At 37.2% G+C, this 72089-nt stretch overlaps 3 protein-coding genes and 1 pseudogene across 5 annotated transcripts; 1 reads left to right on the top strand and 3 right to left on the bottom strand.

The window, feature by feature from the left end:
* The first annotated feature begins 5865 nt into the window (after positions 1-5865).
* Positions 5866-8400, top strand: LOC143635926 (short-chain dehydrogenase/reductase 1-like; annotated as a pseudogene). Its single transcript, XR_013154152.1, has 3 exons — positions 5866-6179; positions 7030-7212; positions 7753-8400. The product of XR_013154152.1 is annotated as a short-chain dehydrogenase/reductase 1-like (transcript).
* Positions 8401-15846: 7446 nt separating this feature from the next.
* LOC143635927 (uncharacterized) lies at positions 15847-17495 on the bottom strand. The gene is made up of 2 exons (XM_077103637.1): positions 17038-17495; positions 15847-16089 (listed from the first exon to the last, which is right to left on the bottom strand). Exons 1-2 carry the CDS (start codon positions 17440-17442, stop codon positions 15895-15897), a joined length of 600 nt encoding a protein of 199 aa, XP_076959752.1. The 5' UTR covers positions 17443-17495; the 3' UTR covers positions 15847-15894.
* Positions 17496-39878: 22383 nt separating this feature from the next.
* On the bottom strand, positions 39879-43136 carry LOC143635956 (stearoyl-[acyl-carrier-protein] 9-desaturase, chloroplastic). Its single transcript, XM_077103662.1, has 3 exons — positions 42938-43136; positions 41544-42045; positions 39879-40524 (listed from the first exon to the last, which is right to left on the bottom strand). The coding sequence occupies exons 1-3, from the start codon at positions 43063-43065 to the stop codon at positions 39964-39966; spliced, it is 1191 nt and encodes a 396-aa protein (XP_076959777.1). The 5' UTR covers positions 43066-43136; the 3' UTR covers positions 39879-39963.
* Positions 43137-65313: 22177 nt separating this feature from the next.
* On the bottom strand, positions 65314-68990 carry LOC143635958 (protein IQ-DOMAIN 13-like). Of its 2 annotated transcripts, XM_077103664.1 has the most exons (7): positions 68875-68989; positions 67772-67885; positions 67390-67686; positions 67240-67320; positions 66361-66588; positions 66140-66268; positions 65314-66070 (listed from the first exon to the last, which is right to left on the bottom strand). In XM_077103664.1, exons 2-7 carry the CDS (start codon positions 67844-67846, stop codon positions 65378-65380), a joined length of 1503 nt encoding a protein of 500 aa, XP_076959779.1. In that variant the 5' UTR covers positions 67847-67885; positions 68875-68989; the 3' UTR covers positions 65314-65377. The 2 variants fall into 2 exon arrangements, with proteins under 2 accessions (XP_076959779.1, XP_076959778.1); XM_077103663.1 differs by having other exon boundaries at positions 67240-67686; positions 68875-68990.
* Between the last annotated feature and the right edge of the window lie 3099 nt (positions 68991-72089).

The following is a 72089-nucleotide window of genomic DNA, read 5'->3' on the forward strand; positions in this document are numbered from 1 at the left end:
CCTCTCACAAGTCACAACCTTTGCCTCAGCCAAACATTCTGATCGGCCGCCTCCTTCTGCCTCCCAGGTCCCTTCGTCTTTTCTCAGCTCACCGGAATTGGAAATCAGAATCGGAAATTCCGGCCACCAGGACTCACGGCGATAACTTACAAACAGTTCCATAATTCCGACATCCATCCTTGTGATAAGGTATAACATAAATACATCTAATTTATGTCTAATTTAGTTAGGCTTTAAGATTTTTAGGTTAATGATGTTTAGATTATGTTAAAAAAATGGGGGAATTTTGTGATTTTGTGGACAAACTAGTGAATTTGTGATTCTGTAACACAATTCATAAAGTGGAATTTTGAATTTTTAATACTTTGATACTTGACTAGTTTGATTACTTGCTAAGTTTGTTGTATTTGTGTTCTTTTAGGAAGAAAGAATAATGAATCCGATAATGGAGAGATTGCTAAAACTTGAATGGTTTAGCAAGTCTTGTTCAATTGATGGTTCAAACAAATAAACGTCATTCCTTTGCATTGGTGCATCATTTATTAAATTTAGCTCTCATATTACCCGTCGCAACCGCAACCGTTGAAAGATCTTTTTATGCGATTAAGTATGTGAAGTCCGATTTGCGTAATCGAATGGGGGATGAAAATTTAAGCGACAGTTGTATTTGTTACATTGAGAAAGACTTGATTATCAATGTTAAAGTAGATGATGTAATGGTTAGATTTCAAAAAATGAAAACTCGTAGAGAACAACTTTAATGTATTTGTTATCTAATATTTTGTTTGGTAATCCTATTTTCTTATATATATGACCCGAATCGACCCGATTCGACCCGACAGCTGTATTAGTACCGACCATAAAAGTTCCCGACCCCTGTGAGAAAATTTCCTGGATCCGTCACTGGTATTAACCATTACTTATGGCATAAGGAATATGAAATTACCTATGTTTCTTCTCTCCTCGTTAATATATTAATAGGGTGCATTCATTTTACTCCCTCCGTCTCATTATAAGTGTCATAGTTTGACTTTTCAAGTCTTTTTTTTACAACTTTGACCGTAAAGATTTTTGTTCGTGTCATATAATACTTGATGAAAATTATATCAATGTAAAATACATTTAAAACCCAATCTATTCATATATTTTACATCAAATATTATATAACATAAACAAAAATATTGTCGGTCAAAGTTAAACAAGAAAGACTTAAAATATCAAACTAGGACACTTATAATAGGACGGAGGGAGTAAAACTTATATATATTAAGAACTGCGAGAAGCAAATAAACAGGTGTGCCTTTTTTCTTATGAAAAGTATAATATTAGAATAAAATGTTTTACTCTCTTATCAGTACTCTTTTTTTTTATTTCATCTAATATAATAATATATAATGATTTTTTTAAAGCTATAGCAACATGTAGATGCGTTGTTTATTGGGTTAAGTTACTCTATAAATAGGAATAAAAATAAGAAAAATGCAAAGGATTTGTAGTCACATAGAAAACTCTAAAAGAAATTTAAAATAAATAAATAAATAAATCATAACTCAAAATTTAATAAAAAAACGAAAAAATAAAAACACAAAAATGTTTCCAACGTTTTCTCGTTCTCATAAAAAAAACACACACAATGGTAAGTGAAAAAGTCGTGTCTTTTTGTTTATCATTGTGTTTTGTGTTTATTTCGTCATTGATTGTGTCGATCTTTTTTCTTTAACATTGTGTCTTTTTTTCTATTATATTGTGTTATATTACTCAACATTGTGCTATATTTTGTTTGACATTATGTTAAATTTTGTGATATATTGTGTCTTTTGTAGTTATATTTGTATCTTTTGTTCATTTTCGTCAAAACTTTTTTATTTTTTTTTGTATTTTTTTAAAAAGGAATGATGACGGAAACATTTTAGTTTTTAAATTTTTTTCGATTTTTATTTATATTTTGAGTTATGATTTTTTTTATTATTTTATTTGAATTTATTTTTAAGTGATTTTTTGTGTGGTCATAAATTCTTCCCACACTTCTCATCTTTGTCTACCTTTGTATTTTAACTTTATCCGTAGATTGTATACGGTGCATGTGCGTACTATAAAACTGCTATCAATGCCATATTTTCTTAAAATATGCATATTATGATAATCAATTTGTATAATAATTAGTATAAGTGTTAAATTAAGCAGACTAAGCAGTGACATGTCTAGTTTTTGCGTTGAGAGAAGCGTTAACGTTTTAAGTAAAACACAATAAACATCGTCTCCACTACTAGGAATGACATAATTGCTTTAAAAATTGCAACATAAAAAACCATAGATACTTACATCGGAAACGAGGACATTTTTTTAAGTGATCGCAAATCAGTTGCAACATAACAATCATACTCGGTCACAATCCAACGGCCACAGCCGAGTCGCAAAGTTTTTGGTTGGGTACGGTTGCAAAATGACCCACGCGGATATTCGATAGCAAAAAAGGATTATTAGTGAGGGTATTTGCAAATGGCCATTTTTTAACAGTGTACCTATTAAAATTCTCTACACATTAGTTGTTTATTATTATCACATGTAACACAAATGTTTAATAATGTTGTCATTTATATAATAAGAATTGAAGCAAAACGCATTTCACCTATATTATATTTAATAATCCGATTTTAATAGAAAAAAATGAACATGTGTGCATGCATTGGGAGTGTTGTACGACAAAACATATATTTTTAATATAAATAGTGGAAATAATAGCGGGTTGCTCGATCTAACCGTGAGCTTATTAAGGTAATTAGCTCCGGCCAAACCATCTTAATTCTTTTTCTTTGTTTACATGCCTATGTCAGGGAACCACCATCTCATGCTCATATAATATATACAAATGAACACATGATGTTTGTAATTCGTGCCGTCCACGAGCATATAATAATAGATAATAAATAATCTAATTTTGATAGTTATTTGTTTATAACATTTTAATATTTGGTTTATAACTTTACAGTTTATACAACTGATATACCACATATATGAATTCTATGCATATTACTTTCCAACACATATACTTAAAACGTATAATTAATTTTTCTTTTGAATGGTCATTTGAATCACTAACAAACCATTGACGAGCCTGGTCATTTACATTATTCCTCCATGAGGAAACTCGCAATAGGTGAGAGACTTGAGTCTAAAACCTTCCTAATTATAAATGAAGTCTTTGATATCTCAGCTCAACCAATTAGGCAACGGATCATTGGCACTTAAACATGTATATGTTGCATGTCTATATCCGTAGGTTAATTAAAAACTTAAAATAAAAAAACAAAAATAACATTTATGAGTTTAAAATTTGATAGATGGGCCTATCTTTCTATAAGAGAAAAGTTTTCATCTCTTTTCCTTTTTTACTTCAATATCTTATTGTATTAATATTATATGAACAATTCTATGAAGTGATCGATTATGTAATTTTTGTGGATGGTTGATTACTTTGAGGAGAAGAAGAATACGCCAAAAATGCTACCTAAAATATTAAACAGACGAGAAACAGTAGGGTTAGATAATACAAGTATATTGGGAATACATAACACTTTTTACATGAACTTAACAATTTGTAGATTGTTGAAAGAAAGATTTAACAGAACTAATGATGAAATTAAAAACATACACGGACAAATTTTTAGACGCGCTTCTATAAATTTCAATTGATATCCTCATGGGTTTCAAATCTTCTGAAAATTTTATTCAAAAGGCCAAACTTATGGGCAACATATGAATTCGAAGTAGATATAGCTAACAAGTTTTGTTTTTTTTTAGCTAAGATCCATGTGTAGTTGTCCTCCCTTTCATGACTTGTAAAAGCAAAAGCTACATCAAAGGTCTTTTTTTTTGTTGTAAAAGTTGCCCCAAAAGGCAAAAGTATAAAAAAGTGGCATATATATTGTACTTGTTCGCCTTGTATGCCACGTTTATTAGCAAAACATGCCAGAATGCACGTCAAAACTCGAACAACTTTGAATGAACGATGAATAAATTCTCCAAAGAAAAACTTGATTCATTTTGTTGGTTCTCTTGAAGAAACCAACATTATGCTAGTGTGAGAAAAAAAAGTTGCACTTGAGGCTTACCACTGTGGGCGGATGCACGCAAATTTTAATGTTTGTTATATATGTTTCCGATCGTAGACGCATTTTGTGCGTTATGGTCACTTATTATTGATAAACTGTTTTTAGGATGCGTATACATCCACTTTTGTGATCTGATATCCGACCAAACGTTTTTCTTGCTTGGATAGCCTCACTTCATATGCATGTCTCCCCGTATATTGAGCAACCAAATAATTATGTACGCCACATGACACCGATACATTCCAACCAATTCTCTCTTATGTTTTTCTACTACTGAAACGAACAATTGTTTTTTTTTTCTTTTTGTACTAGTTCTTTTAATTAAATAGAGTTGCTCCCTTGTTTTCACCTCCACAATCGTAGTTAAGAAAAACCTTGTACACACAACGTACCATCGATGGTTTTCTCATATATTTGGGTGACTATGGCGTAACCATTGTTTTGTCAAGTGTTCCGCGGCAAGTTCTTCAACTTTTCAAGACACATAAATATCTAACATTAATTAAGTTTGGTAATTCAACAATATTAGGGTTAGATAATACAAAATAAAGCGAAAATGTATGACTGTTCGCTACTGTTTGGTAGCAAATTCACCCAATTGTACAACATTTTTTTGAGGACTAGACATAGCTAACAACTTTTGTATTATAAACTTAAGAATTTGTTTATAGAAAGAAAGATTTAAGAGAACTGATGATGAAATGAGACATGAACACACACGATATATATCTTCATGCATTTCGAATTATTCTTTATAAAATTTTGTTCAAAAGACAAATTGATACGCAACATACGAATCGTATGCAGTATATACAAATCGCTATGATTTGACGGCTTATTGGCGTCTACATTTGAAAATGACTGACTTGAATGTTATAGAGTATGTCAACATTGTTAAAGACATACAAATTAATCGTTATGACTTAACGGCCAAGTGGTGTTCAAGTTAAGCTAGGGTACGTTGGTGTTTTGTTCACATCCTTTAACATTTTCTTTAACTAACCAATTTTCGCATAGAGATAACATAACACTAACTGGTGTCACCACGATAATTTATAAGTAAATATGTTGTAATAAATTAATTAATTATGTGTTGGTTTATACTTCAGTTCTAATTTTCTTTACAGTTTAACAAACGTTTTCCGAAACTACTTACAACAACTTAACTCGTTTATCACAATCGTTATTTTATTATTATTAGAAAATACAATCTATGTCAAACTCATGAAAAATGTGAAGACGGACAAACAAAATTACTAATGGATTATAATATAAGTTTAAGTGTTAAATATATGGTTTTACGTACACTAAAATAATAGAGCTTTGTTAACTATAAAAACAACCCTTTATAATAGTAATATGGTAGTTTTGAAATCAGAATATACTTAATTATTTAACTTTTTAATTAACTATATCTCAGTGCATGAATTATATAATAAACTCATTTTTTATTTTACCTTTTCTGAATAGTTAAATATGGGCTCCCCACCTACATAAACCTATAGGAGTTTTATAACCAGTAATTCCCACGCGAGAATTATATATATATATATATTGTCATCAAGTAACTTTATTATTTTTTAATTAAGCTTTAAATAATTTACCTCTTTTAATTCTAGAACTTCACAGGCTGATTCCATTTCCATTCTTATACGCGACTTTAGTCAATTATGTACATATTATATGTTCATACCTATATATACACGCATTGGTGGCTCTTGGTATGTAATACATAATTTTTTAATACACCATCATGATAACATCAACTACACGGCAGCAGTCACCCGTCTCCCACTCCACAACCGCCAAGTGGTGGTCGAAGGACACGGTGGCCATTGTCACCGGGGCCAACAAGGGTATCGGGTACGCGTTGGTTAAATGGTTTGCTAGGTTAGGGTTAACCCTTTGGAGGTTAGGGCCTCCAAAGGGTTAGAGGCCATGGATTCGCTAAAGGCTCTTGGGCTCGACCATAATGTTTGTTTTTGTCAGCTTGACATATCTGACCCGGTCTCTATTAGCTCATTCGTTTCTTGGTTTAGATCCGGATTCGATTCCTTTGATATTCTTGTGAGTTACTCTTAATTCATCCAAGTACACAATGTGCATGCATACATTTTACATTATTCACAGTTGAGTAATCTTGTCGCGAAATATAATGACAAGTCGTTAGTTAAAATCCCATCCGTGACACATATACTGTGAGTTAAAGCGTCAAAACGAAAATTCCAGCTTCTAGGGTTTTATTATACATAGAGAGAAGAGTGGTTAAAAATAATAATTAAAAGACTCGATAATTTAGTAATATTTTTGGGCGTTTTCGAATTTCCTTTTTGGTTGAGTATTTTGCGTTTAAAAATGAGTGTTTTCATTATATGACAGTGATTAGCTAGCCACGTTTTTAGGTGTTTTGGGTATTCGTGTTGTGGATTGTCTTACAAATTTCGAAAATCATGAACTTTAAAAAACATGGTTTGTTGATAATATAATGTAACATCTCGATCGGTATCATCAACACATTTTGAGCGCGCTGACCATGCTTACTCAGGTGGACATTCCAAGAACGGATGATCTCCTGAGCACGTAACCAAAAAACAAAGTCCCGAGCTCCTATGTTCACGATAAACTTTTACTAGATCATTACACCAAATGGATCCAAAATGATACGGAGTAATACTGTACAGCATTTATGAGATCTCATATACTACCTCCCAAAATATTTATTCTTCTCATAATTTGGTCATGTTGGCATGAGTCATATTTGGCAACAATAAGAATATATAAATAAAACTATAGATGTAAAGAATCTTGATGCGTTGTAATCAGATAATTTGCAGGAGAAAGTCTCTTAACACTAATAGTATGAGATAATATTGTTTTTGATTGATATAATTAAGCCGGTACCATCATATTGATACAGGTGAACAATGCAGCTGTAAGTTTCAACCCCATGGGCAAGAACTCGATAGATTACGCGGATGCAGTGATCAACACCAATTACTATGGAACCAAAAGGTTTACCGATGCTATGTTGCCCCTTTTTCGTCGTTCTTCGTCCATAGCTCGCATCCTCAACATCAGTTCTCGTCTTGGAACATTAGATGTACGTATAACCTGCCTAATAATTCATGCATAACCTAGTTGTCATACAAGTATTTTGGGTAACATTGAAATGAGCTGACTTCTAGTATATAACATTTTTTTAAAAGTTTTATATATGAGTAACTAGTGTATTTAACTATTTATCATGATTACAAAATCACTATCACATATAATTTATTAGAGAATGTGGTTCTTAAATATACATTTTTGGCCATTAACTAGTTTTCTTAATGCACATACTTGAACAACTTTTATATACAAATCATGAGTTAATTCGATCGATCAAGAGTATAATCTTTTATTTTTCTAAAGATATATACATTTGGGACCTGTCTTTTATTTTATTTTTATTAGAACTGACCAATTTTGTTTCTATTTAAGGAAAAAAATATTTGTTAAGGATGTTTGATTTCAATCTTTTATTTCTTTCAAGTAAACGTTATTACTGCTTTGGCAACTAAGGTTAAATATATATTTTTTATTTTATTAAATATAATTCTGACTTATTTATTATTTATACTTCTATGTGTCAACTATGCAGAAACTGAAAAACCAACAAATGAAGTCAATACTCGGAGACAAAGAAAACCTGAACGAAGTCCGAATAGAAACGGTGGTGAGTGAGTTTCTACAAAATGTGGCCGAAGGAAGGTGGACTACGGCGGGTTGGCCAGATATATGGACTGATTATTCGCTTTCCAAGCTCGCCTTGAATGCGTACTCTCAGGTTTTGGCTCGTAGATATAAAGGTGTGATGAGTGTGAACTGTTTCTGACCCGGGTTCACTCAGACATCCATGACAGCCGGCAAGGGCAATCATTCGGCTGATTATGCGGCCGAAATGGCCGCAGCAATCGCGCTGCTTCCCCCTTGGTGTCTGACCACCGGGAAATTTTATGCAGCGTCCACAACTCGTGGCATGATATCAAAACTGTAAAGTTGTTTAATATTATTTGTTTAGTGGTACTAGTTAATAGTTAATTAAGTGATGTACGTATGGGTTTGGTACCAAGTGGTTAAATATTATGAAAGTTAATTTGTATGACTAGTTAACATGTGAAAAAAAGATACATTGTTATTGAAACATGTTAGGATGTCATGAATATATTTTTGCTTATTTTCAATTTTCTTAATTAATATTTGACTAGAAACTTATTAAGAACTAATTAAGGACTTTTTTTGGGGGAGTTTTTAAAGAAGCTAGGTTGAAGTTTGAATCGATCAAGTGGGTTGAAATTCTGTAGAACATTGCATATCAGCTTACCACTCCACTACTTAATTGAAACTCTCTTTATTTTCCATATATTATGTTAGAAAATCCCAATTCACTCAACATTGTTCGACTTTTTAGTATGTGCATATCAGGTAAAGCGTACGTAATGTTAGAGGACAATTTGACTTGGCTAGCTGCCTATTTAAGATTGACACCCGTTATGTTTATGTTTCATGCTTGACTGCTTGGTACTTCAATTAACAATCTTTGGTCTGTTGGTAGGCAAGTTTTTGTAATAATGTTATTCCGTTGCTATTTATTTAAGTTTTAGAATTATCTTGCATATGCTATATGTAAACACAACCGGTGTGACTCACCTGGTTCGGGATGTTACACTTAATCCTTCTTAGGCTACTCAAGTAAAACACACTTTTTAGTCTAGATACACTACTAGAAAAAGAGATGTTTTTCTACAATTGAATTGTAGGAAATTTGTTGGAAAACTTCAGTTTCAAACAGTTTTCCAACAAAAAAGTTGTTGGAAAAACACATGCTTGAAAATCGTTTTCAACCATTTTTCAACAACTTTTCTTACAAAATTGCTACAAAAACAAATGGTTGTAAAGTTCCTACAACTTTCCTACAAAAACTATTTTGACTTAACATAATGTTTATTAGATAATATTGTAGTAAAGTTGGAGCTTATTTTTTTGTTGGAAATATATTGGAACTACTTGTCGTAGGAAATTTGTAGGAAATGTTTGTGAGAAAATAACTTATTTTCTAGTAGTGATACTTTAAGCGATGGTCAAAAATAAAATGACATATTTGTAATTAAATAGAATATTTGAGGTATGAATTATTATTTCAATTTATATACGAGGGTAATTAACATAATTTCATATAAACTAATTAATACTTCTCTTATAAACTGTTAGTGAAAATGATCAAATATTTATTAGCTGAGTGAAGATCGATGTAACTTTTAAAGGTCTATAATATTATAAGAGCAGAGAAAATATCAAATAAGAAGTTTGATTTTCTTAAGAAGGCTAGGAATGAGATTATTTTTGTCTAATATTTTAATATTGAAAACCCACTTAATTTAATTTTAAAAACCCACTTAAATTTTCACTTATCTCCTACAACCACCACCGCCCACCGCCACCACCTTGCCGGAAAAGTCTTCGGAAATTTCGCCGAAAAATAAAACACTATGAAAAACACAATGTAAAAAACAATATGGAAAAAACACTATGAAAATAAAAACACAATGAAAACACAATTAAATAACACAATGTAAAAAACACAATACAAAAGACACTATGAAAAAATAAAACACAATTGTATAACACAATTTTGTAAAACACATTCATGGTAAAACACACTTTGTAAAAACCCACGATTTTATTTTTTATAAAGCAATATGGTACTCATATGAAAGATAAAAAACACTCGTTTTTATGGTGAAATTGTTTTGAAAAAAAATTGTCGTATAAAAAAGTTATGCACGTTTAAAAATTATGGGGGAATTTGACATGTGCCTTGCATGTGAAGAGAAAGTTAACAAATGTGTTATCCATATTATGCATCTACCCTTGTTTTACACTTGATGATCTCTCTAATCTAATCTCAACCATTCAATTCTTAAATGAATGGACAAGATTATTTCCTATCATTCCTAGAAAAACTAATCTTCTTATTATAACTCAACCCTATAAGAGCATTCTTATCCTATCCTTTATCTATAAACAAAAAATTACACTAAAACTCATTATATCTTTTCTCTCTAATTCTATTTAATAATATTTTTTATACCTTTCATCATTATCTTTTTTCTTTCTCTCACTTATAACCACTTTTAAAAAATATTAAAAATTATAAAGGGTGAAAAGTAGATTTTCAAATATATATAAAAATTACTGTATTTTCTAAAATATAAAAACTATTCACTCATAACTTCCTAATTAAATCACTTTCTAAATTATGAAAACACCACTCACAAAAGTAAAGGGTTAGATGAGAATGCTCTAACTCTAAAAGATATAATGTTATTTAATTTAACAATGCGTTTAAATTAGGCAATAATTATTTAGGCAATAATTATTCACATACCCTTTTTGTATATTCACACACCCTCTTAACACACATATTATCTTTACATACACTCTATAAAGGGTGTATAATAACACATCCCTTACATTAAAGTTGTAAACACTTAAAAATAAGTATTAAATTGGCGTTTATCAATCAGTGTTACAAGCTATTTGGTCTACCTGTTTTTTCATCAACTTTTCCGTATTAATGTGACCCTAGGGTTTAGTCTATGACCCACTTTGCAGGTTTAATACTAACTTAAATATTTTTCATTTAACTTATTGTTTGAATGTTGATCTATTCAAAGGTTCACTGTGATAGGTTGCTATATTTTAATGCTTTGCATTTCAAGTTTGTTGGAGAGGCTATCAAGTTTTTCAGGTTCTTTACAAAATAAAAGAATAAATTAGTTGGTTACCTAACTTTTAGTGGCTACTTTTCTAATTAATAAACAAAACTTTTAACTACACTGTTTTAAATAAGGCCATATGTATATATTCCTTAATCCCTAAGAAGACGATACATCACTGATTTACCTCATTTTACTTTATCTCAGCTAAACAATGGTTTAACCTTAAAAAACACCCTTCAATTTAATTTAAAAACAATACTTAACTTAAATTATATGTTTGAGTGTAAAGAATTTTAAATTTCATTAACACTTTAACTCATTTTGCTTTTAACGCTCGTTAACTTATAAAAAAAGTCATGTCTCACACGCTAACCTTTGTTAAATCAACTTTAATGTCCGGACATTGAGATATACCCACGGTCTAAGAACTCGATGGCCTTGAATTCGTTTAAATGAGTCAAAGTTCATGAGTTGGATTCTACATTCATTAAACAACTATATTGAAAATTGATGTCCAAATAACCTGATAAGTCAACTCTGATTGACATTTTTTTAATAAACTCAACTTAATTTTTTCCCATAAGTTTAAAAAGTTGGCTATCAATGGTTCCCCGTTAAAAAAAAACTAACGGCGTTTTCTGAATTTCAAACTGATTGGAAGAAGGATAAGAGTCGATTGATATAAAACTTAGCTCGAAACGATACTCCAAACAACTTAATTATTGTTAATTTGAAGTTCAAACACCCGATTTGATGCACTAATCAAATCGTATGGAACATCGTTTCGAGCTAAGTTTTACATCAATCGACCCGTATCCTCTTTCTGATCAAAAACCATAAAAAATCAGTTTGAGATTCAGAAAAACTTAACTCCGTTAGATTTTTTTAATGGGGATTATTAAGAGCCAATTTTTTTTTTTAATTTGGGATCACTCGTGGGAATAAACTAAGTTGAGATTATTATCGGCCAATAACAAATAGTTGGGATTTTTTAAATCCAATTTGTCTTTTTTTGGAAGGAGTAAACTGTGGTTTTCTTCCCTGTGGTTTGTCTAAATATGCGGTTTTAGTCAGATAGTTTCAAATTTATGATTTTCGTCCTCGTGGTTTCATTTCACCTGCAAGTAAACACTACCTCACTAAGCTCGTTAAGTCTAGTCTTGAAACTCATCAGTGTGCCCCTCACGTTAGGGGCAATATTGTACCCTCTTTTTCTCAATTACACCCCAACTCCTCATGTGTGGGCTTGCGAATTATGACTGGGGATTATTTTAGAAGAATAAAATACAAAACTGTCCCTCACGTGAGGGGCACATTGATAGGTTTAAAGACCAAACTTAACAGGGCTAGTGGGGTAGGGTTTAATTGCAAGTGAAATGAAACCACATGAACGAAAATCACAAATTTGAAACTATTGGATTAAAACTGCATATTTAGACAAACCACATGGACGAAAACCGCAGTCTACTCTTCTGAAAATTTGTTCAATATAACAACTTTAGTTCACTTTTTTTTTTTTTTGAAAATAATGCTCCTTTTATATTTCATGGAAACATCCAAACGATTTACAATGAAGTGGCAGGTAAGCGGGCAACAAGCTGCGCCGCAACCCCCTTTTGGATAGCAAACCCAATCCGACTAAAAACAAAGTTTTGATTCTTATGGGCTGATACGTTACTATACACAACTTTCTGAACCCTATTCAAAAGGTCCACGGCATCCGGAGCTAAGAAACCAAAAGTGTCAAAGGCGAATGGGATAAACACGTGTTGATTCTCCAAACAAGCTCTCTCGTGTTTAGCAACCTTGCCCGATGCCGCCTTCAATGTTGCCTGGCCTGCTACAAATCCAGTGTCCCTAATCCCAACAAGAGGGGACACTCCTGTGAGGTCGACACAAGCGTGTTTTCACTTTTAATTTCAACTTTCAATAGGCGATAGCCTAGCAACTAAAAGTCTAAAATAATATAGTTATCTAAAAACGTAGTCAGTGGTCTGCTGCTCTCTTCTCGTCGTAGTCGTTCAATCTTTTAAGATGACCGGATGCGTACAGAGAGTCGCCGAGAAAATGTATTAAGCTTAGGTGGGTACGTCTTGATCTACGCACTTGTCTGGTTGATCTGGAAGGCGAGGACTCTGTTAATTTTCAGTTTTGAAACTTGTTTGCCTTTGAAAACATTGGAAGATATTAAACTTCAAACTTAATGGATCACAAATAAAGTAAGTTGAAAAATTTTCGGTCGAAAAGGGTAAATTTACACTATTGCGCACAAAAACAGAGGGGCTGGGGCCACCCGGGCCTCAATTAAACTTCGCCAATGCCTTCTTTTACGTATTACTATTCTATATAATATTATAAATTTACCGCTAAAACATAAATTCTATAAACCAATCGGGTTTAAACTATATAACATAGTACTAATTCTCTTTTGACTTTTTACAGTAAAAATTGAGTTATAATATATATATATATAATTTCTTCTAAAAGTCGGTAAATATGAACTAGCTAGCCCACATATACGAACATAGCATATTTAGTTAAAAGTGTTGTGGGCTCGACTTCAATCTAACCAAAAATCGTTAAGTTAAACTTAATCTAATGAATTTCAACCTTTAAGCCTTAAGGAGGTGGCATGATAGCAAGCGTTTGAGTTCCTCTACCAAAGGCCCCGTGTAATAGTTTGTCTTTTAACTCCATGCTCCATATTAAGTTTCTGTAGTATGTGTGATTCACACCCTTAATTTTTTATAATCACACTCAAAACATTTATTATAAAAAATTATAAAGTTATTTACAAGTGATCCTAAGCCCATACTAAAATATGGCTTATTTGCACTTTAAGAACTTGTAATGCTTTCCCATGGATGATTTAAGATTCTAGAATATTTCCATGAAATGTGAATTGACTGAAGACTTTGTGTCAAGAGTCAAAGCCACATGTGAAATTATTGAAGACTTTATTTAGTAGAGGATCTCTTCACCCCCTGAAATTATATATCTATACATGCGAGTAATAAAATTAAAGATGCTTTGATAACGACTAACGAATAAAGCCCAGTTGCCCAAGATAACTTAATGTTTTGGGAAACCCATTGTCTGAATGCCTACTTTGGTAAAACCAGATTGGAATCGGATTCAAACCTGACCACCATCTTAAATTTTTACTTCATCTTCAATATCAGTTTAGGTAAAGCTCGTTATCAATGACCCAATCTACTTTCATACACTTTTATGCAAGTAACAAATTAATAGAGACCAGCTTTTTTCTAACGGGACATTGGATAGAGCTTTGTTGTTAATTATTAGAACTTATGTTCCTTAGCTCCGTTACTCCATATCGGTCTAACTAAATATCCGAACAAATTTTATTTTCAAGTTTAGTCTTACTGCGAGGATCATATTCCTAAATATTTTAGTAGTATGATAATTATATAAAAAAATTGGGTTTTAATAATCTTTTTTAATTTTCTTTTAGAGTTTGTCAATAATAATTTCACTTGTTAATATAATTATAACCGGTCCTTCCATTTACATTATTTTTTCTCATTTGGCCTCCTTAGAAAAAAGAAAAAAAACTGGTCAGTAATAATTTCAGCTTGTTAATATAATTATAACCAGTCCTTCCATTTACATTATTTTTTCTCATTTGACCTCCTTAGGAAAAAAAAGAAAAAAAAAACCTCTATTAAATTTTTAACGATTTTCAAATTGATGTTTAGTCGTTTTAATCGGAAAGATGATACAAATCAATTTATGTTACATTTAAAGAGTGCTTCAAACGACGATAGGAAGGAGGATAATGGTGTTTAAACTTTCAATTAATCAAGCCACTCGTCTTTTGGATTTTGTTAATTCTGGATATACTAAATTAAATGGAAAACAATATCTTCATATTTTTATTTCAATTTTTAAGCTTATCATAATCAATATCTTTTATATTAATGAGTATAGAAATCATGTCAATTATAAAGTTTGTCTCAACATCCTTATGGTAAGTGAAAACATAATTTTAAATTGGATTTTCAACTGTCCTAATTAAGTTTTATTATATATTCAAAATTTTCGGTTTTTCAATCTGGACATCAATAAAAAAAAGCTATATGCCGAAAAGATATCCTTAATTCTCAGTTGTTATTTATCAGTTCCTTACATAAGCATTAATGAAAAATAGCAATTAATGTATATATTAAAAAGTGTATTTATCTATTCATTTTACTATGCATTTTTTAATATTTTATAATTATTATACTCACTAATTTATTAATTATAAATTCATAAATAAAAATAATAGTATTTATTTCTTTTATTATAATTTTTTTTGCCAGCCATTAAAATATTTGACAATTATATTTTCAAACGTTAAACATGGAAAAGTGTCGGCTTTTACATATTTTATTTGTTGGTTAAACGGTTTTCTTAAACTTAGCTACATATTTTACACCGACCGAAACTTTTTTCACAATTTAAAATTATTCCATCTCGCATGGTTTTATATTCGCGTTTCAACGTTTGATATATAGGTCGTCGTTAAAATATTTCTGTTTAGATTACTAATTTATAATTTATGTTTATGAATTTATGTTTGTACCGCTGATACGAACCGAGTTTGTGTTGGCTCGCAGCCGTAACATGCCGTTCTTTTTGGTCCAACATATGACAATTTGTTGTATTTTGGCATTGACGGGTTTATTTCTTTTGTTTAGTTTCGATGCCGTAACTTGATATAGACTGACTACGCATCGGGTTTATGCTTTAACGTTTTTACTTGCGTTTAAATTCTTGTTTCCAGTAGTACTTATATATAAGTAGAGTGAGCACCCTTTCATAAACACCAAACCAAAAGAAAATTACACTTTTACAGGAGACCTAGCTACCAACCTAAGACCACATCACAACCCGATACCAGCTTGCTGTGGCTAGCTTTCAGTACACCATACACTGGGGAAGAAACAAGAGCCATGCAGCTTATTCTTTCATCTTTATTCTCACTTTCTAGCTATATATATATATATATAATATAATTAGTGATGTGATCCAGGTAGCTTCTCTTTGATCTTATCCATCATTCCTTTCTTCTCATGGGTCTCACCATGCCCTGCATAATTACCACCAGCCGTAGTCTGCTGATCTGTGCCATGACTGCCAGGAAGCTTTTCTTTAATCTTCTGCATCACGCCTTTCTTCTTCCTCCTCCCTCCTTGCCCATCATCCTCCGACTACAATTAATTAATTAAATCCAGATTAATTCAATACCATAATTTATTTACATTCATATAGCTCAAAACAAATAAACTACAAACAAATATCTAATTTTATGTATGTAAAAACTATATATGAACTCATTTCAAGACCCTTTATTTATATATATATTTAAAATTTAAATTAACTTTATATTAATTTCTAATCTTTTAGCTCCTATTTATTTATAAGTTATTTATGCCCTTTAACGCCCTCCTCGTGGTGCGTGCATATTCATGTATATATATGTGTGAATCTCATGTGGGCAAAAGTGAAATTGCATTAATTTTGACGTTATTTTACTATTCTCGTAAAAATAACCCTATCGAGCCGGGGTCTCATCGGAAACAGTCTCTCTATCCCTATAGAATAGAGGTATCCCTATAGAATAGAGGTAAGATGTCTCTGCATCTTACCCTCTTCAGATCCTAATCTAACCATGACTTTGCTATTAGTGAGATATGCTGAGAAAGCAGCATCCCTATAGAATAGAGGTAAGATGTCTCCGCATCTTACCCTCTTCAGATCCTCTCTATCCCTATAAAATAGAGTTAAGCTGTCTCTGCATTTTACCCTCTTCAGATCCTAATCTGACCATGACTTTGCTATTAGTGAGATATGCTGAGAAAGCAGCATCCCTATAGAATAGAGGTAAGATGTCTCTGCATCTTACCCTCATCAGATCCTAATCTGACCATGTTTCTCAACATCCCTATAGAATAAAGGTAAGATGTCTCTGCATCTTACCCTCTTCAGATCCTAATCTGACTATAACTTTGCTATTAATGAGATATGCTGAGAAAGCAGCAGGCTCTACATCTTACCTTCCTTATACCCTACCAAGGCAAACTTTATACCCTATCATAGCTTTGCTATTGGTAAAATATACTGAGTATGAGTACGATGATGATTATTTATGCACTTACAGAGCTTGAGCTGCCACTTCCAGAACGATGAAGCATGCCCGTTCCAGTTCCAACACCTCCAAAACCAGCTCCGCCAATAGGTGCAGCGCCGGGTTGGTTTTGGAAACTTCCGGTTGTAGGCTCCGTACCCAGACCCTGGTAACCGGTCTGACCGGTTGACCGGCCTCCCGAGGTAAAATCAGTACCTAACCCTTGGTGGCCGGTACCATAGCCACCGGTCGTTTGACCTAAACCATGCTGATGACCCAGGGTCCCTCCTGTAGCGGAGGGAACCTGGTTTCCAAACTCGTCGGTTCTTCGAACAGGGTTACCATACTCATCGGTGTGGCCAACTCCACCCTGAATCGGGTTACCGTACTCGTCAGTTTCACGTCCGTACTGCTTATCTCCTCCGAATTGTGCCATGTTTTCTAGTAAACTTTCACTTTAGAACATACGATTGATTGATTGTGTTTTATGAATTAATTTGATGAGGTTGTTAATGGATTTATATAGGATAAAGTCAGATGATGAAAAGAGGTTACGTGGTGCACAGATATGCATGGCATGTGAGATGACCCAACACGTAGCAAGAAACTTTATAAGCTGCTGACACGTATGGAGTCCACGTGTCATATAGGTTTTATGAATTGCAACTTTATATTATAAGCTGCTAAAAACAAACATGGTTTGTAGATAATATAATATAATGTAATGTAACATCTAGAACGGTATCATAACATTTTAAGCGCACTGACTATGCGTATTCGGGTGGACAATCCAAGAACGTCGAATGACCTCCTAAGTACGTAACCAAAACAAAGTCCCGAGCTCCTATGTCCAAGATAAACTTTTACTAGATAATCAATACATGCATCAAATGGATTCAAAATATAATATTGTACAGCATTTATGAGATCTCATATACTACCTCCCAAAAGGTTTACCCATGCTATGTTGCCCCTTTTTCGTCGTTCTTCATTCATAGCTCGCATCCTCAATATGATCAGTTCTCGTCTTGGAACATTAGATGTACGTAACTACGTAACTCACCTATTCATGCTTAACCTAGCTAATTAATGTCAATACAAGTACTTGTATTTTGGGTAAGACTGAAATGAGCTGACTTCTATATAACATCTTTATAGTTCTATATATGAATAACTAATATGTATTTATTTAAACTATTTATTGTGATTACAAAATCACTATCATATATAATTAATTAGAGAATGTGGTTCTTAAATATACATTTTTGGCCATTAACTAGTTTTCTTAATGCACATACTTGAACACCTTTTATATACAAATCATGAGTTGGATCGATCAACAATATATAATCTTTTATTTTTTTTAAAGAATGCGTGCATGTGCTCCTTAAATATACATTTGGGACCTGTCTTTTATTTATTTTTATTAGACCGACCAATTTTGTTTCTATTTAAGGAAAAAATATTTCTTAAGGATGGTTGGTTTCAGTCTTTTATTTCTTTCAAGTAAACATTACTACTATTTTGGCAACTAAGGTTAAATATATTTTTATTTTATATAATATAACTTGTGACTTATTAATTAATTTATTTACTTCATGTGTCAAGTTATGCAGAAACTGAAAAACCAACAAATGAAGTCAATACTCGGAGACAAAGAAAACCTGAACAAAGACCGAATAGAAACGGTGGTGAGTGAGTTTCTACAAATTGTGGCCGAAGGACTGTGGACTATATATGGCGGGTTGGCCAGAGATATGGACCGATTATTCAGTTTCCAAGCTCGCCTTGAATGCGTACTCTCAAGTTTTGGCTCGTAGATATAAAGGTGTGGTGATCAGTGTGAACTGTTTCTGTCCCGGAATCACTCAGACGTCCATGACAGCCCGTAAAGGCAATCACTCGCCTGATGATGCGACCGAAATGGTGTTCTTCATAACTTTCAAGCATTGAGAAAATATTTTTCAATGAAGTTGAGTTTTAAGAAAATCTAGGTGTCAGTGTTGCTAATTCAAAAAACATTTTCACAGCACACGTACGCACGAGTCAGGGCTTGCTCGTAGACGGTCTTGTTTTATGGTGCGACCAAGTGCCATAATTAAGATCGGTTTCTTAGAAGAAGCCGAGACTACTCGACAACAATAGTTGTCTTCTCCTTCCTCACAACAATGATCATCAACAACTCATGGGATTCTAACATATTCCACATTAAAGCCAAAAAGAGTAGATTGTTTTATGTTTTCTCAAGTTGTATGCTTGATGGTTTCAATGCAAGATCGAAACGAAACTTTTATGCTTGATTAATTTTACATAAGATTTTCTAAGATAAGACGTGCTTCCATTTCATGATTTTAAAAAACTGACAATTTGCAACAAGTCGACACAGTGGCGAAGCCTGGACTGAGGCACCGGGGAGCTCAAAATGTATACAAAATTTCACAAACGAGGGGGGCCGGGCTCAAATTTCCGGTCGAAAAAGGCTAAACTTACACTATGTATAAAAATTTTCGGCCTAAAACGGGTAAATTTACACTACTGTGCAAAAAAAACAGGGGAGGCCGGGGCCACCCCGGGCCTCAATGAAGCTTTGCCCTTGAGTCGACACTTTTAGTGAGACATGAATGCCTCACCACGTGTCGGTGCATCGCCATAACAATGCATTTAATATATGGATAATATATTGTTGAAACAAATCACCTCCCCATTACAACGCATGTTCTAACTAAAGGTGCACTAAAGAACTAGTGGAATCGAAACAATATTGAAACTGATTTTACAAGAACCGGGTAGGTTTTGACCTGAACTGTAGGGTAAAACCGGGTTGTAACTTGTAACCTTATAGTTTGAAACCGGTCAACCCAAATCTTGGACTTTCTTCAAACTGGTTTCCAACCAAACCGGTTCAACAAAAACCAGTTTTAACTTTTCTTTGACTGTTTTGGTTCTAACTTGGAGCTGTTTTGGTTTAAACCCGAACCGTTTTAGAAAAAAACCAAAATTGTGCACCTCTACTCCTAAGTCTTAACATTTACCGGTAGAGGAATTATAACGCTATGATCTCCAAAACAAGAATCATAAAAACAAGGTTTTCCCCACCAGTGTCTTACAAATTCCACAATTTAACCAACGAGACGAAAACCGTCATCAAAACTTATTAAAACTGGCATAACAAGTTCTTTAATATGTCCAACAAGTTTACAAACAACCAAACGAACGATGCATTACAAATTTAATAAAACACACTTATCATCACTACACGAAAAAGACACCTAACACAGATTTCAATAACTTATTATTGCATCTTTCAAATCTTCACTTGTATATCGAAGATCCAGCTAATCGAAACATGTGTTTATGACTTCGTTAGATATCGAACTACAGAACATGAGTTGAGTTTTAATAAGAATGAATTTTCGCAATCTTTAGTTCTGGTAATTTATATGTAACTGTAGCTAACACAAGTGCTATCTATTTCGTTTGTATTCTATGTTGTGAGAGATTCCCAACGAATCAAACTGCGTCTAAAATGGAGCTACGATGAATGAGATATCAATATTCAAAGTTAAATGTTGAAATGTTAAAGCTGTCAAAACTTGGATTTGAGAGTTTATCCCACATTGATGGAAGGACAGAGTTCTAAACAATTTATATAACAAAGGTACTATTCACTTAAAATTCTCTATTCATAAAAATTACCATTCACAATTGATGCATTGTCTGTTGTCTTTGCACGGAAAAAGTACAAGACATCCGGTGGTGTGTAAGTTGAGAATCATAATTTATTTGAATGTTTGTATGCACGGAAAACGTACAAGACATCCGATGGTGCGACTCCTCGTTCTCATAGTAGTGAAGTTGTATGAGGGAGAAACTCTTCTTCCTGTGAACGGCGTACTAAATAAAGGAACTAACTATCATCAAGACGAGACAATGATTAAATAAAAATTGAATTGTGATCAACTTGGTCCTAAATAAAGGAACTAACCATTCACTTATAATTCTCTATTCATAAAAATTACCATTCACAATTGATGCATTGTCTGTTGTCTTTGCACGGAAAACGTACAAGACATCCGGTGGTGTGTAAGTTGAGAATCATAATTTATTTGAATGTTTGTATGCACGGAAAACGTACAAGACATCCGATGGTGCGACTCCTCGTTCTCATAGTAGTGAAGACATCCGATGGTGCGACTCCTCGTTCTCATAGTAGTGAAGTTGTATGAGGGAGAAACTCTTCTTCCTCTGAACGGCGTACTAAATAAAGGAACTAACTATCATCAAGACGAGACAATGATTAAATAAAAATTGAATTGTGATCAACTTGGTCCTAAATAAAGGAACTAACCATTCACTTATAATTCTCTATTCATAAAAATTACCATTCAAAATTGATGCATTGTCTGTTGTCTTTGCACGGAAAACGTACAAGACATCCGGTGGTGTGTAAGTTGAGAATCATAATTTATTTGAATGTTTGTATGCACGGAAAACGTACAAGACATCCGATGGTGCGACTCCTCGTTCTCATAGTAGTGAAGACATCCGATGGTGCGACTCCTCGTTCTCATAGTAGTGAAGTTGTATGAGGGAGAAACTCTTCTTCCTCTGAACGGCGTACTAAATAAAGGAACTAACTATCATCAAGACGAGACAATGATTAAATAAAAATTGAATTGTGATCAACTTGGTCCTAAATAAAGGAACTAACCATTCACTTATAATTCTCTATTCATAAAAATTACCATTCACAATTGATGCATTGTCTGTTGTCTTTGCACGGAAAACGTACAAGACATCCGGTGGTGTGTAAGTTGAGAATCATAATTTATTTGAATGTTTGTATGCACGGAAAACGTACAAGACATCCGATGGTGCGACTCCTCGTTCTCATAGTAGTGAAGTTGTATGAGGGAGAAACTCTTCTTTCTCTGATCGGCGTACTAAATAAAGGAACTAACTATCATCAAGACGAGACAATGATTAAATAAAAACTGAATTGTGATCAACTTGGTCCTAAATAAAGGAACTAACTATTCACTTATAATTCTCTATTCATAAAAATTACCATTCACAATTGATGCATTTTCTGTTGTCTTTGCACGGAAAACGGACAAGACATCCGGTGGTGTGTAAGTTGAGAATCATAATTTATTTGAATGTTTGTATGCACGGTAAACGTACAAGACATCCGATGGTGCGACTCCTCGTTTTCATAGTAGTGAAGTTGTATGAGGGAGAAACTCTTCTTCCTCTGAACGGCGTACTAAATAAAGGAACTAACTATCATCAAGATGAGACAATGATTAAATAAAAATTGAATTGTGATCAACTTGGTTTTAAATAAAGGAACTAACTATCATCAAGACGAGACAATGATTAAATAAAAATTTTGGTTTTAAATAAAGGAACTAACTATCATCAAGACGAGACAATGATTAAATAAAAATTGAATTGTGATCAACTTGGTTTTTACCTTAAAGGCAAAAAAAAGAGCTCAAAAGAAGTGTATGACTCAAAAAAGGCCATCACTCTTCTCTTAAAGGCAAAAAAAAGAGCTCAAAAGAAGTGTATGACTCAAAAAAGGCCATCACTCTTCTCTCTTGACCTGAGACTTGGGGAAGTTCTATAAATGAGGAGCGAAGCCTTTGATTAGATGTTCAAAGAATCAATCAGCTAGGTTCCTTAATTTTATTTCTAAGATCTTCTTTATAGATGGTCTAGATAAAAGGTTGTGGTATGGTTTTGATGATGACTGCTTATCTCCTTTCAAGGTTAAAACTTTAAGATGAGAAATAGATAACAGGGAGCATTAAGTTGTTGGGTCTTCTTTTTTGTTAAAATGAGCCCCCATTAAAATTGATTTTTTTAGACTATAAGTAGATCACATTGAAATGAAATCAGCATTGTCATATAGGGGCATTGTATTCGAGAATTAGAATCGTATGTTTTGTGGAGTATTTGCGGAATCATCCAAGCATCTTTTTGTTCATTATTGGGTGGCTAAATAGGTATGGTCGATCATATATTATTGCGTTAGGCTATCGAAGTTGACCAACTTTGATTCGGTAGACGAGTTGCTAGAATTCCAGAGTAAGCACAACTTAAATAAAGCGGAGTGTCTAGCGGTTCAATCCATTTCGACCGTCACGTGTTGATTGATTTGAAAATCATGGAAGGATCTCATTTTTCATAAAGTGGTGAACGACATAATAATGGCTTCCTTTTTTATGAGTAAAGTATAGAAGCAGAAGTTCTTGCCTCGATTGGGAGAAGTGCTTCAAGTTTAATTTTATTAATTTCCCGTGAAATTGTTCGTTTATACTTTATTTGCATTCCTTATATGACTTGGGCCTTTGGTTCTTGTAATGGTCCATTTTGGTTTTCTAATGATATTGCCATTTAAAAAAGAAAAAAATGGGTTCAGACACGTACGTGGGTTTAAACCAGTATCCGTACTTGATCAATACCCGGTTCATACCCTACTCTAACCATCGAGCTCTTTTTTAAAGGTGGAGTTCTCTCATGATCATTCTCCTATGTTAGTATAAATAAGCTTTTGATGAGTTGGTTTATAACAACACTCGACAACACTCTGTACTCTTGAAATCTCAAAAATACTTCAAATCTATAAACACTAAAAATGCTCTTAAAGTCTTACGTAGCAAGTGAAAATGTGCAATCCTCCTTTTGTGTTGAATTTCAACTCTTACAAACATATATATTTAAGTAAAAGAGAAGATCAATAGAAGCTAGACATTTTATAGTTTCTATTTTCTTGCTAACAAAGAAATATTAACCTTTCCTATTAAGCCTTAGGTGGTTCGTTAAACACTTAAAACTTCTTGTGTCAGTTATTTTAAATCCAAATCTAACTTATAAGACCTTTTCTTTTGTTAATTATTTTATTAAGATTGAAAAAAGTTTTGCTTTTTTTTAGGAAATACTGATCTAAAAGTTCGTCTAATTTTATGGTGTTCTTTATAACTTTCAAATTTTGAGAAAATAATTTTCCATTGAAGCTTAGTTTTAAGAAAATCTAGGTGTCAGTGTAAACCTTTCCTATGGAATTATGACAATATCATCTCCAAAACAAGAATCATAAAAACAAGGTTTTCCCCATAAGTCTCACAATCTCCACGACTTGACCAACAAGACGATAAACGTCATTGAAACTTATTAAAACTGGCATAACAAGTTTAATAACACGTCCAACAAGTTTACAAACAACCAAACGAATGACACATTACAAATTTAATAAAACACACTTATCAACCCTACACGAAAAAGACACCTAACGTAGATCTTAACAACTTATTATTGTATCTTTCAAAGGCTCACTTGTCTACCAAAGATCCAGCTAATCGAAACATGTGTTTAAGACTTTGTTAGATATCGAGCGACAGAACATGAGTTGAGTTTTAATAACTGAAGAGGTAGGTCCCAGCAGAGCCCAGTTGGACCCGCAAGACTCACCTTAAACAGGGACGTCTGCGCAGAGACCAACTGGATCCGCAGGACCAACCATGCTCAGAGACGTGACGTCCTTACGCGCAGTACGCAAGCTGGTCCCGCAGGAAATGCCTCCCAATGGTGAAGGACTCCGCCTGTCCCCGCAGCCTCGGATACAAGCCATTAGGGAAGGCCACCCGCGCAGCATGGCTACACGCACAAGGCACTTAGCTCTCGATCATTCAGTGTCACCTGAAGGAATGAGCCAAGCCGGGAGCAATCCCGCACAGAGGCGGGAGGGGGAATACTCCCGCCCAAATAAGCCAGTCCGTATACTGAAGGATCTTTTACTGTACCTGACGAGGTATGGGCGAAAGATCTGATCAGAGATACGACAGCTCACTGATACAGTATGGCGAGCAGCATGCTCCTGTACTGTATCACTATTAGCCGCTGCCTACTCACCAACTACTGCCATACCACGTGCGTAGCCGTCAGTTGGTGGAACAGGAATAGTATACAGCAGGCCTGGTCACTATCAGCCGCTACCTACCCACCAACTACCAGCAGGGCACGTGCGTAGGCTACTGTTGGTGGAACAGGAACACTGTTGCAGCCGGCCATACCTCTTTGGAAACCTACCTTCGGCTATAAATACCACAAATGGTATGATCATCATCATCATCATCTTATTACATTATCATCATATTATACCTGATATCTGTTCTAGCAATCTCTTAATATACTTTTATATTTAAAGAGCAATCTAGTCTGATTCTCACGCCGGAGGGTGGTCACAAGGAGGAACCCCCCCCCCCCTTCTCAGTGACGAGCTCACGGTGTCTGTTTTGCAGGTTATCAGAAGAACCATCTTCCAAGGGTCTAACCCCTCGTGGGAAACATCTCTCCAACCCCCAGGTTACCAGTAATCTGTCCGGGGTCCGGTTAGTGTTTCTTCATTGGCGCCATCCGTGCATAAAGCTAGAACTTTATTTTTCTCCAGTTTTTTCAAACTTCTACAAAGATGGTTAGAGAAATTCCGGTAACCACAACCCCAGCTACTAGGGGGAATACCGGCAACACAGTTTTTACGAACACTACCCCGGCTACCGAAGCCGGGGCAAGTGAAGTAAATTTTACGAACACTACCCCACTTACCAAAGCTGGGGCAAGTGCAGTAAATGATCGCTTACTGGGATCCACCGATACCCAGTTTGAGAAACGAAGACTCCCCCGCCAGACTCTCGATGAAGTTAAGGCATGGGCGGAGGCACGACAAAAGGAATTCCAGGCTGAGTTGGACGAACGCTTGCGTTCCGTGCAACAGGCCGACGAATTCGAGTACTGGGAGGATGACTCGGAGGAATCCGACTCCGACGCGAACCCTCGCCATAGGGCAAAAGGGAAGCGTAAGGAGACGGAATCCCAACCGAAAAGGCATTTTGGACAAGCCTTCAAACCAAAAAGCACAGGTGGAAGTCCACGAGACTTCTCCAAAACGTTCAGACCAAACGTTGCAAATGCAGGAATGTCCAAGTTTGCAAGGGACATTGCGGAAGCAATCGCCCCAAAGAGTGCCAAACAAATGCCTAACATAGGCACATATGACGGTATATCTGATCCAGACGATCATTTGAACAGGTTCATAGCGGGGGCAACCGTCAGCAATTGGACGGAACCCACGTGGTGTTACATGTTCCAAATGACGCTGGTGGGGGCTGCTAGAGCTTGGTTTGATCGCCTACCGGTCAACCACATCTACGACTGGGCAGACTTCCAGCAGAAGTTTAGCCAACACTTCAGCCAGCAACGGAAGTATACCGAGGAGCAATGGACAATCCTCAAATGCATACGAGAGGAAGATGAATCTCTGCCAAACTTCATCACTCGCTTCAACTCAAAGAAGCTAAGTTTGGGCAATATCAGCGAAGATCTTGTTCGCGCTGCCTTCATCCAGGGCGCACATGACCCAGAGCTCATCCGCACCCTAACGGGTAAAGATGGCATGCCATCCACATGGGATGGCATCATGACAGCAGCAAAACGCTATGCGGAAACAGAGAAGCAACTGGGTAGAGATCTCCCACAGAGCACAAACCTCTACACTCAGAAGACGAGAGAAGACAACGTCCTCACCGCCAGACTAAATAAAAAACGGAAGCTAGGCATTTGGCAGTCAAGGGTAAACTTTGACACCTCATCCGGCTTGCAACATCGAGTGGGCAGAAGGGATAAGGTACAGTCGCACCGGAACTCCAGATGGACGCCACTCACCAAAAGCGTCACTGAGATATTCGCCACTGAAGAGCTCCCATGGCCAAAGCCTCCAATAATCCGACATCGTCACGATGCTGATCGGAGCAAATACTGTGACTTCCACAAGACAAAAGGCCACAACACTGAAGAATGCATAGACGTAAAGGACATGGTCGAAGCATTTGTCAGAGATGGGACGCTCGCGCACCTCGTGGCACAATAAAGGCTGAGCAGGCGGGTGCGTATAGAACCTCAGCTGGGGAAGACACGAATCAATTCCAGCTTCAAAATCGAGACTACATGCTGCGTAAAGAACGAGATCCCGAACCAGGTGCGTATCGGCTCGATGGCACTCCCATCCCAACATGGAAGGGAGCTCATTTACACAGTCTGCATGTAAATCAATTCCAACTTGTAAAGAAAAGGCCAAGAGCCACTTCTAATGGAAATGATTCTCTTTAAGAACATCGAAGCTGATGATTTTACATTTATACTTTTCTGAACACTAATATGCCGGTTTTCACCGCATAATTACGTGAGGTCATTGCATGGGAAGGCGGTCCTACCCGCACGAACCCAAAAAACGTGACAAACCTTCACGCAACCGCGCGTCGAACGGTTAAACTATGCAACACTGGTGACGGCATTCACATTACGTGAAGTCGTTGCGTGGGAAGGCGGTCCTACCCGCACGAACCCAATAACGTGGCAAACCTTCACGCAGGTCAGTTGAAGGAAAAGTTCAATTCTCCCATTAAATGAAAGTGCCGGTCTATCCGCATGAATCATGAAAGGAAACTGAACACTAACCTATCGACAACCGCGCGTCGAATGGTCAAAAACAAAATTCTTAAAAGGATAAGGAAAACCTACACGCAGGTCAGATAAGGGTAAAGTTTTGCCATCCTACTAAGTGCAAGTGACGGTTCTACCCGCACAATCACGAAAGAGGAAACAAAACTTCACACCTATTATCAACCACGTTCAAAGGTTAACTTATCCTCAAAGGATGAGGAAAACCTACACGCAGGTCAGATAAGGGTAAAGTTTTGCCATCCTACTAAGTGCAAGTGACGGTTCTACCTGCACAATCACGAAAGAGGAAACAAAACTTCACACCTATTATCAACCACGTTCAAAGGTTAACTTATCTTAATGCCTTAGAAATTTTGAAAAGGAAAACCTACACGCAGGTCAGATGAAGGCTAAAGTTTAGCCATCCTACCAAGTGCAAGTGACGGTTCTACCCGCACAATCACGAAGGAGGAAGCGAAACTTTAACCCATTATCAACCATGTTCAAAGGTTCTTATTCTAAACACTTGGAAAATTGCTAATTTAAACTAAGTATGCAAGTCATAAGTTTATAAAGCAAGGAACCCAAAGAAGGAAATAACAATCTTATACGCAAAAAGATTTATATTTCACAAATTAACTATTACAAGAATGGCCGGGTAACTACCCGCCCAAAAGAATAAAACTATACAAGTCTATCTTAGCAATGGGAAGGGATCTTCAGGATTAAGCTTCAGGGCCGCTTCCACTTGGACCCGCTCCGTCAGAAGAACGGGGTGGTTCGAGGAACGCTTTGAGGACAGCTAACCCATCATCAGCAGCAGCTACTTCGTCCACCTTCTCCACCACTGGATGCGGGAAGGCGGCGTATTGGTTCAATGCTTGGTCATAAATGGCTTCGGTATCCACATCGAACAAAGGGAAGTTGGAAGGCGGGACGCCTTTCTCAACAAACCCTAGACCAAGCAGGAAGCCGGCCTTTTCCCCATCCTCATGAGAAGCGTTGAGGGCTGCGGTCATAGCATCATCGTAAGAGGTCTCTGAAAAGACCCGACGCACAACCTACAAAGAAAACACAAGTATTAGAACCTTTTCTTACAAAAGAAAAGCGTGAAGATAAAACTAAACATACCTGAGGCAACGCTTCTCGAAGAAGCCATTGGAGGGCAGCTTGAGCTTCGTTATGGGCGCGTTCGGCTTCGCTCTTGTTAAGGTTGGCAAGTAAAACTTCCTTTGCGGCAGCCTCTTCGACGCCCTTGAGTTTCCGCTCGGTGTGGTCAAGCACCCCCCTCTGGTCCAGGATTTCCTGGAGTTTCTTGGCATCTTCCATTGCCAAGGCATCATGAGCGCGTTGAAGAGCCTCTAATTTGGCCTTGAGCTCCTCATTCTCCACACGCAAAGGCTCAGCAACGGCTTCAGCCTTGGCAGCCCTCTCGGTTGCGTTTCGCGCAGTCTCCCTGGCCAGCCGAAGCTGTTCATTCACAACTTGGGCAGCCTTGGAACGGGCCTCGAGTCGCGCCTGAACTTCAACCTCGAGGGCCTTGAAGGCCTTCTCCTTGTCGGCGGCAGCTGCCGCCAGCTGTTGGTTCTCCTCCCGAAGAGCACGCGCCTCAGATACGTCCTTGGCGCGAGCTGCTTTCAACTTGTCGTTTTCACGACAAAGCAGCTCGACGCGTGGCTGCGTCCGGGCCTGGAGAACCCGAAGCTCATTGGTTAGCCTACCCTCCTGGTAGCTAGCCATGGCTTCCCCCAACGCACCATGAGGAGCAGCGTGGCGAGCCCAGTCCACGCACTCCACAGGGGTACGAAGGGTTGTTCCTCGGCGTATGTTCCATCGCGGAACATACACTTCATTGGAATCCGACACTGCAAAAGAAACAAAGGCAGTAAGGAAAAGATGATAAAAAACAAGGGAAAAAGAAAGGAACCCTACGCACCTGTAGGGTCAATGACAGGCCGATAGCCGCCAAACCCATCACCTGAACCTAAAGGAAATCCATCCAACAGGTCAGGCAGACGGGAAGGTGACAAAGATCGGCGGGACGCCCTGCGCGTACCTGATGGTCCGGCCGTCGGTGCCGGTGGCGCGGGCATGGTGGCAGCCGCCGTGGTCGCCGTTGTGGTCGCCGCCGTGGTCGCCGCCTCGTAGTCAGCAGCAGCAGTAACCGCCGGCTCTGTGAAGGATGCTGTAAAAATCGCACTCACGGCCGGCGGGGACGTCATCTCAGCTGGAACAGTCTGCTCAGGAGCAACTGAACCAGCGGAAGCAGGCGCGGTCACCTGGGTCGACGCCTCAGGTAGGCTGACCAAGCCTACCGTCATTGGCGGAAGGGTACTCCTCTGCGCTTCACCCCGGAATGCGTCAACATCCACGCCTGCACAAAGAAGAAAGTGTTAGATAAATTAATGAAGTGATAAATCTACAGACATTATAATTGTACTTACGGGTTTTCTTGACCCTGAACGTACGGACGGGCGGGGAGGAACCCGATGGAGCCGGCCTCTTGGTACCGGTCACCGTCGTCTTCGTAGGTTCTCCGGAGGTAACGGTCGTAGCCTCCGGAGCAGTGGTCTTCTCACCACCGGGCTTCCCCGCCACTTCTTCACTATCTGAATCCGAGTCAGATAGAACCACTGGATCAGCTGTGGAGGCCTTCTCCTTCCCCTTCACGCCGGCAGCAGCTTTCTTCTTCCGCACCAACGGAGGAGCATCTGAGGATTCCTCAGAAGAAGACGGGTCAGGAATTCCAGCAGCGGGTACAGCATTGAGGGATTGAGGAAAGAATATCGCCTTACCTGGCCGCCGGTGGCTCAGGATCTCGTGGCCCAGCGGATAGACCTCCACAAACCGATCCGCCGTTTGCTCCAGGATGGGCAACTCACCCTCGTCCAGAGCACGAGTACCCATCCGCGCAGGACCGTCGGTTTCCCGCGGGTACAGAAGCGACTCCAAATCATTTCCCTCTGAAAGAATAAACAGTTAGAAGACAAACGCGTATCAAAAAGAAAGACAAGACATACCATAGGGAATAGAGTTCAAACCGTATTCGAGAAGGATGGGAACCTGAGACGCATCCTTCCACACCCGGCTCATCCCTAACATGACCATCCCGGACTCCGCAAACCGGTAAACCGGAGATTGGATCCGGGATATATTCGAAAACCATTCCGCCTCCTGGTAGTTGGGGGCGTGAAGGCTCGGTATCGCTTGGCCATTTTTAAACTTCATGGCAAGGGGGATGGCGCGGGCAGAAATGTAGAAGAATTCCTGCTTCCACGCGCGAAGACTGCGCTCGGTGTCGCAAATCTTCAGACCCTTAATACGGGTCGTCAAGGTGTACCACCCCTGGATGCACCTCCAGGTATAGAAGGTCATCAGGCGGTCCACATGGGGCTCGATGCCCAAAATCCGGCACACCCACTCAAAATGGCGAATCTTGGCGATCGCCATGGGGTGCAGCTCGGTCAAATGAACACCGTGCCTCTCAAGGACACGGTAAACAAATTTTGTCAATGGGAATCTAAGATTCCCATAGACAAAAAATGCAGCATAAACCCCGATCTTGCCTCTGGGGGCATCGTACACGGTCTGGTGGGATTCAGGAAACTCAGGCTCGAGATGATCGAGCATGAACTTCCTGACAACATACCGGTACTGATCGCCGGGCAGAGCACACTGGCATTCGCCAGCAGTACCCCTGTCATCGGCTATAGCTTCAGCATCACGAGAAGACATCTTGCAGAGAGAAGAGAACGATTTCGAGAGAATGCTCGATTGAATAAAGGAGTATTCGCCGGAAATCGCCTTAAAGATGAAGAGAAGAGTTAAAAGTGTGAATTGCAAATAACCCTCTCCCCCTTTATATAGTAATCGCAATTAATGCGGTGAATTTAATGCGGAGGAGAGAGAAATCGAATGTGCAATGAAACTATGACACGTGGCAAAAAGCAAGCTGGCAACAGCTGTTGAAAGGACGTATGCCAGTAATTTCGCGGCCACGCGCCTTTAAAATCGCGCCCACGCGCCTGAAAAAGCGACTGGAATGACCATGTTCTGTCACGTCACCATAACTTCCTGCACGTCCTGACACAGTCAGAAGAAACCGTCGCACGACGTTTCAGAGGTTTGGACTGTTATCTTTTCACCAACTCTTCGAATTTCAAAATTCAAAATTCGAAAATATTAAAAAGTAAGCTGGAAAATACCCCTTACCCCTTGGAAAGCAAGTAACCGTAAGACGGATGCGGGTACAGTGTAAAGGCAAAACCCTTCACATACCTAGCACCCGCAGGGAATTGAAGCCAAATAAACCTTGGCAAACAAGTAACCGTAAGACGGCTGCGGGTACAGTGTTAAGGCAAAACCCTTCACATACCTAGCACCCGCAGGGAATTGAAGCCAAGAAAACCTTGGTGAACAAGTAACCGTAAGACGGATGCGGGTACAGTGTTAAGGCAAAACCCTTCACATACCTAGCACCCGCAGGGAATTGAAGCCAAGTACCTTGGCAACCAAGTAACTATAAGACGGGTGCGGGTACAGTGTAAAGGCAAAACCCTTCACATACCTAGCACCCGCAGGGAATTGACGCCAGGAATACCTTGGAAGTAAAGTAACCGTAAGACGAGCGCAGGTACAGTGTTAAGGCAAAACCCTTCACATACCTAGCGCTCCGCTGGGAATTGAAACCAAGAAGGATCTTCTGGGCAATGCTTGCGGAAACGGAAATAACATCCCCGCATAGCGGGAACGTCGAGAACTACGTTGTTTGAAGCTCCAGGATGGAATTGGTGGTCTTAACATAATTGATCACTATGTTCAAAACTACCAAAACCTCATGGAAAATACATACAACTGGGACTCAATGCTCCTGACTTGCGAGGAGGTTACAGACCTACCCGCATCATACCCAAAGACCAAGCAGGAAACTCGGGCATTTCTGCAAGTGACAAGGACTTCCGCGGAAAGAATCCCCATGGAAAACCTTACAAAACCCTTTTCAAAACCCTTTGCTCAAGTCCAAAAGTTCACCTCACTTTATTAAACACTCATGAGAAGAACATTGGACTGGGGGGACTTGAAGAGGTAGGTCCCAGCAGAGCCCAGTTGGACCCGCAAGACTCACCTTAAACAGGGACGTCTGCGCAGAGACCAACTGGATCCGCAGGACCAACCATGCTCAGAGACGTGACGTCCTTACGCGCAGTACGCAAGCTGGTCCCGCAGGAAATGCCTCCCAATGGTGAAGGACTCCGCCTGTCCCCGCAGCCTCGGATACAAGCCATTAGGGAAGGCCACCCGCGCAGCATGGCTACACGCACAAGGCACTTAGCTCTCGATCATTCAGTGTCACATGAAGGAATAAGCCAAGCCGGGAGCAATCCCGCACAGAGGCGGGAGGGGGAATACTCCCGCCCAAATAAGCCAGTCCGTATACTGAAGGATCTTTTACTGTACCTGACGAGGTATGGGCGAAAGATCTGATCAGAGATACGACAGCTCACTGATACAGTATGGCGAGCAGCATGCTCCTGTACTGTATCACTATTAGCCGCTGCCTACTCACCAACTACTGCCATACCACGTGCGTAGCCGTCAGTTGGTGGAACAGGAATAGTATACAGCAGGCCTGGTCACTATCAGCCGCTACCTACCCACCAACTACCAGCAGGGCACGTGCGTAGGCTACTGTTGGTGGAACAGGAACACTGTTGCAGCCGGCCATACCTCTTTGGAAACCTACATTCGGCTATAAATACCACAAATGGTATGATCATCATCATCATCATCTTATTACATTATCATCATATTATACCTGATATCTGTTCTAGCAATCTCTTAATATACTTTTATATTTAAAGAGCAATCTAGTCTGATTCTCACGCCGGATGGTGGTCACAAGGAGGAACCCCCCCCCTTCTCAGTGACGAGCTCACGGTGTCTGTTTTGCAGGTTATCAGAAGAACCATCTTCCAAGGGTCTAACCCCTCGTGGGAAACATCTCTCCAACCCCCAGGTTACCAGTAATCTGTCCGGGGTCCGGTTAGTGTTTCTTCAATAACCAACCAAGCTCGAGTTGAGAACCATACATGATGTCCAGTTTCATCATATCGCTAACAGAATTTTAAATTTACATGAAAAAATAAATAAAATCAAATCAATATTCGTGTGCTCATCGTAGTGACTAGCTGAATCAAGGATTATATTCATTATTAAATCAAATATATATTTTTTCAAAACCAATAAGTGCACAAATGGTTATAATTAGGGACTTCGATCTATTTAGATTACTACCATTTAGGTAAACCTTTATAAAAAATAGATAGGTGTTAATTGACAAATGTTTTAGTATCTTGAATTTTATTATGTTTTGTGAAAAAATGAGTTTGATTGAAATTCCTCATCGTTGATTCCTAATAGCCGCCAGATTCAACAATAAACGGGATACAATTGAGTTATGAGTTTAATCCGGGTTCAATCGATGAACCGTAATCGTCTGTGATAAGATTATTATCACCACGATCTTAACCCTAATCGCTCTCAATCTGTTACCATTCGTCTGATTCTTCCTTGGCGTTTGATAATCAAGGTTGTATTAAATTCTGTTCTATTTCAGAAATTAGAAAGGATTCTAAATCCTAATCGTTGTCCATTCTGTGAATCTGCAATCTTCTTCGATAAGAAAGGCTTGCAATCTTCTCTAATTCATTCTATTTGATTTGATTCTAGGATATGATTATGTCTCATTAGATGAACATGAACACGAATTTTCTTATGAGAGTATAAAAAAAGGTTTATCCAAATATTTGGATATTCAAATACCTTTTTAGTATATGTGATTTGCTTTGAAAGCCATTCATAATTCCATCCCACCCATCTATGATTTTATAAATTTTTAACTGTTGTGTAGTTGTAAGTTTAGGCTTGTGATGTTATGTTATTTGGTTTTTTCACTTGGAGCACATGCAATATTCAATAACTTGCTGAAAACCAAACGTGATCAGTTGTGAGGGATAGGGATTTTTAGTGAAATTGGCGGCCTTAGAAAGATTAATGAAAAATTTTAATTGAATTTTTAGTGAAATTCCTTTATATTATATTGGTTAGATGTATATATAATTTAGTTATATGGTCATCATAGAGTGTTATTAACGTGTGTGCATAATTGTTGTGTTTGCCATAATATTTTCATTCTTGCTTTTGAGATTAGGTTTTAGTTGTTATGAGCATTTCTGATTTTTAGCGTTTTGGTTTACTTGTGTGTACTATTTCATATGTAGGAGCAGGAGGTGACGAAAAAGGTTCCCACAATGTAGAAATAAGTAAGTTTAGCAGCATAAGTAGGAACTATGGTTTGACTTTTAAAGTCCAAAGGATACATTGTGCTACACTTCGACATTATAGGTCAAACAACATATTTCATTCCAAATCGACATGCATTTTAGTAAACGGGTCAAAAAACCGATTAACGCAATTCGTTGTCTTTTACAGGCTTGTAAATGTGGATCTTGTGACGGATTTTACACAATCAATTCACATGGCCCAGACATGCAAACGTGCTCAAGAGGACCTTTAAATAACAGGTTACACACGAACTCGGCCTATTGGATTAATGATGGCCCAACTGCAAGACATGGGTTGGTTATTTTGTGTGTATTTTTGTTTGATTATTAAATATAAAATTTGTTGGTCTTGTATCTGTTTGGATTTTAGAATCAAGAGCAATTATTTTTTTGTGTTATGAGAAGTGTTAAAAGTAAATCATTATCATAACCTATCATCATGTTTTAATATCTAGATTGGAATATTCAAAGCTTTTTATGCTCTTAAGAATTGCATATGAATAAGAAATCACATAAAAAAGGCTCTCCGATCCATCTTTTTTCTCCGGGATGGATTTACATTATATATATGATAAATATCATGCATATGATATTGTTAAATTGTGATACTTTTCTATGGTCTGTGTCATTGCTTTTCAAAGTAAAGGTGATGATTTAAACGTATCTTAAATGTTTGAACTTGAACGCCTAAGAAACTTCTTTTTTTATTATTATTATTATTATTATTATTATTATTATATTGTGTCACTTAGTGAACATCTTTATGTATTTTTCATTGTATTAATTATTTAACCCGTGTAGCACACGGGTACCTAACCTAGTGATTTATATAAGAAAGAGCACTCTTATGTTATAAGTTTCTATTTAAATTATTAATAACTTGTGATTTGGGTAGTGAAGTTTGTCAATCTCCCTCTTTACAAATCGTGCTCCGATTTGAATTGAAGGTCTTCACCACTCACATCCCAAGTTATATTCATTTGAATGGTCTTTTTGGTATAAGTTTCTATTTTTAACATTTCAAGCATTCAACTTCAACTACCGTTCTCTCATTCATCTTAGCTCTATTTTGATCGCTATTTAGTTTGTTGCAAAGCTCTCACAATGAATACAGACGAAATAGTTAACATTTATATCAAGTAAAGTTACATATAAATAACTATGTATAAAGTTTGTGAAAATTCATTTTTGTACTTGGTGAAAAAAACTCTCATTTGTTCACAAAACATAATAAAATTGAAGATACTAAAATATTTGCTAATCAACACCTATCATTTTTTCATAAAATTTTACTTAAATGGTAGTAATCTTAACAGATCGAAGTCCCTAATTAACCATTTGTGCACTTATTGGTTTTCAAAAATATATTTAATAATAAAAATAATCCTTGATTCAGCTAGTCACTTCGATGAGCACACAAATAGAGCCCGATTCAATTATCTTTTTATTTTGACAGAATTACAAATTTTGTCCTTTAAAATAAGACGAATTACGGTTCGTGTCCTTTTCTAAGTTTCCTTGCAGGCGGTGTACTTTAAACTTTTTTTTCCTACAAGTTTTGTCCTTTACGCTAACTGGGTTAGAAAAAGTCGGTTAAGTATGACATGTGCCAGACATGTGATGGGCATAATTGTAATTTTAATAGGGGAATGTATTATATATATTTTCTTTTCTTTCTCTCTTCTTTCTCTCTAAGCCACCACCATCACCATAAATTCCGGCCACCACCGCTACTCTCACCGATTCCGGCAACCTCGTCCTCCGAAACGACACCGTTTCAATCTGGACTACCTTCGATAACCCCACCGATACTATACTCCCCCGGTCAAAACTTCACGACCCTCAGAGCAAAACCCAATGAGTCTCACGAGGTTTAAATGATGCGTGCTGCTAATCGTTGCGACTTCCATACGGAACTGTTTCTCGCCTTGCTCGATTCCCTCAAGTTGTTTAACCGCAACCGTGGTTCGGTTGGCTAACACCCCTTTGTAAACCGCACCAAACTCACCGGCTCCAAGCTTCTCCTTGAACCCTTTCGTGGCCCGTTGAAGGTCCTTGTATGAAAACTGGACCGGTGCACCAGATGCATACTCGAGTAACGCGTATTGAGCCGATAACACCCCGAGTTTCGGGCTATTTCTACAGCACCAATACCATAACCCAAGTTCGGTAGCCACCAGCCCAATAAGAGTACCGACCACCACCACCACCACGACTCACGGTCTAAGCTTCCACCGCGTACTCGTATCCGAATTGCTAACCGCGTCCGGCGTCACAGGCCCACACACCTTAAGAAACGAGGTGCTCGGGAGCGCAGGCGACTGGTACCCACTCACGAAACTCGGTACTTTCAAATAACACAACCCCGTCCCATCCGACAACGACGTCGACGCAATGCACGAACCACTCAAAAGACAGTTCAAAACTTCACTACCAGTAACGTCTTACGCTCCGGGTTATACTATACTCGATAACCCATTTCACGGGAAACTTAGAAAAGGTGGATGGTCAGTCGGGTAACGCGGCCATTCCTTTGATCTTATTCCTTTTCTTTTTTTTATTAAGGTTAAATATTGGGGTTTAGGTTGGATTTGCGTTGATTATTTGGAGGATTTGAAGTGAGTAAGGTGAATTGAAAAAATAGGGTTTTAAGGTGTAATTTGGGGATTTTGAATTTGGCCGGGAAGATGAAGTGCAGGTGAAATGGGAAAGGTGGATTGAAAAATGAATATAGTATATAATACATTCCCCTATTAAAATTACAATTATGCCCATCACATGTCTGGCACATGTCATACTTAACCGACTTTTTCTAACCCAGTTAGCGTAAAGGACAAAACTTGTAGGAAAAAAAAGTTTAAAGTACACCGCCTGCAAGGAAACTTAGAAAAGGACACGAACCGTAATTCGTCTTATTTTAAAGGACAAAATTTGTAATTCTGTCTTTTATTTTTGGTTTATTGGAATTTAATAATCCCAACTAAAGATTATTGGTCTGTAATTATTTCAGTTGTCATTATCACCACTAACGGTCCCGAATTTTTAAAAAATGGCTCTCAGACTCACAGTGATCTTCCGTTAAAAAAAAATAACGGCATTTAACTTTTTCTGAATTTCAAACTGATTTTTATGGGTTTTGATCGGAAGAATGATACGAGTCGATTGATGTAAAACTTAGCTCGAAACAATGCTCCAAACGGCTTAATTATTGCTTCAAGTTGGGTGTTTGGAAGTGGTGTTTAAACTTCCAGTTAACAAAAATTAAGTTGTCCATAGCATCGTTTCGAGCTAAGTTTTATATCAATCGAATCGTATCATCCGTCTAATCGAAAGCCCTAAAAACCATCTTGAAATTTGGAAAAAAGTTAACATCGTTAAGTTTTTTTTTTTACCAGCGGCTGGTTTTCTTTGTGACAGGAGATTAGGAGTAGTGGTAGGTAATTTACGTACCAAACTGTTTGACAAATTTAGATAAATGAATTAATGGGTCATATTCAGGTTATACCGTTTGACAAATATAGATAAATGAATTAATGGGTCATATTCAGGTTACACTAAATGTATGTGGCTTAAACATTATCCCTTGATGAAAACTCAATCTGTATATAATGTAACATTTTAAATGTGGAGGCTGGTATGAACTAGACGTGCACAAAAAAACCGGTTCCGGAACCTAACTGGTGGAACCGAACCGGAACCGGTTCCAGTTCCTACCCGGTTGGCCCAATACCCAGTTTGGGTATTTTTGTACCCGAAATTCGTATCCGGTTCTCCTATTTGTATGTCCCCATCAGTTCCAACCCCGTTCCTACCCGGTTCCTAATTGTAACCGGTTCGGTTCCTACTCAAAAAAACCGGTTCCGGCGCGTTTTTTTTGTGTTTTTTTATTTGTTTTAGTACAATTATTTGTAACTTGTTCAACTAATATTTAGTTTTGATTTGTTTAATTATAATTACTTTTGTTACTCATGATTAATTTTTTTGTTACTTTTTTAATAACGACGAACATTTTATTTATTTAAACAATAACTATTACAAACATTATTAAAACATAAACGATACTAAACATAACAACTAAAACTTAAAAAACAAAGTCCGTCGTTTTAATTCGGGAATACTTATTTGGACCCTGCTTTAAGAAACTTCGAGCAATATTTGCAACGTGCCATCTCATGTGAGTCGGTCATTAGACACAAATCGTAATGAACCCAAACATCGGGGCATCTTGTTGTTTCGATCACCATAACAACGTCGTCATTAGTTGCCATTTGTTGTCGGTTTAAGCTTAATTGTGTTTTGGAGTGTGTTTTATAGTTTTGGAAGTGGTTTAACAAGTACACACTCATACATTGATATTTATAGAATGAAAATTAGCTATATATAGTAATAAAACCGGTTCCAACGGTCAAAAACGGCTATATAGCCGTTGAAACCGGTTTCTAACGGCTATAATGTTTGAATTTCAAAAAAAACCGGTGGAACCGGTTTTTACGTAATAACCGGTCCCGGTTCCAACCCTACCCGGTTCCTAAAAGTTTGCATATCTGGGCATCGGTTCGGGTCGGGAACCGATCCGGTTCCTGACTGGAACCGGTGTTATTTTCTACCCGGTGTAAAAAAAACCGGTTCCGAACCGGTTCAGGTTTTCAAGGTGAACCCGATTTGTGCACGTCTAGTATGAACAGTACCACGAATTGAATATGTTTCGAATATTAACCCAAACAGATCAAAACAAAGTTTCAAACCGGTCAACTTCGATCTTTGACTTTCTTTTGTTGTCCAAAACCGGAACTGTTTCTAACCCAAACCTTGTGGGCAAAAAACCAAGATTGTGCACCACTACTCCTAACCTTTATCCGTAGACGTTTTAAGACATTAAGACCTTCAAAACGAGAACGGAAAAAACAGGGTTTACCACCATCAGTGTCTACACAACAAGACCAACAAGACGATAACCGTCATCAAAACTGGCATAACAAGTTCTATAATATGCGCAACAAGTTTACAACCACCAAACAAACGAACACATTACAAATTCAACAAAACACATTTATCATCACTACACGAAAAAGACACCTAGCATAGATTTCATTAACTTATTATTGCATCTTTCAGAGCTGCACCTGTCTATCAAAGATCCAACTGAACGGAACGTTCACACTTTCTTTCGCCTTTGCTGAATTCCTCTCCTCAAGCCTTCTAAATCTCGGTGCCAGTCCACACACATACTCTTGGGCCTTACGCCCTTCACCCGAAAGCCCAGTTAAATCCGCCACCTTCCACCGGCCCACCAAGAATTCCAAAATATCCGCATAGTCTTTGGCAGTGTAGACTCCAAGTCGTTGGGCAACAGCTGAAAAATGGTCAAAGAGGTTATCATCACGCCCGTCATACATTAAGTGTGCGGGCATGGATATCTTTTTCCTCATCATGTCAGCAAAAGCAAGAACCGTGCCATCCGGGTCAATTTCAAATAGTTTTTCAACTATTTTTGTGTAGGCGGTTTCGTGCCTTTTCTCATCGGCAGCGATTATACCGCAGATTTGAGCTAGTTTTAAGTCCCCGTGCTCCTTTGCATGTCGGGCTGTGTTACCGTGAGAGACAAAGGTGGCACGTTCTTGGAATGACGTGTAGATGAACCCGAGGTATGGACTGTTTTCGGTCCGGGGATCCTGAAAAGATAATTAGATCATTATTGTAATAATATTCTCTTGTAACCATATGTAAGACATACATTATTCATACATGAAATGAAAATATGGATAATAAGTTAACCAAAAGTGCATTTTGAATCCAAACAACCTACTAAATTGGTTTATTCAGTTAAATCCGATTATTACAGCATCGTAATGATATTTAACACGCAAATTATTTATAAAAGAAGTAAAAAAAGAAATTAGACACACTGTAACCAACCAGTCCCATTTCAACCCAAAGGAATATCTTACCAGTTTGACCAATGACCCGTTACCCAACATGCTAGACAAAGAAAAGAAGTGTGCATGAAACCGAAAAAAACCAAACCCAAACAACCAAACCCCAAACAAAATCAGACGGCTTGGTTTTATGTTTTTGTAAAAATCGAATATTCAATTCGGTTTTGCATGTAACTAAAACTGAAAAAAACAAACTGAACCAAGTATATGCATTTTCATTTTGAATGTTAAGTATAAAAAATTTAATAAATAGTACAATCCATTTATCTTAATTAAATAAAAATATTCAGGCCAAAGTCCTTATTTTGGACCAAGAGAAAATTTTGCCCAGAAATTTCAAGCTCAAATGGTAAACCAAATATAAAAAACAACCCGAACCCAAATTAAAAACTGAAACCAAATTGTTTTCAAAACTCAAAAACCGAATTTCGGTTCAGTTTAATTGGACCAAACCAAGTTCATGCATTTTCATTTTTAGTTTTGAATGTTAAGTGGTTATAAGTTAAGTGGTTATAAGAATTTAAGACATAGTGTAACCAAAAAACTTTAGGACCAAACGTATAATAATCAACTAAATATTAACTAACAAAAAAGATTTAGGCCCAAATTCACTCTTGTAGGCCAAGTAACCTTCTTGTCGAAAAATTTCAAGCTCAAATGATAAAACCGAAAAAAACCGGACCCAAACCGACCCATGCACACCCTCAAGAAACAGTGCAAGGTAAATAAAACTAAGATGAGCCAGATAATCTTACCATTCCAGACCCAATGAGATACTGAATAGTTTTCTGAATCTGCCTCATATCGACCCGCCCAGAAAGATAGAGATACTGGTGAAGAAGATCACCGTGCCTGTTTTCTTCAGCGGTCCAAGCCCTAGTCCAAATAGCCCAAGGTGTAGGGCTGGCCCCGGTCTCATCACGCACACCGTCCAGAGTATTAAGCATTGTTTGGTATGTAGGCAGTGCTTCTTCTGTAATCATATCTCCAACCAAAACAACAAAGTAATCATCTGGGATCTCTTTAGCCCGCGCCCTTAGTTCCTCGACTTGTTCCATGAATCCATCCGATGCAGGGTCGGGTAGGAAATCCTGCGCTTGCCAGCATTTCTCAACGGGCTTTAGGTGAACCAGTATATTGTCTTCAGCCCAACCCTCTATGGATTTGAAGATCTCTATCTTTTGTGGTGGCATAGAGTGTGTCACCTGTTGATGAACCTCTCGCGGAGGAGTGAAGGGCTTTTTCGTACTTTCAACCCTGTGTAAGAAAACAAAAGACTTGTCTTAGTAGAGTGTTCTTCAAGCAGCTAGTTGACATAACTACCAAGACAAAAATTCCACAAAAAGTCCCAACTTACATCACCTACCTAAATAAGTTAATGTGATGGGAATAAAAAAACTAAACTAAAACCAATGATTTATTTGAGGAGACTATACACATTAAAAGAAATAACAAATTAACAACTACCACATGCAACATTCTTAATTCTTAAATATGTATATGAAGAACAAATTCACCGATTAGGCGATTACGCGTTACATGATAAGAAAATTAAAACAATAAAATAAAGCATAATATAGAACCTATATATCTAATGAAGCAAATCAATTATAGCCTAATTGACTACCTTTATATGACTAACACATCTAGACAATGATAGAATATAACACTATAAGCCTAGTGACAGCTAAGTAAAACTAACAAATATATTAGGGACCAGATTAATGCCAAATTAAAATCAGCTTCAAATGTTTAGGGCAAAACTATGCTAACACTCTTATGTTCGTTTAAGTTTGTCATATTATGTCCGTTTTCATAACGAATGAGCACGGACAAAAACAATCCGTTCAATTATATGTTCATGTGCGTGTTCGTGTGTTCGTTTACAGACCTAACTACTAAAATGTATGCATTTAGCTTAGCTGAAGAATTGGATGTTTGAGAAAGACAAAATGCTAGTTTGTATGATGGATTGTTTTTGTTAGTAACGTGAAATAAATTAATTAGTTATTGTCATTATTATTAATAGTGTACTATGCAATCAGTGCCGTTAGGGTGTGACAGATAAAATAACTAACAACAGTACCACTCGTTCCGCAAACACGCGGATTGAGTGAAATGATTAAAAGCAATACGAAAGAAAAATTACTTAGTGGTGGAGGATCCGAGAGTGGAGGCCATGGCGAATTTGGGAGATCTGATAGGTTTGGGTTGCGTGAATGCGAATGAACGGTAGTCCGAGTTCAAAGCCGTCATCGGATTGATCCGAATCGCCATCTTCGTATCAGTGTGTGTGTGTTAGCTGCTTTGGGTTTTCCTCCACACAAACCAGTGAGGAACAAGAGAGCAGCACACACAAGGTTGGTTTATAAACAAGGGTGGGTGTGTGTGTGTGTGTGTGTGTGTGTGTGTGTGTGTGTGTGTGGGCGGTGTTACGTTCCTACCCTGTGGTTATTTGGATTTATATTCTGCCCTTGTGGTTTTAGCTTCTTTACACTTTTTTCCTTTTTTTTGTTAATAATTATTTATTTGTTAATTATTAGGCTGAGGGGTGTGGGGCTTCAACGGGAACGCTAGAGCCCCTCCGCTCGCGCCCTCAGGCGCTAACACCACACCACCGGGGCGCGAACCAGGGCGCTAACGGGGCGCTAGCACGAAAAAAGATGCAGGCGTGATGGGGTTAGCGGCAGAAGAGAGCGTAAAGTGGCCTTGGGAAGGGACAAAGAGCCGTTGGTTTTATTACAAAGAGCCGTTGGCTCTTATTTAATTAAAAAAAAAACGTTTTTTCCCTATATAATACCCCATTTCATCTTATTTTTATACCACAACTTCAAACCTTCACCCAAAATCAATTCATCTTCTCAACTTTTTTTAAAAAAAATGTCGTGGTACTCGTCTGATTCCTGTAACACCCCGACCAAAGGCGGATTATACATCGGGGCGCCACATATTGCTTCATTACTCGCGACACTATTGGTGTCAATATTTATTAATACACATTTTATCGCGCACGCGCAGCGGGGAAAATAAAGAACATAAATCAAACATAAATCAATATATTATAAATTATAACATTCAAACAACATTAACTTGTCTTAATACATTTTAATTCTAGGTCCAAAAGTGAAAACGTCCTACGTGTCCACAAGCTCCAAAACAGCTACTGCAAACCTGATCATGTGTTAAAATAAACGTCAAACACTTGCGTGTTGGTGAGAAATCAAGTTTAATACAATACATAGATAATCATAAATCTGCGCGCAACATGTGTATGTCTGGTTTTCAACAAGGGTGTAATCTGATCGGGACCAACTCTAAGAGACAAGACTGCCAGTGCTCACAATTGAGCTCACAAACAAGACTAACTGTGCAAGTGTAACAAAAGAGAAAATCATAAACGATAGTTCTCCCGTGTTCATCTAATGGTACCATGAAAACTGCGGAATAGACCGACAAGACGGTTAATGATCCACACATACAAATAAACAGCCAAGTCTACGTCCTCAACACATGGGATACTGCGCGACTAAAGTTCATAAACAGTTTAAGACTCTAAGTTTGTATGAACACATGAACATCCCAAAACATTAAAAGCAAAAAGGGATTAGATACGAGATTACTCACTTGATAAACGATGCGGTGTAAGATAAAGCAAGAACCAACTTTAAACAAGCACAAGTTAACCTATAAATAAGATTATTGTTTTAATGATTGGTTTTAAGTCTTGATTATGAGTTAGCATAATTAATAAGTAAATTATTATATATAATATATATATTACCGAAAAAGCAGGGCAGAACAGGGAGGAAGACGGAGGCAGAGAGGAAGACGGCAGAGAGAGCAAGGGGCAAGAGAACAGGAGAGAGTAAGTGTTTTGTGTGTGTAGTGTTAGGAAAAATAATACTATTATTTATAGAGAAACCCTAGGAGACATAAATCCAGAAAAAAAGGGAAAAGATTCCAAGACAAACAGAACAAGACAAAACAAAAGATAACAAAAGATATCAAAAGATATGGCAGCTGCAGGGGGCAAGATAAAGCTGACAGGGAACAGTAAAAAGCATGGGCGGATCAGATAAAGGTACTGGTCAAGCATGGCAAAAGCAGATCTCAAAAGATAATGTCAGTCACTTTTTCTACCAACCAATGGGGGTTGGTACGCATGCTGCGCCGAAAGTAACTATTCAGACATTAGATAGGTTAGGTCAACAGCTCAGAAGAAAAGGCAACACAAAAGCATACAGGCTGGATAAAACAGGACTAGACTAAAGGGTCAAGCGCGAGAAGGCTGAGTGCGCGAGCGCGAAGGCTGGCACAACAATCCTTAGCGTGCTGCGGGAAGAATCATAATTCCTTAGCGCGCTGCGTGAAGAACAAGAATTCTAAGCGCATCGCGGGAAGAACATACATTCTTAGCGCATTGCGGGAAGAACATACATTCTTAGCGCGCTGCGAGAAGAGTTCTCTTCACGCATCGCAGGAACAAGATGTCTTCACGCAGGCTTCCATGTAAGGAGTCTGGCGCGTGGAGCTGCAGACATCCTTAGGCGGGAAGAACCAAAGGATAAGCAAAGAGTTAGAAGAAAAGAGGGAAACAAGGCGTAAGGGCGGGACGGCGACAAGAGGGAAAAGAAGGCGGAAAGAGAGAAGGAAGAGGGAGGGGACGGCGGAAAGAAAGAGAGAGAGAGAGAGAGAGAGGCGGGAAGGAAATATATATTTTTATTATTAAAAGTAAAATATAAGTATAAATAAATATTAAATCATAAAAGAAAGAGATCGGATAAGGGAAACGGGTACCTGGGTCGGGTCGGATCGGGGCAGATGTTACAGTCTCCCCTACTTTAAGAAATTTCGTCCCGAAATTTATCTCGAAGTAGGTTGCGCAGAGAACAGGTGCGGGTACTTGATCTTCATTTGATCTTCCCTTTCCCATGTAAACTCGGCTCCGCGCTTGGACTCCCAGCGAACTTTCACGATAGGGATACGACTGCGCTTGGTTTGCTTAACCTCGCGATCCATAATCTCAACAGGCTTCTCAACGAAATGCATAGATTCATCAACTTGAACTTCATCAAGTGGAATGTGAAGGTTCTCGTCAGCTAAACACTTCTTGAGATTGGATACATGGAACGTTGGATGCACATTACTGAGCGCGGGCGGCAGGTCAAGTCTGTAGGCAACTTTTCCCACACGCGCGAGAATCTTGAATGGTCCAACATATCGAGGAGCAAGCTTACCTTTCTTCCCAAAGCGGACAACACCTTTCCAGGGCGACACTTTGAGGAGAACAAGATCACCAACTTGAAATTCGAGAGGCTTTCGCCTGCGATCTGCGTAACTCTTCTGTCGGCTTCTAGCAATCAGCAGATGATCACGGATCTTGGCGATTTTATCTGTTGTCTCTTGAACAAGTTCGGGTCCTGTGATTTGAGTTTCACCCACTTCGCTCCAACAAATCGGGGAGCGGCACTTACGACCGTAAAGTGCTTCAAATGGGGCCATACCGATACTGGAATGATAGCTGTTATTATAAGAGAACTCGATCAAAGGCAGGTGCGAATCCCAATTACCTCCAAAATCAAGAACACAAGATCGGAGCATATCTTCAAGAGTTTGAATAGTTCGCTCAGACTGACCGTCAGTCTGAGGATGATATGCCGTACTCATGTCCAAGCGAGTTCCTAGCGCAAATTGGAGAGATTTCCAAAAGCGAGATATAAAACGGCCATCGCGATCGGATATGATGCTCAAAGGAGTACCATGGCGGCAGACAATTTCCTTGACATAAAGCTGCGCGAGTTGCTCAACACGGTAGTTTTCACGAATGGGCAGGAAGTGAGCAGACTTAGTCAATCGATCCACTATTACCCAAACGCTATCATGTTTGCTTGCTGTCAAAGGTAACTTGGTAATAAAGTCCATCGCTACACATTCCCATTTCCACGTAGGAATTTCTGGTTGTTCGAGCAAACCAGATGGGCGTTGGTGTTCAGCTTTTACTTTAGAACAAGTCAGACATTTAGCTACGAACACAGCAATATCCTTCTTCATACCGGGCCACCAATAAGTAATGCGCAAATCCTTGTACATCTTATCAGTGCCAGGATGAATAGAATACCGAGATTTGTGTGCTTCACTCAGGATATCAGCGCGAAGATTCTCATCAAAGGGAATCCAGATGCGATTGAGATAGCAGAGAATTCCACTCAGATTAGGGACAAAGTGCGCTTCCGCGCCACACGCTAACTCGGCGCGAAGGTTACCATTACTGATGGATGCGCGCTGCGCGTCACGAATACGCGATTCAAGGTTGCTTTGAATCGGCGCGAAGTGAAGCTGGGTGCGCGGCAAGATACAGTTAAGCTGACAGGGTTTTCGGCTGAGCGCATCGGCTACCACATTAGCCTTACCAGGATGATACCGGATCTCACAATCGTAATCGCTGATGAGTTCGTTCCATCGGCGTTGTCTCATGTTAAGTTCCTTCTGATCAAAGATATGCTGAAGGCTTTTATGGTCAGTGTAGAGGATACACTTAGTACCATAAAGGTAGTGTCTCCAGATCTTCAAGGCAAAAACAACTGCACCAAGTTCGAGGTCGTGAGTTGTATAATTCTTTTCATGAACCTTGAGTTGCCTTGATGCGTAAGCGATAACCTTGCCTCGTTGCATAAGAACACAACCGAGACCTTGGTTGGATGCATCGCAATACACGATAAAATCATCATTACCCTCAGGTAGCGCAAGAACAGGAGCTTCACACAACAAACGCTTGAGCGTTAGAAAGGCTTCTTCTTGCTTCGAGCCCCAAATATACGGTTTACCTTTGTGCGTTAGAGCTGTTAAAGGCAAAGCGATCTTCGAGAAGTTCGAAATGAAGCGCCGGTAATAACCAGCTAAGCCCAGAAAGGAACGGATCTCAGAAGGAGAGGATGGCGTAATCCAGTTCTTGATTGCTTCAATTTTGGATGGGTCGACATGAATACCCATCTTGTTCACAACATGGCCAAGAAACTGTACTTCATCAGACCAGAATTCACACTTGGAAAGCTTAGCATAGAGCTGCTTGGTTCGGAGCTTTTGCAACACCAACCGAAGATGTTGCTCGTGCTCGGCCTTGGTCTTAGAATACACCAGAACATCATCGATAAACACAATCACGAATTTATCCAAGAAAGGCCTACACACCCGATTCATTAGATCCATGAAAACGGCGGGTGCGTTGGTTAAACCGAAGGACATGACCAAGAATTCAAAATGGCCATAACGAGTTCGAAAAGCAGTCTTCGGGACATCTTCATCGCGGATGCGCAACTGGTGATAACCAGAGCGGAGATCAATCTTCGAGAAACAAGAGGCACCTTGGAGTTGATCAAAGAGGTCGTCAATACGCGGTAAGGGGTACCGGTTTTTAATGGTGAGTTTGTTCAACTCGCGGTAATCAATACACATGCGAAACGATCCATCTTTCTTTTTAACGAACAACACCGGAGCACCCCAGGGCGAAGAGCTAGGGCGAATGAATCCTTTAGCAGTCAACTCTTGAAGTTGGCTGGCCAATTCTTGCATCTCAGCGGGTGCAAGACGATAAGGAGATTTAGCCACGGGGGAAGCACCAGGGACAAGATCAATACGGAACTCGACTTCACGAGCGGGAGGGATACCAGGAAGATCATCAGGAAAAACTTCAGGGAAATCACGCACAACAGGGATATCGCGAAGCTTCTTCTCTTCAGCAGGTTTAACCACATGGGCTAGAAATGCAACACACCTTTTCCGCATGAGCCTACGGGCTTCGGCGCAAGACATAAGTTTAAGACCACTGGAGGGTTTTTCGCCGTAAATGTAAAGATCACCATTTTCTCGAGGTATGCGAATCAATTTCTTGGCGCAAATAACTTCGGCGCGATTCTTCGAGAGCCAGTCCATACCAATGATAACATCAAAGCTTCCAAGAGGCATGGGGATGAGGTCGATTAGAAAATCGTTTTCGTTAAGGTTAAGCGTGCAATCTTTAATCACTGAGTTAATTAAAATAATTTCACCATTAGCCAATTCAACTGAAAAATCTTCTTTTAAATCGTTGCGCGGTCGCGCAAGCTTCTGCTCGAAGGCGCGAGAGATAAAGCTTCGATCGGCGCCAGTATCAAAAAGTACAGAAGCATAAAATCCGTTAAGTAAAAATGTACCATTAACTACGTCATTATTCGCTTGCGCTTGGTGCGCGGTTATGTTAAAAGCTCGTCCACGCGTCACTTGGTTCGAAATCTGGTTCACCGGATTCGCTTGCGTAATCTGAACTTGTAGTCTTGGGCACGCGTTCCGGAAATGACTGGGATCACCGCAGTTAAAGCACGATCTGGGTCGTGGGTTTTGGTAGATTGATTGTGGGTTCTGCGGGTAGACTGGTGGTGTTGGCGCAATTGGATTGGCGGGAAGGACTCTACAGTTTTCAGCAGTGTGACCAGTACGGCCACATCGGTTACAAAGTCGACACGGGGTTTGGGTTGGGTGGTGAAATCTACAGGTTGGGCAAAAGGGATGGTTTCCTGTGTAAGGTTTCTTAGTTGGCGGGGCAGGGAGTGCTGGATTGGTTAAGGCATAGTTATGGACTGCAGGAGGTGCTGGGTAGGTTGACAGTGGGTTAGGCGCGTAAACTGGGGGTTGGTAAACGGGTTGCTGGACAATGGGCGGGTTGGTAAGCGCATAGGCCTTGCGCCTGCGCTTGAGGTTGTTACGGTTTGAGGGTTCTGGTTTGGTTTCTGCGGGTTCAGGGACAGTTTTGGTGGTTTTGGTCTTCTCAGTTCCCCGCAGGAACAGGGTTCCTGCTCTGACATGGTTGTCGCTAAGCACAGCGGCCAACTCGATGGCGTCAGAGAGGGTAACTGGGTTTCTGGCCCATACAGAATCTTGAATTTCCATGGGGAGACCCCCAAGGAATTTCTCTATGGCTCGGCGGGAAGGGGTAACAAGGTGAGGGACAAGCAGGCTTAGTTCATGGAAGCGCGTCGCGTACTCGCGCGCTTCACCGCTGTACTGCTTCAAGTTCCAAAATTCTTCCTCCAGGCGCTTAACTTCGTTGGGAGGGCAGAATTCTCGCGTAAGAATTTCCTTGAATTCCTCCCATGTCATGCTAGAAGCAGCCTCTGCGCCACGCGCATGGGCTACTCCATTCCACCATGTAAGCGCTCTGGATTCCAGGACACTGGAAGCATATAGGGTTCGTCTGTCTGAGGGGCATTGGGTGTGAAGGAAAGTGTTTTCTATCTTCTCGAGCCACTGGAGCATCACGGTGGCTCCTTCGAGACCTGTGAACTTTGGAGGGTTACCCGCATTAAATGTCTTAATGTTATAACTCGAGGTGTTGGTATTGTTTTGGCTCAAAGCTTGGGCTATTGCGGCGGCCATTTCCTGGGAACGTTGCTGTCTACGCATGCGCGAGGCTTCTCTTCTCTGAAATCGGCGAGATAGCGGAGGCATTCTATAAAAGTTTTAATTTTAGTTAATATCTTGGTTTTATCGCACAGTATAACTTTATAAAGCTTGGTTTCACGGAGTTAGATGCTATCAAAAGTTAAAGTAAAATAAATGACCCTAAATGCAGACTTAATAAAGGTAACAAATTCGAATCAAGAATCGACAATTCATGTATCACCATGACTTTCCGAATTCCCAATTTAAAATATACGAGCAAACGAGCATTGGAGGTTGACGATTCACGTATCACCATGACTTTTCAATCCTCAATATAAAATATACAAGAAAATGAGTATTGGAGGTTGACAATTCATGTATCACCATGACTTTTCAAGTCTCCAACCTCAGAACATAATCGTAAATGGAAATTGAAAATCAACTATTCATGTATCACCATGACTTTTCGGATTTTCAATCCCAACAAACGAATATGTAAGTAAAATCAATAAAAATCGAAATTCACAAAAATCGAAATATCGCGGAATAAAACATAAAATCATATACTGCCCAAGCGCGAGCATATTCATAAATAACGAGTAATTAACAATAAGCGCGCAATCATGAGATTTCTCTCATGCGCGAGAAGGGACTCTTAGGTATTCTAGGCCGTTACGTCTAACCACCTATCCTAAAGTCAACGAGCTCTGATACCAATCTGTAACACCCCGACCAAAGGCGGATTATACATCGGGGCGCCACATATTGCTTCATTACTCGCGACACTATTGGTGTCAATATTTATTAATACACATTTTATCGCGCACGCGCAGCGGGGAAAATAAAGAACATAAATCAAACATAAATCAATATATTATAAATTATAACATTCAAACAACATTAACTTGTCTTAATACATTTTAATTCTAGGTCCAAAAGTGAAAACGTCCTACGTGTCCACAAGCTCCAAAACAGCTACTGCAAACCTGATCATGTGTTAAAATAAACGTCAAACACTTGCGTGTTGGTGAGAAATCAAGTTTAATACAATACATAGATAATCATAAATCTGCGCGCAACATGTGTATGTCTGGTTTTCAACAAGGGTGTAATCTGATCGGGACCAACTCTAAGAGACAAGACTGCCAGTGCTCACAATTGAGCTCACAAACAAGACTAACTGTGCAAGTGTAACAAAAGAGAAAATCATAAACGATAGTTCTCCCGTGTTCATCTAATGGTACCATGAAAACTGCGGAATAGACCGACAAGACGGTTAATGATCCACACATACAAATAAACAGCCAAGTCTACGTCCTCAACACATGGGATACTGCGCGACTAAAGTTCATAAACAGTTTAAGACTCTAAGTTTGTATGAACACATGAACATCCCAAAACATTAAAAGCAAAAAGGGATTAGATACGAGATTACTCACTTGATAAACGATGCGGTGTAAGATAAAGCAAGAACCAACTTTAAACAAGCACAAGTTAACCTATAAATAAGATTATTGTTTTAATGATTGGTTTTAAGTCTTGATTATGAGTTAGCATAATTAATAAGTAAATTATTATATATAATATATATATTACCGAAAAAGCAGGGCAGAACAGGGAGGAAGACGGAGGCAGAGAGGAAGACGGCAGAGAGAGCAAGGGGCAAGAGAACAGGAGAGAGTAAGTGTTTTGTGTGTGTAGTGTTAGGAAAAATAATACTATTATTTATAGAGAAACCCTAGGAGACATAAATCCAGAAAAAAAGGGAAAAGATTCCAAGACAAACAGAACAAGACAAAACAAAAGATAACAAAAGATATCAAAAGATATGGCAGCTGCAGGGGGCAAGATAAAGCTGACAGGGAACAGTAAAAAGCATGGGCGGATCAGATAAAGGTACTGGTCAAGCATGGCAAAAGCAGATCTCAAAAGATAATGTCAGTCACTTTTTCTACCAACCAATGGGGGTTGGTACGCATGCTGCGCCGAAAGTAACTATTCAGACATTAGATAGGTTAGGTCAACAGCTCAGAAGAAAAGGCAACACAAAAGCATACAGGCTGGATAAAACAGGACTAGACTAAAGGGTCAAGCGCGAGAAGGCTGAGTGCGCGAGCGCGAAGGCTGGCACAACAATCCTTAGCGTGCTGCGGGAAGAATCATAATTCCTTAGCGCGCTGCGTGAAGAACAAGAATTCTAAGCGCATCGCGGGAAGAACATACATTCTTAGCGCATTGCGGGAAGAACATACATTCTTAGCGCGCTGCGAGAAGAGTTCTCTTCACGCATCGCAGGAACAAGATGTCTTCACGCAGGCTTCCATGTAAGGAGTCTGGCGCGTGGAGCTGCAGACATCCTTAGGCGGGAAGAACCAAAGGATAAGCAAAGAGTTAGAAGAAAAGAGGGAAACAAGGCGTAAGGGCGGGACGGCGACAAGAGGGAAAAGAAGGCGGAAAGAGAGAAGGAAGAGGGAGGGGACGGCGGAAAGAAAGAGAGAGAGAGAGAGAGAGAGGCGGGAAGGAAATATATATTTTTATTATTAAAAGTAAAATATAAGTATAAATAAATATTAAATCATAAAAGAAAGAGATCGGATAAGGGAAACGGGTACCTGGGTCGGGTCGGATCGGGGCAGATGTTACAATTCCGACTCCTCCGAAGAGGATGATTTGCTTCTTCATGTAGGGGGAGTTTTGACCGCAACCGTGGTGGATCTCTTGCAAAATCAAGCCCATCAACCTCGAGTCCCGAGGGTTAGAGCACCACCTCGTGATCGTGATTGATCGGGTGCTAACGATACTTTGATTAGGCATTATTTTAGCTCTCAACCGGTATACGAGGAGTCGGATTTTCGAACTCGTTTCCGAATGAGCAGACAATTGTTCATGCGTATAGCAAGTGATTTAGAGGCACGGTATCCCTTTTTTCAACAAAGGGAGGATGCTAGGGGTCTCCCCGGTTTTACCCCTCTTCAAAAATGCACGGCTGCTATCCGTCAATTAGCGTACGGCATCTCGTCGGACGCTTTGGATGAGTATTTACAGATGTCGAAAAGGGTTGCACGTGAATCCCTTCATTTTTTCTGCCAAGGTAAAAAACATTAATTTTAGTTTTTATTAAATATTTATTACATTTTGTAATATATATTATATGTTTATAGATTATTTTATATACGTAGGAGTCATATCGATTTACGCTCGGAGATATCTGCGTAAACCTACAATGTATGACATCCAACGCATATATGAGGTGCACGCAGAAAACATGGTTTTCCTGGGATGCTAGGTAGCATCGATTGTACGCATGTTGGATGGGCTATGTGTCCAACGGCCTGGCGAGGTCAGTTCCACCGTGGTGATCATGAAGGGCCGACCCTTATACTTGAGGCGGCGGTGTCACAGGATCTTTGGTTTTGGCATGCTTTTTTTGGTGTTGCTGGGTCAAATAACGACCTTAATGTTATCGATCAGTCACATTTAATCAACGACCTTATCGACGGGGTTGAACCACCTCAATCTTTTGTTGCAAATGGAGAACTCTTCAAGTACGGGTACTATCTGGTCGATGGTATTTACAACGAATGGGCTTTGTTAGTTCAAGCTTTTACAGATCCAATCGCCGACAAACGGAAGTATTTTACGAAGAAGCAAGAGTCTGCTAGAAAAGATATTGAAAGAGCTTTTGGAGCTCTGAAAAAACAATATTATGTACTGGCGAACCCGATACGTTATTGGACTCGGGAGAGGATAACGGACGTCGTCTACACGTGTCTGATCCTACACAACATGACGTTAGAAGACGAGGGCAAAGTTATCTGCCAAAACTACCAAGGTGACATTCCGCCACAACCGTCCACAATCAGTGATCAACAAAGACTTCATAACATAGCAAATATCAAGAGCCGTGAGATACACGGGAATCTTCGACATGAGTTGGTTGAACATTTGTGGGCGAGGCGACCCGATGATCTTGTATTAGATTAGTGTTATTATTAAGTATTATTGTTTGTTTAATTTTTAGTATGTTTTTTTTGTAATTTGAATTTTAGATATTAATGTGTTTTTTTTATTAATGTGTGTTTTTTTAATAATTTATGAGTTTTTTTAATAATACGTTGTTTGAATATATTTATAAAAAAAATAAAAAAAAAATTTCGCTGGAGCCCCTGTTGAAGCCCCTCCACACCAGGGCCAGGGCTCCAACGGGGGCTCCAACAACCCCTTTATCCAGTTTCTCTCTCTGCCACACGTCATAATATTATTGGCTAGAGCCCCCACTAAAGCCCCCATTAGAGCCCCTCACACCCCTCAGCCTTAGGAAGTTTGGTTTAATGGTATGGGGTTTTTCAAAGGTGGTGTCAGATCATTCAGATTTCTATCATCATTTTTTGAGTAGTGTTTTTATATTTTAGAGAGTGGTTTGAGATGTTGTAAGTCGATGAAAGTATAAATGCAGTATTTTTTCTGTATATTTGAAAAAGTATTGCTCTAGTCTATAAATGTTTCAATATATTTTGATGGTGGTTGTGAGTATGGAAAAAAGAAAATGTAATTACAAACCATAATAACAATTAAAAAAAGAATGTATTATTTAATTGAAAATTATAAAAAAAAATTACAGTAATTTTTAACGTAAGTTTAGGTTTTGAGATACAAGAAGGGATGTGAATGCTTTTAGGCCTACAGTGTCAAACCTAACAAAACTTGTACCACAAGCAATGGTGTCTGGGGTGATTCCAGCCTCATTAAGGTTAACTCAGGTATTTGGAGTGATTTCAGCCGCTGTTTAAATCAAAATTTATTAGGACTACCATTGAAGAAACTTGTACCACATGCAATGGCAAATGTACCATTGAAAATTATTTCTTGAGTGGACTTAAATTTAATTAAATATAATAAATTTCAGGTAACTGTGTGCTCGCTGGTTTTCCACCATACACTGTTTATAAAGGGTGAATCTACTGGCGATGTTACATAACTGCCCTTGTGTTTATGTGTATCTACATGTTTTACCCTTGTAATTTTAGTTTGTTTATGTTAATATGCTAACTTTTTGGACAACCATTGTGGAAACTTGTACCACATGCACTGTTTATTGTACCATTGAAATTTTATTTTAGAGTGGAGTTAGTCTAGTATCATTAGATAAGTGTACAAAAATGTAGACACAAATTATATTTTGTTGTTAAAGTTGTTTTCTAAACATTTAAAGACTTAGTTTTGTAATTATCAATGTCACCTCACTATATTTTTCCTTTAAATTGTTCATAAATTGCTTAACCATATCAGGGCCGTCTTTGAGGCATGGCAGGGTAGTCGACGATCACAAGCCCGACACCCCGCTTGGCCCGAATTTTTTTTTTTCAAAAAAAAATTATATGTATTTTTATCAAAAACATAACATAATGTATTTTTCAACACAATTACATCACCACTAGCTTGGTCTAATGGTAAAGGGGTATGACATCTAACCAAAAGGTTGCGGGTTCTTGTCTTATTTGAGACAATTTTAAACTTATTTTTATACAAAAGTTTTTTAAACAACTTAAATCATAATCAAATAAGCCCATTTATAATTTAACTGTTTAAACCCAACAAAATGTTTCTTTTGCTTAAGGCCCACAAAAAAGTTTGCCTTTTGCCCAAAATTTTTTTCGTCTTTTCGGAGCCGGCCCTGAACCATATCACACTTTTTACATTGATACTTTATAGTTACAATTATATTTTGAACATATAATATGTAAATATTGTTAATAGATAGAGTCACCTTAAAAATGAATTATATTAAACTCTGAATTTCACTTAACCTAAGAATGCTTAAAATCATAACCACTTGAATCACTAACAAACCACTGACCCACCTGATCATCTTCGTTTCACCCTTAAAAGAAAACTCACCTATACATGAGAAAACCTCGTTACCCAACCTGACAAATTGTTTTTCATTTGTAATGTTTGATGAAGAAGAGGGGTAAAAATGTAAAATGCAATAAAGGTGGGGCCCAAATGGGTTGTTGAGTGACTTGGAAATGGCCAAAAGGCAAGCAAGTAAAGAAGGGTGGCCAACAAACAATAGGACTGACTAACACATTCCACTTGGCACCCCTAATCATTCTCTTATTTGCCAACTCACCCCTACACTTTCTGTACATCTACCTTGATATCATCGACACTTATTTTCTTTTTTCTTTTCTAAAAAAAATAATTATTATGACTCGTCAACCAGTGACCACATATCAAGATTTGCATATGGCCCACCGAAACTAAATGTTCTCGTTATGAATCTTTAATTTAGTTTGATATGTTGAAGTGGGTCCCAGTAAAGCAATAAGATCACAACATTAAATTTGATGGGGGGCAAAAGATGTAATTTCAATTTTCAACTTTCATACCTAGAATACATCGAAGTCCAAGCGTTAATTGGATAATGACAACCTATACGTATGTATACAAATAAAACTAACAAAAGGTTATACACTAGTATACAATGAATCTCCTAGGTTATACGGTCATATACAAGAAATTGCATAGTGTTATATACATGAAATCGTCAAAAGCTACAAGTAAAAAAAACTGATTGGCAAGAGAAATGGCGTGCATAACGTTACATCATTCATTAGTTAATATCATTTTAGAAGACAAGTATAACCGCACATAAAATTAAATATGCTGAAAATTATGTTAAAAGTAAACTTCAGTGTTTCGTGTATCTATAGGTTGATATATATACACAACCTGTGTAAACTAAATATTTTAATTTTTATATACGTTGCTAATCTAAAAACTATAGATTTATAAATGTACATAAATAACGAATAATTTTTGTAAAATGATTATTTGAAACAAGTCTTGAGGATGTAAACATCATTCTAAATTTATAAAAATAAACATGTCAACACGTGACCCCTGTCGATCCGATAACATGTTTTTAGTTAAAGATGTTTACTAAAACTTATCGAGGCAAAAATGTCTAATTATGATTGTTTAAAACTACAAATCTGGAGGATATAGAACCCATATTAAATTTATAAATATAAACTTGTTAATACGTGACCCTTGTCGACCCGTGAATAACTTTTTTTTAACTAAAGGTGTTTACTAATACATATCGAAACAAAAAATTGATTTCTAGGAAGTAATGTCCGAGAAATTAAAAGGAATATTAGGAAAATGTTAAAATTTATCTATTATAATAAAATACTACAAATGTTTGTCACTTGTCAATCTCATAGCAATCCTTATCTTTTTTTAACATCTATACTCTCTAAAGCTATGTGTATTAGAGGGCTACAAATTGAGCGAATTACAATACGTGACGTCCAGTCAGCAAATTGTATGAATTTGTTTTTTGGGTGTAATGATGTTATAGCCTAATATATATACATATATATATATATAGAGGAGGGATAATTTGAGAACCTCTTGAGTTGTTAGAACTTTGAGAACTCAAATGAGTATGAAATATGTGGCTGAGAATAAATCTGATTAAAAAATTAATCATGAGAGAGTAAGTATTTTTGATGATTACACAAGTTTAAATGTTAGTTACATATGTGTAATAAGTCGACTCGGTGTGTAAAAAATTACGGTAATTTTTTGTACATTACTTACACTTACGTATTACACATGTGTAAAAAAAATTCAAAAAAAAAGTTGTTAAGTTGAGTTCTTTCGAGTTCTTAAAACTCAAAGCGGTTCTCAAAAGAAATCGATCATATATATATATATATATATATATATATATATATATATATATATATATATATCACACAATCAATATTATAATAATAATAATAATCAGAAAGAGAAGCATAGAGGAGAAGAGCGACAAAAGGTTGCCCCCCTCCCCCCCCCCCCCCTATCGCCCAACATTTCGCCAGGAGGGGTGCTATTGCCCCGATCGCCCAAATTTCGCCGGAATAGGTCGCCCATCACGGGTGGCCTAATAAAAGGCTACAAGTTTTTGCCACTTGTCATTCCTACATTAAACATCACCCGTTTTTAACAAATTTATAATAGTAAAATAATAGTTATCATTCTTAAAGTTATGCTTCAAAATTTGTTAGTTTAATATTTCATATTTTTTTTTCATACATTTTATATTTATAATTATTTTTTACTTTAAAATTGTTTTAAAGACTATTGTACAACGACTATATTAATAGTGTTTAACGAGTTTATTGTTTCTTGTATACTGATTATTTATTAAATATTGTATTTTTCAAGAACTACTCGTGTAGTACACAAGCCTCAAACTAATATTTCAATATGTGGTCCTTATCTTTAAGGCATTTCAATATTCAAGTTTGTTTTATTAAACGTAAATCATAAACGTTTCATTCATTAACATTAATGTGAAATAATAAAACAAGGAAATGTCAAAATTGAGGTTGCGTCCTATTAGAATAAAGTTTAAAATCACATGTAATTGCAAATTAAATAAAATAAAGTTTCATCATTGTCGAACAATTTGGATTTGTTTGGTAATAAATTATAAATTGTTTTTAAACTAGGTTTCGAGTAGAAGTGCATATTATTTTATATAATATACTAGCTTTTGAACCCGTGTATTACACGCGATTTGTAAAATAATAAAGATAAAAAGATCCATTATATGAAAGAATGAACAAAATTATAGATAAAAATAAGATAAAATATATAGTACAAACAATAAGAAGTATAGAATCTCAAATTTAAAAATTCGATTTTTTTTATATACAACATTTGCAAAAACTGTTTTGACCAATTACCCGTGGATAACTATGATAATGAGATGAGAGATTAAAGAATTAGAAGAGAAATTATAACTCATTTCTCAAAATTGTTTTGTCGACAATGACCCATGGATATATAGGACAAATAAGATGAGAAATTAGAGAATTAGAAATTAAATTATAACCCATTTGGCTAAATTATTTTGACCCATGATCAATGGATAGTTAGGATGAATGAAATGAAAGATTAGAGAATTAAAAAGGAAATTATAACCCATTTGTCAATATGGTTTTGCTTCATAACCCATGGATAGGTAGGATGAATGAGAAGAGAGATTAGACCAATAATGAATGTGGAATTGACACATCATCCTCATTATTTTCTTTTATTAGTATAGTTAGATTTGATTTAAAGTTTTCTCATTTGCATTTGAACTCAGAAAATGTGTGTTTTCTTAATTTTCTCCAAACATTATTATAAATACTGCAAACACTGAGAATACCTGAAAATTTCCATGGAAAATATGTCAGATTTAAGGTTAGTATGTCTTCGTTATTTTCCTGGAAACTACATTCATATGAAATGAAACAAATCATTTTATTATATTTTAATTTTTGATTTTATATGTTGCTTAATTATACAACTGTTAATTGTAAAATATAAAATCAATTAAAAAATTGTCCTACACAGAATATTAATGACCAAATTTAACATGCGGAATCAATTTCAAATTTTAAAGATTCTAAGGGTGATTATATAAAGTTTAAGTAATCTTGTTTTTGGGATAATCATGTTTTTTTGAATAAACATGAGCAGATGATCTCAAATTACATCATATTAATTGATTAAAATGTATGTTGTTTTATGTGTATAAATATTTTTTTTGTCAATTTGATGGATATATTATCATTTATCTAGGTTTGTGTACATTAAAGAACCTTATTTGTCACACGAACAACTATACATGACTATATCAAGAATTACAATCAGACCTATATGTTACCTTATCAAGAGTTAAAAATAGAAATGGACTAAAGATTTTGATTTTTTGATAAAGAATGTATACTAACCACTACAACCACAAGTGTCATATACAAGGAAGTTTTTACTTATTTGTAACATGTTTGTGTAATCTTAGTTATGTAATTTTCTGTACTTTTAATGTAAATTGTAATTGTATTAACAATGTATGATCATTTTGTTGGTTATATTTCACTTAATGATTAAAATTTTAAAATTTTCATCAATTACATGTGTAATACACGGGCCTCAAACTAGTAGTCAATAAAAGTGGATTTAGGGCTTGATCAACCAATAACAAAGATAATTTGTCACAAACACTAACTTTCATCTAATTATACTCAAATCATAATTGTTTAACTCCTCAAAAAAAATAGAACTATCAATAAGAATTAAAATCGACCAGACGATGATGATTTGAATCAAAGCCGATAAAAATAAATAACAAAGAATATCAATGGAATGAAATCATTGATTGAACAATTAGAAAGATGATCAACCAAACTCTACAAAGATATGAATGAGAAGTAGAGATGCACATCCTAACCGGTTAACTGGTTCCTAACTGTTTCCCTAACCGGTATTACTCTAACCGGTTTATAAACGGTCCAAACCGCTGGTTAGTAACCGGTTATTGAGTTCAGGGGACAAAACCGGTTAGTAACCGGTTTTTTGTTAACCGGTTTTAAAAACCGGTTATTAACCGGTTAACCGGTTTACGTAAAAAAAAGCTACAACTTTGTTACCGTTATAAGCGGTAATGTTACCGTTATAAACGGTAATATTACCGTTTTTTGACCCTTTTTTTGTACTTTGGACCCATTTTAACCCTTCATAAATTAGTATAAATAAGTATGGAGTGTGTTGGGTTGATTACACCACTTCCCGAGCTCTCAAAAACGCAAAAAAACCGCAAAAAAATACCGAAAAAACCGCAAAATCAAACTCAAAACCGCGACAAAAACCGCACAAAAAAATGTCTACACTTGAACAACTTGGTGGTTTAACCGTCGTGCAAATTGTCGCAACAAACCGAGACAAAACCCTTTGGTGTAATTTCGACTTGTGCGAAATGTCGAACGGATCTCATAAGGCTAGGTGCAAAAAATGTGGAAAATTTTACGCACCGGAGTCGAACTCCTCTTTAAGGCTTCACCTACAAAAACATTGTGATGTTGTGAAAAACAATCCGGCTAGGGATCAAGCGAATCTTTCAACCGGTGGAGGCGACATTTGGGTTTTCCACCTCGACCAGGTTCGTGAAAGGATGGCAAAATTTGTCATTCAAGAGGGCTTACCGTTTGATCACTTTGACAACCCGCGCTTGACAAAGTTGATCCAAGAAACGCTCCAACCTCGTTACCAACATGGAAGTCGCACTACCTTAAGACGCGATTGTTTAAAAATGTGGAAAAAAGTTAAACAAGAACTAGTTTTGGGTTTCGAAAACTTAAAAACCGGTGTTAACTTAACTACCGATGTTTGGTCGGCTCCACACGGTATACCGTTTTCGTATCTTTGCGTTACCGCGCATTGGGTTAATCCCGACACGTGGCAAATGATGAAACATACGATCGCGTTTGAGTTATTTAGTTATCCTCACCGCCCAAAACTTGTTTTATATTTTAGATCATGTTATACAAACATTTAAATTACAAGACAAGCTTTTTTCAATATCTTTCGATAACGCGTCAAATAATACCGCCGCAGTTCAAAAACTAAAAATAAAATACAAACCGATTTGTGACGGTGTTTTCTTTCATACTCGATGTGTTGCACATATCATTAACTTGGCTGTGCAAGACGGTTTAAAAGTTAAGCAAATAAAAAAAGTAACCGAGCGTTTTAGAGAAATGTTAACAGATATTTTTAGAGCTAGTAAGCAAAGACATACAAGATATTTGCAATTGTGTATCGATACGAATTCCGTCACTTTAGGTCCGTATTTCGACGTACCTACTAGGTGGAATTCGACTTGGTTTATGCTTGATAACGGGTTAAGACAAAGACCGACTTTGGAATTATTTCATGACAATCTTGCTAAGAAACGAAAAGTTAGGGCATTTACAGTGAGGGGTTGGGAAATGATTTCAAAGTTAAGCGAGTTGCTTAAATCTTTTAAAACCGCAACCACTTATTTGTCGCGAGTTTATTATCCAACGAGTCCGTTGGTTCTTCATCAAATTTGGTTAGTTTGTGTCAAATAAATGAGTTTGAATATGTTGATCCAATGTATGATTATATGATAGTTCCAATGAAATCAAAATTGAAAAAATATTTTGAAGAATTGTCAGCGGTTTTTACTTGTGCCGCCGCATTGAACCCGACTTTAACCATTACCGGGGTTGAAACTTTAATCGAAAAAATTGTTTGGGCTTTGGATTTGCATTTAGATGACCCGAATTGTGCATCAAAACAAGTGAGAAAATTTAATACTTATTTAGAAAACATGTTTGAACATTATTCTTTTAAATATGGTTCGACAACGAGCGTTCGACAATCAATGGGTTTTGGAGAAAGCTCGTCGTCATCAAGTAACCCAAACATAAGTTTGTTTAATGATATAAGAAACGATAAACTTAAAAGAGCTCGTGGTAGCGCACCAAATAACGAGCTAAACCGGTATGGTGCAACCGATTTTATGTTCACGGCAGATGATTTTGAAAACTTTGATATTTTGGGTTGGTGGAAGCAAATGGAACCACAATTCCCCGTGCTTTCCGCCATGGCCCGTGATTTATTAACCGTCCAAGCTTCTACGGTAGCTTCAGAAAGTGCTTTTTCTTTGAGTGGTAGGATTCTAACGATACGAAGGACGAGGCTAACATCGGAATCGGTGGAAATGTGCATTTGCTTAAACGACCACTTGGATGCGGCGGACCGTATCCAACATACATCTAATCTTGAAGGAGAGCTCGTTGTTGAAGAAAATCTACACGAAGAAGAAGTAGCAATTGGTGCCGCACAACCACTAACCGAGGAAGAACAAATGTATGATATTCGGTGCGATCGAGTAGTTCCGAACCGGACCTAGAAGACCCCGTGTTTAATTTAGACGACGATAACGAAGATGAATAAATAAACGAATGAAGCCGAAGCCCGGATGGAATAATAAACAAATGAATTCAATGTCATGTAGATTATAAACGTTTATTTTCAAGTATAAGTATTGTTTAAAGCTATGAACGTTTATTTTCAAGTTATAATTATGAAAATAGGTAAAAAAAATCAATCAATAACAAGTGTTTTATTTTTTTATGATTTTTCCAGGTTTTTTTTATTTTTCCAGCTTTTTTTTTATTTTTTTAGCTTTTTTTTTATTCGAAAACCGGTTTTTTTAACCGGTTACCAGTTAACCGGTCCGGGTATTAACCGGTACCGGTTAGACCGGTTAGGGTATTTCTGTTGAAGAACCGGTTAGTAACCGAACCGATTAACCGATCTAACCGGTTAGAATATTAAAAAAGAAAAACCGGTTATTAAAAAACTGGTTACCGGTTAACCGAATTGTGCACCTCTAATGAAAAGACCTAAAGAACTGAATTGAAGAAAACTTTAGGGTTATCATAACATGTTGGATACAATACGATAAGACATGATGGCATGTGGTACTAAACACGAACACGACACAACAACTAATTGTGTCATTTTTTTAAAACACGAACACGAACCCGATAAGTAACATATTACATGTTAAGACCTGCTAAGGAATCTGTTTAAACATACAATGAACAATACATGTGTAGTTAAACAAAAATTTTCAAAAGAAGCATAAAAATCTTAACTAATATATAACCCATAACATATTTGAAACAAAAACCACAATACTTAACATATATAAAAAATAAAAACCACAAATCCATAACATACTTGAAACAAAAAACCATAAAAGCGAATAATAAAATTAATTAAAAAAAATAATAGCGAGTTCCGACGGACATGAGTGAAATGTCGTATATAAGTATAATTTTAGGTTAATGACTTTAGAAATGTATATTTATTTTGTTTTTTTTAAATTAAAAATCTACACAAGTTACTAAAAGGTTAACATGTTAGGTCACAAATTTTAACATGTCTTAAACATGTCCACATATTTAAGACACGAAATCTGTTAAACTCAAATCCAGACTTATTAAAACTCGTGTCGTGTTAACAGGTCTTTGTCATAAATTGAAAGCCCTAGTAAACTTTTACACCATTAACACCTTATTCTCTCAATTCCTTTAAAATACTCCAACCATGTGAAACATAAATGAATTTAGGTAGATAGGCTTTTTAGCCCAAGTTTCAAGCCCATCAATTGTTGTTGTCCAAGCCTATTAGTTGATGTCAAACTCTAAGCCCGTTTGTTAATTAACCGACCCTCATTAACAACATAAGAGAGAAATGAGAACAAAAACGGAATGAAAAAAAGATATAAACGTATTAAAAATCTCTTAATTTTCAATAAATTATGAGAAATATCATTTGTACAAATTATATGTAAAGTACATATAATGAAAAAAAGAAACTAACAAAAATCAAACAAAAATGAATAGTTTTTGTTTGGTTGAGACAAAGTTTAGTCAAAACAAATTTCATTATTTGCATCTATCTCTTAGGCTAAAACACATGAAACAATAGTTATACTATCATATATGACCAATAAGTGAGAATAGCACCATGTCTTCTTTGTGTTTAATATTTCATTCTACAAGCATTCACGACTTTAAATTTTTCCCATACCAAAATGATCAATTCCAAACATGAATCATGTTTTGAGCATTGTTGTCTCTTTAATTTTGATTTTATGTTGAACACAACTTAGCTTAGCTTGTTAAGAATCTCACATCAAGAACACAACTAGTAAGTTGTTAATTATACACATCATATATACATATAAATATAATTATTATTTGTATTAAGCAAAAGTCATTTTTCCCCATTAATTTCCTTTACTAAATTTTCAACAATCACCCCACATGGATATTAAATACATGAATAGGTATGTGTTACCTCTGAACTATAGAATAGGCATGTGCTACCTTCAAGTATGATCATGTTAACTATTCCTAAAACAAATAGTTTCACAAATTAAAGTGTTCTGATTAATAATAATCATTTGAAATTAACAATGTCACAAACACCACCTTATATTCATAGAGCGCCCTTTGCAGGTGCTCTTGACCTCCATATCATGCACAATTCTTCCTTCAACCGAGTTCGAGCTTGCAACTTACAGTCGTACGCAAGCTCGATCCACTCAACCACCATCAATAAACAAAACCGAAATGTTCACACTCGAAAACATATTTATAGTTTATTATCATACATCAGTATTCTGTAATAAACACATATATGTAAATGATCATACACTCAATTTACCCAACAGTAAAGTAAATTTGTAAAAAAACACCAAAAAACAAAGCAAAAAAAAAAAACTGAAATCATTTAAAAGAATTCACACATATCTGTTAAATGGTTTCCTCCCATATGCAGCAGGCATGGAAATAGCGGAATCGATACTCATTTCCCCGATAGACCGGGGAGATTTATGTTTCTTCAATGTTGTAGAATCCTTGCTTGAAGCCTTTTTATTCCATTTAAATGATGACCCGATGTTCTGCGTTAATGGGAACGAAAACCTCCGTTTTGACGTCTCACTGTCTGCACTACTTGGAACATCTTTAGAGCTACTCGTCGGTCTCGCTTTGGCTTTAGCTGATACCGTAGGACTCATGTAGTTAGGGCCCGAAAATGGTGGGCAGCTCATTAAGCTATCGTTGTCTTTTAACGGGTACGGTGAACCTGATATACTGCCTTTTGATCTGTAATGTTTCATCATGTTTGGAGTTGTTGAAGGCAGGGTTTGTGTCGGGGTTACAAGTGGACGCGATGGAGTCGGGACGGTTGATTTTGATGACTTGGGTGTCGGTGTGCCGAGATTCTCGAAAGAGAAACCGGGCTGTTTGTAAGGGCTGGGTTGAGGGCGCGGGCTCGTTTTGGGACCGGGGGTCGGGCGTGATGGTGTGGGTGTGGACTCGGGGTTTTTGGCGGGCTCATCGACAGGGAGTTGGCGTTCTAACCAGTTCCACCACCACGGGAATCCACCGTTTGTAGTGTTTTGAGCTGATTTTGGTGTTACTTTCCATAACTGATATTAAAAACGTGTTAACAAATTTGGTTTTTTAGGATCGAAAACGCTTTAAGATTGATTGGTTACCTGGTGGGAGTACGCATACGCCATGGCTCGTTCTCTCTTGATCACCGCATCCATTTTTCTTTGTAGTCGTGCTTCTCGTTCTTCTTTCGTTATCAAGCTATCGTCCCAGTTTCCGTCGCCTAATTCCAGCTATATTGCATACTCGAAGTTAATAATATGACAAATGTATATAAATTAATTAACAAATAACAAACGAAGTATAAATACGAAGGAAATCTTACTAAGTTACTAAAGGTTTGCTTGCCAACTGAACTCTCGGCTTCCTTGTTTTTATGTTCAAGTGCTTCGTTTTCCAACATTTGGATTCTTCGTGACTGAATTTGGGTTTGGACTCTGACCAACAACTGCATCTGTTTCATAGCATTCACGGTTTGTCTTTTCACATTTTGCCCTCTTACAACTCCTTGCAGCCTCACAAGACCCCTCAAAGCGCGGTAACTCCTCCTCGCCTATATGACACACTCAAACCAATTACACACAAAAAGTGAAACACTCGCCAAATAACCGACCACCCGGTACCTACGGGTGTGCATGAAACTGAATTAACAAACGGTTTGGTTTTATGCTTCTTTAAACCGATTTTTCGGTTTCGCATCAAGCAAAAGCCGGGCATAAAGACTAACCAATCAAAAACCGGCAGTTTGGTTTATCTTTTTTTAAAAAACCTCCGATTTTTCGGTTCGGTTTTGGTTTCACATCACAGTTTTATGCCTTTGTGAAACCGATTTTTCGGTTCGGTTTCAACTTCACGTAAACCAAAAACCAAAAAATGAACCGAACTGCTTGAAACCAAAAAACTGATTTTTAAGTAACCGAACAATTTCAAAAAACCGAAATTTTGGTTCGATTTCAGCTCAAAACCAACCCTAACCGAACAAATAAAAACCAACTGTTTGGTTTTATGTTTAAAAAATACGATTTTTCAATTCGGTTTCACATAAACCAACCGATAACCAAAAAAACCAATTTTAAATAATCTATAAGAAACTAATAAACGGTGCAACCGAATAGTTTTTAAAACCCAAAAACCGACCTTTGGTTTATGGTTCGGTTTGAGTCCAAAACCGACCCATCCCCACCCATACTTTCAACAAGCTTACCATATAACCTCTATAAGCAGCCTGAATTATGGTGGCGCAACGATGGCGGTGCCTAAGAGTCGGCTCGGGTCTATAGTTAACCTCTGAGCGCGAATGAGCAACTCTCGGAGGGGAATGTTTAGGGGAAACCGCCCTAGGCCTATAGTTAACCTCTGAGCGCGTATGCGCAATTCTCGGAGGGGAATGTTTAGGGGAAACCACCCTAGGAGAAGCGGCTCGGTGAGACGTAACCCTCGGAGAGGCAAGCTTGCCTGAAAATGAAGGAGGCGGGGTTGTTGGTTGGTCAACATGTGTAGGATGATTAACAAACAATAACTGTTGATCAACTTCACCCAATATTTTCTCAATGCTGCTTGGTTCTCTAAACAGAGGTATGAATGATCGGCTTTCTCCATGTTTTAATCTCCCACGTCCCTTCTTTTCGTTTGAAGTTTTCTTCTCCGGTTCCTTTGATCGGGCCGGGCCGATTGTTAGTGATCAAGAAAACTTGAAAGTGAACTATAATGAATGAGTTTTGAATCGCTTTACTTACATTAAACGGCTTGTCTTTTGAGTTGGATGTGAAAACCTTCTTGATTGCAGAAAACCAATTACCTTTTCTCCCCATGTGATCCTTACATTAGTGTTCTACAATGTGAAGGTGAACCTGTAAACAAAAGGGAAATTACGAATAAAGATTGTCGAAAAATATGAAAAAAGATAAGACATGCATGAAGCCAAAAAACCATTCCGAAACAGAAAAAACCGAACTGAAATAAAAATAACAGTTTGGTTTATGTTTATGTAAAAGCCGAACTTACGGCTCGGTGTTAGTTTTGCATGTAAAAAAGTCAAAAAAATACCCGAACTGAATATATGAATTTATAGATTTAATTTCTTGTTTTAATTTTTGATAAATTATAAGAATTTAAGACATATGTAACTCAAATATTGTAGCCAAAATGTATAATAATCAATAAGTTATTAACTAACAAAATGATTCATGCCCAAATTCATTATTTTGGCCTAAAATTTTTTTAAGCCCAATATTTTCAGGCTCACATAGTAGGACCGAATCCAAATGGTTTACAAAAATTCAAAAACCTAAGTTTCGAATTTAGCCAAAAACCAACCCAAACCGAACCATGCACACACCTAAAAAATTATGAAGAATTTATGAATGTCTGGGAAGATCAATAAGGTGTCTAAATTTATTTTTTTTTTTAAAAACCACAAAAATACACTCATACAAATCTAAACCTTCTGTCTGCATTTCAACGAATACCTTATGTGTGCGCATAAACAAGATTATCAAAAAAATTGAAAAAAGACAAGAATTTGTGCAGATCAGTCTAATTAACACATGAGAACTTCATGGTTGATCATTAAAAAAAAAAAAAACAGAATTGTGGAAAGATATAAAAAATAATAGACAAAAGTTGAGAAATTTGTGCAGATCAACAAGGTGTCTGAAATTCACACATGAAAACTCCATAGTTGATCATTTGCAAAAAAAATCACAAAATCCTAAGTTGGCATTTCATCAAACAACTTATGTGCATCGCATCTTCTACACACATAAATAATCAAATTCTATTCTTGTTTACAGAGGCCAAATGAACTGAACTACGCATACCAAGAGCATAATAATCTTACCTTAAACAATACTTTTACAATATCAATCAAAAGCCTGCTTCAAATTCTGCACAAAACACAAAAACCTGTTTCTCTCTCTCTCTATCTCTCTTGGCATGCAATAGAGAGAGAGAGAGAGATTAATGTAGAAAATAATATGGGATTTGAATTACAAGTAGGTTTCTTCTTTCTTCAACTTTTTATTGTCACCCCACCACCACCTTTCACCTTTTAAGACTTAATTATTTATAAAGCTTTACTAATATTAATAATAAGCAATATTATTATTATTATTATTATTATTTCCGATATATGGTTTAGAGAGGTAGCAAATGTTCCTTGTAAGGTGATTTATTTAAATAAGTGAAAATGAAATGAAAGAGAGTTGAATTGGCCGCTTACCCACTTGAAATTGTGAACCTGCCGTGCTGCCAACTTCAACTAACTTCTTTACTTACATGGGAAGAATATATTTATATTTATTTCATTTGCTTTTCATTATTCTTAATTATAACATTAATGTTATCTACATAATATTCTTTTTTTAAAGCAGTCACTATTGATTTTAATGGATGTGGTGGCGCGTGGAACCCACGATCGGCGAATGGGATTTAATTGTGTCGGTCGGTTTTAGAGTTAAGACGATGATCATGTTTCGAATACTTTTTTGCTTTATGGAATGTTATTATTCCCCGTGATCATTGGGTGTATATCCAATTTACTATGTTTTTTGAATTTTTAAAATTATATTATTATTATTATTAACAAACTGATATACTGGTTTGGACGGTTTCATGGTATTAAACCAAACTGTGGGCATCTTTACATATTGCCATGACACGTGATAATGTTACTTAAATAAACGATTTGTTAATAAAGAAATTATGTAAGACTTTTGTCCAAAGCGGGAATTGCGAGTGTGTCTTCCATTGCGTTGAAGATTGTCTATGACCTAGGCGTAGGACAGAGAGTCTGTTTGTGAATAGAGAAGAATAAGCAGGGTCGGCCAATGGGTCAGCGAAATTAAACAAGGACTTTAGGTTCACACTTTATCTAAGCCTTCAAATCTAGGAAAAAAACCCATTATATATCGATATATTATAATAGGAAGATTAAAAACAAAATTATGAACTGGTCTGGTGGTAAACTTGTGTGTTGCTTAGCCATGGGTCATGAGTTCTAGGCCGGTTCCAAACATTTTTTTTATTTTTATTTTTTATACACAATTGTCATAAACGTTGTTAACTGAATGTATAACTGTATTTGATCTTCTTTCCCGTCACATCTTGTTAGCATTACGTATCAATGTTTATTACAGTTCTTTATATCAAAATGATTTTGTATTTAACGTGCCAAAAATGTTAAGGTTGAGCTTATAATGGTTTAGTAACAAAAATCATGCGAACTAAGGTTATTCTTCTACAAAAACAACATACCATAACGTGTTTAGACTATTGTATGCGTATTATTATAATTCATATAAGAAAAACATATATAACATGACAAATGTATTAATTATGTATAGGTTTATAAATTAACCTGCTTAAACCTTTTATTTTCTATGCAATATTTAGAAGACAGAAGAGAAATATTCTACAAGTTTTATAGTCCACACTTAAATATTTTATATACATTTGTCCTTTTAGCATCAAGTTACAAAATAAAAGGTGGATTTTACTAGATCGTATACATAGTCATGATGAAATGCCATATACATACTTTATCGAATTATAGTACCAAACTAACAATGATTATTATGATGTTAAAATAAGTGTAAAAGCAGGAACATTATAAACTTAAAATATAATTTCATTATATAAGAAATATTTATAAACATGGGCATAAATTACTAAAAAAGACTAGACAAATTTAAGCCTGAGGTAGGGTGGGGTGAGCTGTGTGTTTACAGGCATCGTGATGAGCTGAAAAGGAATGGGATTTTGGTCGATCGCCTGCTTACTCGCACGTGACCGGTGCTTAAGAATATATATATATATATATATATATATATATATATTAAATTCGGCTCGTTTACAAACCAAGCGGTTCACCTCGGTTCTAATTTACAAAATTGAGATGTTAAAAACTCGAACTCAATTTGCTTTATAACCGAGTAGCTAGGTTTCAAATTTTTACAAAGTTTAATAAAAACAAAAAAGCACACAACACAAACTCAATAAATAGATGTTTACATGTGAATCGTGAATGGTTCGTAAATAGGTGAAAATAGATAGTCGTTAAGAGACTGGATCATTGTTTACATGTGATTCAGCGAGTCAAGTAAGCATTATTCATCTAATCTTATAGTGCACTTTTTTGTGTTATGTGATCCTCTACATCTCTTCCAAGCTTTTCTCGATTGAACATCGAACATGCATTTTCCGAGTCTATCTATGAATTCGTCAACAATGTTTATTTTTTGAATAATGTTTCAAAAAACTTATAAGGTACTTCAAATAAGAGAATGTATATAGATATTTAATGAAAAAGTGAAGAGGGAATTGATGACAAACTTTTTAACGCAAGAAAGTTTGTAGTAAAAAGAGGGCAAACTCAACTATATCATGGAGGAAGGTAACATTAGCATACAGTTATTTTTGACTGGGTTTGTATCAACTTTTAAACAGGCTATTATCAACTTTATAAACTTAAAAAAACTCGACACATCACATAACTCACTAGTCACAACTTATACAAACATTCATAACAATTATATACTATTTGTTACCTTACTAAATTAAGAAAGTTTTAAGTCAAATTTTGCATGAAAAATATGTATATAGAACTCATTATAAACATGATTTAATTAAACTCATACATCTATGTTGGCTTTTGAATGATCGTGGGTTCCGTTGTGCCCGACTCTTTGTCGATGTGAGACATGCTCTATTTTATCCATTGTGGACTTTAACTGTGTCATTAAGCGACTACCTCTACGTACCCGTCCTAACAACATTTAGTCAAACTTTACACTTAAAACACTTTTTGAAGTTATCATGGAAAATTCACTCTTCCATGATTCCATCCTTATCGATCTTTCACTTCACCAAACATTCTTATTAATAAAATCATCTAGACATGTTTATATATCATCTTTTTACAACTTTTGTATTAACCAAAAATGTTGACCAATTTACCTTCCCAAAACCCATGAATATGTATAATTCTTCGTTTAACTCAATCATACTTGTTCCCTTAGTATTAACTGACATAAACTTTTTCACTAGTAGCGTAGG

Source organism: Bidens hawaiensis, unplaced genomic scaffold, assembly GCF_021521415.1.
Source record: "Bidens hawaiensis isolate Kalapana, Puna unplaced genomic scaffold, B.hawaiensis_p1.1 tig00007743_1, whole genome shotgun sequence".
In the NCBI taxonomy this organism is placed as follows: domain Eukaryota; kingdom Viridiplantae; phylum Streptophyta; class Magnoliopsida; order Asterales; family Asteraceae; genus Bidens; species Bidens hawaiensis.

Excerpts from the sequence above, each read along its gene's own strand:
- LOC143635927 (XM_077103637.1), bottom strand. The coding sequence starts at position 17,442 with ATGGCACAATTCGGAGGAGATAAGCAGTACGGACGTGAAACTGACGAG. Across the intron at positions 16,090-17,037 it reads GAAGTGGCAGCTCAAGCTCT|TCGGAGGATGATGGGCAAGG; the intron begins GTAAGTGCATAA and ends AATTAATTGTAG.
- LOC143635956 (XM_077103662.1), bottom strand. The coding sequence starts at position 43,065 with ATGGCGATTCGGATCAATCCGATGACGGCTTTGAACTCGGACTACCGT. Across the intron at positions 42,046-42,937 it reads CTCGGATCCTCCACCACTAA|GGTTGAAAGTACGAAAAAGC; the intron begins GTAATTTTTCTT and ends TTTCTTACACAG. Across the intron at positions 40,525-41,543 it reads ATCTCATTGGGTCTGGAATG|GATCCCCGGACCGAAAACAG; the intron begins GTAAGATTATCT and ends TTATCTTTTCAG.
- LOC143635958 (XM_077103663.1), bottom strand. The coding sequence starts at position 67,846 with ATGGGGAGAAAAGGTAATTGGTTTTCTGCAATCAAGAAGGTTTTCACA. Across the intron at positions 67,687-67,771 it reads CAAAAGACAAGCCGTTTAAT|GAACCGGAGAAGAAAACTTC; the intron begins GTAAGTAAAGCG and ends GCCCGATCAAAG. Across the intron at positions 66,589-67,239 it reads CTGCTTATAGAGGTTATATG|GCGAGGAGGAGTTACCGCGC; the intron begins GTAAGCTTGTTG and ends TGTGTCATATAG.